This window comes from Lissotriton helveticus, chromosome 2_1 (assembly GCF_964261635.1).
Source record: "Lissotriton helveticus chromosome 2_1, aLisHel1.1, whole genome shotgun sequence".
In the NCBI taxonomy this organism is placed as follows: domain Eukaryota; kingdom Metazoa; phylum Chordata; class Amphibia; order Caudata; family Salamandridae; genus Lissotriton; species Lissotriton helveticus.
In genome coordinates, this window is record NC_136059.1 from 697,443,622 (window position 1) to 697,515,710 (window position 72,089).

At 47.6% G+C, this 72,089-nt stretch overlaps 1 protein-coding gene across 2 annotated transcripts; it reads right to left on the reverse strand.

The window, feature by feature from the left end:
* Nucleotides 1-24,897: 24,897 nt before the first annotated feature.
* Nucleotides 24,898-47,731, reverse strand: LOC144819473 (myosin light polypeptide 6-like). Of its 2 annotated transcripts, none has more exons than XR_013607389.1 (3): nucleotides 42,944-43,096; nucleotides 31,491-31,664; nucleotides 24,898-26,716 (listed from the first exon to the last, which is right to left on the reverse strand). XR_013607389.1 is itself a non-coding variant. In XM_078677345.1 (3 exons), exons 1-3 carry the CDS (start codon nucleotides 47,695-47,697, stop codon nucleotides 26,712-26,714), a joined length of 297 nt encoding a protein of 98 aa, XP_078533471.1. In that variant the 5' UTR covers nucleotides 47,698-47,731; the 3' UTR covers nucleotides 26,135-26,711. The 2 variants fall into 2 exon arrangements, 1 of the variants encoding a protein (XP_078533471.1); XM_078677345.1 differs by lacking the exon at nucleotides 42,944-43,096 and adding an exon at nucleotides 47,580-47,731 and having other exon boundaries at nucleotides 26,135-26,716.
* Nucleotides 47,732-72,089: the final 24,358 nt, after the last annotated feature.

Genomic DNA, 72,089 nt, shown 5'->3' on the forward strand with positions numbered 1-72,089 from the left:
AACTTTAATAAAAAAATTTGTAGCTTCGCAGTTGTCAATATCAGGAAGGACTTTTGTAACTACAGCAATTATATATCATGACGGCCCTTCAATATCATCAGGACATTACACAGCTTATTTAAAGTCTAGAAATGGCTGGTCATTCTGCAATGATTCTGTTTTAATTTTCAAAAAAAAAATTGCCGTATGACCTTAAAAACTCTTACCTGGTGTTTTTAAAACCAAAATTTTAGGGAAATAATCTCGGGATGTGCTCTGTGGAATTTCAAGAAGTTCTAATGGCTCCTACACAATTTGGCCTTGAGGATAAGTGTAGTTCAGAGACATAACTTCTAATCATAGGACTGGACATCATGGAGATATATGTGCACTTTGAATGAGTTCAGAAAAACTGTTTCTTTTTATAAGCTAATTGAAGCAGCCAATCAAAACATGGAGTAGAGGGAATGTAAGTCTGCAATGCTGTCTACTGTTTTACATTGCTTTGTGATTAAAAGTGATGTAGAGAATTAAATAATTGTTGTAGTCATAGAGGTAGTGTAAGTCTGCTTCATATTAAGCAGTATCAGTGTCATAGGAAATGTAGAACATGACTGAGCAAGAAGGGGAAGATATTACTATTCCAGGATTGTGAAAATGATCTTCAACATTTTAATTCTGAAAGTTGCGGAAATGCCAAATGATGGGATTGGCTAACAAGAAATCCAAGAGTTATACATGGCTCTGACAAGATTTGGCCTTGTGGAATCTTGTGGTAGAGAGCAAGAAGTCATTTATTGTATGTAACATGTTTTTAAAAACGATGGAGATTTTCTTTCAGAAAGTGGCGGGCTGAAAGTAATAACAGCACAAAAGAGTGTAAGCTATTCATAGGACATCCTTGGACGTCATGGAAAGTAAGTTAACTTTAAGGAGTTCTGATTTTTGATTTCTGATGTTGTATGGGTTTTTTAAACACAATCATTTTGATTGTGTTTTTTTTTCCCCGCTGTTACATGATGAATACCTTCAAGTCACTGTTTTTAGTGAATTTTGATACATTCTGAGAACAGCAAAAATAAACCATTTAACATGTATAATTAATTCTGTACTGTTTGCATTTATGATGTATATGTAGAACTGTGTAGGAGGCATGGAGAAGGTGAGGCTTCTGTAAGTGTCAAAGTTGTTGCATGCAGTGCTGCACTTCTGCGTATTCTTTCATATGCTAGACTACATCTGCACAATGAGATACCTAAGCAAAGGAAACACAAGTGATGTGATTGTGAAATGAGCAAAATAAATTGCATGTATTTCAATTACATCACCTGTGTTTCCTATCATTACGAATCACATTGTGCAGATCAAGTTTAGGTCTGTCCAGGGAAACATAGGAGGTTTGGACTTTGTTGAAGATTGCAGTGGACATGACTCACTTCATTGGTAGACCTTCACATGTATTATGTCCTCTATTCTCTTCAACAACTCGAAATTTCATCTGCAACCCTGAGTAGGCCTCACCTGAAACAAAACTCTGGATAGTAGACATCTTATTGGCATCCTGAAGCAATTATTTTAAATTTTAGTGTCTTGCGACACTTTTCTGAGACAACAGCAATGCAAAAGATGCACCATGTTTTAAGATAGGCCTCACTTCATCTGCATCAAGATAGTGTTAGTTTAAAATGTATATCTTTAGGACTGTGTAGCTTCTGTAAGTGTCAAAGTTATTGAAAAACTGTTTGTCCTTCAATCTTTGCCCTTGTCTTTTGTAATTTTTTAATACATGTTTTTATATTTTTCAAATGTTTGTTCTCTCTTTCACAGATTGAAAGTATAAAAATAAAAAATGAGTAATTTAACGACAATTATAAGGTAAATATTTTGTACTCTTTTCGTTACATTTCTATCACATTGAACTACTATTAGTTCCACTGCTTCATTTCTTTAATCCTCAGTTTCCTGCCTTTGCTACTTCCCTCATTCCTTTCTCTATTACCTACTTACTCAACTCCTTCCACTCTTTTTCTCAGTCCCTTTCTTCTCATAGTTCCTCACTCTTGTTCACTCACTCCGTCTCTATTACTCTTAGTGTCTTTGACTGATCACTGTATCACTATTTGTTCATAATGCTTTCTCTGTGTAGTTGAAGCACACTAAGGGGCATATTATGAATGCAGCCAATAAAATTATTGCTCTTTTTATTGGCAGAAAACTGGTGCAAAAGCGGCTTTAGCGGCAGTTTTCTGCCGCAAAAGCAGCTTTAGCGACACATTTCTGCCGATAAAAGCTGCAAAACTTTTATTGCCTATGTTGATAATATGCCCCTATGTTATTTACATTAGGGCTATATTGTCCAGTATAACAATCAAAATTGCTCTCCAAAGACACCAGGCAAAGCAGACGCTCCCTCAAACAGATCACCAAGCGCAATTTACCCTACTTACAGCCTAGCCTGTTCTCTGTCGAGACTTTAGCAATCTTTAGAGCACAAGATAAGATCTTTTCACATGGAAGAGCCAGACGTATTGCAATTCTACTTAAGAAACAAGCATTGGCATAGACAATAGGTCTCGCCTTTGGGACCTTATACGTGTTTAGCCATGCAACAGTTGATGTTGCTGCACCAAGGATATTATGCTGCATAACTAAATACTTAGAAGGTCCCAAAGTCGATACCTATTGGCTATGCCAATGCTTGTTTTTCTTTCACTTCGTTATCTATTTTGTTTTTCACAATTATACCCTCTTCTGTCTGTTCTTTGGTAAATAGATCTATTAAACAGTATCTCTTCTTTACTCCCTATAGCTGTCTTTCTTGAAACATCACTCTCTGTTTACTTTCCTTATACTTACACTTTTTAAAAAAAAAAAATTTTTTTTTGGTTAGCTCCCGGTTCGCGTACCGGGAAGCTAACCCGGGAGCGAACCAAAAGAAATAGAGATTGCCAGAGTGCTAAACATTGTAGCAATTTTTTGGGAAAGGGAAGGTAGTTCTGAAAATAACTTTTTTTTAAATATTTTTGTTGTTTTATATTTTTTTTTATTTTTTGAACATTTTTTGTTTTTTTGTATTTTTTGAACGATTTTATAATTTTTTTGGTTTTTTTTGTGGGGGGGGAAACAACAAAAAACAGGCGTTGAAAAGGGCTCAACAGGAGCAAAAAAAAATTACTGGGGGCGGTTAGGGCAATCATGGTGTTCATACGCCAGGTTCAGTGCATTGATGCTCATGTTGCCACAAGCTATTAATGCACGACAGTGCATACATAAGTGAATCATGTGCCCAAAATTTGGTTGGATATTTGGCACAGTTTCCCGTGCCTCCTCTGGTGATAAAGAAACCGATGTTGTTGGTCTCGCCACAGGAGTTGGTCGAGGATTGTCCATCATATCCCTTAATTCCGCCCGGCTGTAATTTAGGGGATGTTTCCTCGTCATGTGCCTATGCATGGTATGATTACCATAGCTGTATTTTTTGTCCGTCCCTCTGGACAATTGTTCCTTGCATATGAGGCATGTTGCGTACCTGGCATTGACCTTTTTTTGGCCACGAGGGATGGAAAAAAACTGCCAGATGAAACTGGGTTTCTTTCTTGAAACCCGGGGCAACTCTTCCAGGAATTGTGGTTGTTCTCCCTCCTCATCCATCTCTTCATCTTCCTCCTCAGTGTTGGTAACCACCTGGGGAGGTGGTCCTCTCTTCCCATGAGGAGGTGGAGGTGGTGGTGGGGGTGCACCAGCTGAAGCAATCAGTGAAGCCATTTTCATACAATCAAAATAGGTCTTCCAAGAAGCAAAATAGGTCTTCCTCTCACAATAATGAAAGTCAGAGTGAGGAAAGAAGGAGTGGTTTTCATCATTTGGAAAAAACAATACTTCTCAACCAATGAAAAGTGTTATTTTTAGGTCACATGACCTAGCCTTCCATAATTATGAAACTAAAAGTGAAATGAACCAATGAAAAGTTTTATTAACAAGTCACATGACCTCTCACGCTCATGTTACGCGCTGCGGAACGCTCCCCGGTTAGCTTCCGGGTCGCTCCCCTTCGCGCCGCGGTCCGCGCCCCGGGACACTTCCGGGTGCGCTAACGCGATACGTCACAAGACGCATTTCGCGGCAACGCGATACGTCGCGCTTTCGCGCCGGGGATCGCTTCCGGGGAGTTGCGTTTCGCGCCTCGGTCCGCGCCCCGGGGCACTTCCGGGTGCGCTAACGCAGTACGTCATAAGACGCATTACGCGGCAACGCGATACCGTCACTATGTTGATTTGTTACCGGTTCGCGGACCGGATCGCGGAATCGAATTGAGCTAACGGGAAGCTTCCCGGTTAGCAGACCGGGAGCGAAACAAAAGAAATATTTAAAAAAATTTATTAATAAACATATAAAATATATTTTTTGATTTAAAGAAGAATACATTTTACAGCTGTAGATATTAGCTTTTAAAAAACCAATGAAATTCACTGAAAAAACCATAGGTTATAGACCATATATAGTTAGGAATTAGCATTTACAAAACCTTGAAAATTCACTGAAAAAACCATAGGTTATAGACCATATATAGTTAGGAATTAGCATTTAAAAAACCTTATTTTACTCACACAAAACCATTGAAATTCCATATATAGTTAGTTGTACTAACTATATATCGCGCACCCGCAATCCACTGCTGATCATGTCACATATTACATCATTCATGACATGGTTAGTGACATCACTGATGACATCACTGATGACATCTCAAATGACATCACTGATGACATCACTGATGACATCTCAAATGACATCACTGATGACATCACTGATGACATCTCATTTGACATTACTGATGACATCACTGATGACATCATTCATGTGATAATACGATGAAGCTCTTCAGACTCTAATATAACCTTAGATACAGTAAGTGTAAACAGACACTCACAGACTGTCACTCATCCATAGAGTTACACACACACCTAGTCAGTCATGCAAAGAATCAATCACACATCCATTTTCTCAACTATACAGTTATACACACCTTACTTATTCAAACATATACTAACACATATTTACTCTCTTATACAATCCCTGATACAAGTTCACAATGATCCATACAGCCACTCACACATTCACTGGCTCTTATGCACAGTTATTTATATATGTCAACTCTCACATGTACTGTGTTTTACATATGTACTTACTTTTACATGTAGCACTGAGATATCCATTCACTCAGCAATACACTCATGCACACAGTCAACCGCCCATACAGCTGTTTCCACATGCACTTTTGAACCCATACATCTAGTGAATCAACTGCTCACACATCTATGCACAGAGTCATACACCTCCCAGCCACCCATACACACTCTCAGTCTCCCATACAAATACGTAGGCAACCAATCAATAACGCATATAGTTAATCATATAGCTAATGATCAACACATGCAGCAGTTTATAGAACAACAGACATATTGATGCACAAATTGAGACAGTTTAGTCACTAACCCATGCACTCAGTGAGACACATTTAACCACTCACTCATACAGTCAGTCATGCACCTACTAAATCCTTCATCCAGACATTTATACATCCACTCATTCTTAAATATGTAAGACATATTTTAACTTTACAGAATTATACAGTCACTGGATGACGTCATCAGTGATGTCATCAGTGATGTCATTTGAGATGTCATCAGTGATGTCATCAGTGATGTCATTTGAGATGTCATCAGTGATGTCATCAGTGATGTCACTGACCATGTCATGAATGATGTAATATGTGACATGATCAGCAGTGGATTGCGGGTGCGCGATATATAGTTAGTACAACTAACTATATATGGAATTTCAATGGTTTTGTGTGAGTAAAATAAGGTTTTTTAAATGCTAATTCCTAACTATATATGGTCTATAACCTATGGTTTTTTCAGTGAATTTTCAAGGTTTTGTAAATGCTAATTCCTAACTATATATGGTCTATAACCTATGGTTTTTTCAGTGAATATATATATATATGTATTATTTTTGGTGATATAATTTTTTAATTTATATTAATTATTTATTAATATTACATTTATTTCATAATTATTTCTAAGTTTATATTAAATATATTTATATATATTATTTTTAACTTAATTTTAAGACATTTAAAAAAATCGATATTTTGACAGTCTATATTTTTGTAAGTCGATATTTTGGAGTCGATATTTTAGTACTTACCTGTTTGAAGATAGGCAGTCGATATTTTGTCCCTCGATATTTTATCCTCGATATTTTGGTATCTCGATATTTTTGACATCGATATTATGTCAGTGATCCACCTATCACAGGTGCTACACGGTCAGAGCTCATCTTGTCCCCAAGACTGTGTGAACAAAAAAGTCTTTAATTTTTTCCTGAATGGAAGGATAGTGACTTCCCTGCGCAAACTCTCCAGCAACTTATTCCACAGATGGCGAATCAGAACTGAGAAATCTCGTCCACCCATGGTGACTTTGTCAAACCGTGGACAGAACAGTAGGCTTGCCTCCGACGAGCGGAGGTAAAAGGAATAGTCACTCAGTTTTAGAAGGTAGTCAGATTTCCATTGGTTAGTAATCTAAATGGGGTAATCAATGTTTGTCGAAGAAGTAAGGACAAAAATAACTAGCAAGGTATAAATCCAGTTTCTTAAACACAACTGCTTTTATCTCGCCGATGTAGATTGCGAGTGAGGGAATATGATAATAATATACTGTGAAAAGGAGAATCACGTATTGAGCGTAAGAAAAAAGCAGAGACACTTACAGAACCTGTACGACAGAAAGGAAGGTAAAGATTGTGGTTAATTACCACTTTTCTTTCTAACTGTAATAATATTCATAAGACTTTGAATATACACTGGCATCTATTGAGTGTGGCACCAGCATTAGAGGATATGTTGTCCGATAAGCCAAACATTACATACATACATACGGACAGCAAGAGTCGTGGGGGTGCATTGGTGGTGGTCTTCCGACTCCTCTATTACGACCTTGAATCACCGCAACCGCCAGGGATCAGAGACCACCACAACTTCCAGGTATCAGAGATCCCTGCAGCGGCCCTGCCAAGCATATTATTACTTTCCTCACTGCCACACGTTTAATGGCGGTGCGACCACAATGAAAAGAATGGCGGTGAAGAAACAAATGGGTTCTTACAGGGCCTCCTAGTGCCTCATGTCATGTGGATGCACACAGTGAGGCACACCATGTGCCCCCCTGTATTAATTTACATCAGTCCCTGCACAGCATGGACTGCAGCAGTCTGTGTCATACAGGTACTGCTTTTGACGTTCCCATTGTGGAGCCTATTTGATAGGCACCACCCCGGGAACGCCGAAACCCACCCCCCAGACAGGAGAAAACGTCTGATCTGGCGGGGTTGCTACATGGGCTTGGTGGTGCCAAAGCAGGGTGGTCCCGCTTCCGCATGCCAAACTTTTAATAAGGCCGTTAGTATGTGACCACTGGCATGGCATGGGAATAAACTAATTTTTCTGCCAGCCCTGGTTGCCAGGATTAATAAGAGTTCAGGAGTAGAATGGGAATTGTATTGAATACGGTGCAGAATTAAGTTGTATTAAGAAATAGAATGTGGTACGGTAATTTTTATGATATACATCGTGCATTTCAAGGTGTGGCCATTTTTGTAGATCTATAATGTGACTAAATTACGTGTGGTTGGACAACCTCACGTTTTAATAGGACTGAAGATGGAATGGTATTTTGTACATTTGACAAATCCTTTAGCTACTCTCTGATTTAATTCTATTTGTTCAATTGATATATGGGCTTCTCAAAATCCTAGGGTTTACTTTTTGGGGAGCATCATGAACTGATTCTATGCATGAAACATGACAGGATTACTCATGTTCACCCGTAATTAATTGGTAACCTGTTCAGGTACAAGACTGTTTAGATATGGGGAATACCTGTATTTCAGTTGTTATCCTAAACCTATGGTATGGTTTACATGCCATTCTAGGGTACCAATGAAGTATGTGATCATATATAAAATTGAGTAAGTAACTAATATGGAAAATACTTGTATATACATGTACGTCTACTTTAGAAGATTAAACCTGAGATGCCAATGACGGGTTGTAAGCCTAATCAGCAATGTGTACAATAGAACATTTTATGGTAAACTTGATGAAATGATGCAAGTAAACACAATGTTGTTATTTTTGTAATCGTAATAAATGGATTTTCTGATCATAGCACTTTCATGTCAGTTAGAGTTTTTCCTTTTAATGATATGGATATGTACTTATGATGTATCTACTATTTTTACAGAATTTTTGATCTTTAAAATATTGATGACCTGCCCTTTGATAAGCATTTTGGCCCTTTGTTTATGAATGTTGCTACGTGTATGCTCATTATATTTAACATATTGTTCTGGATTGAGTGTGGGATGTATAATGCTTTTTTTTTTATATGCCTGCTTTTATGATTTTAAAGTTTAAAACCGAATAAAGCTCGTTTTGATTGATTGATTTATTGAGTGTGGGATGTATAACACGTACAGGAATGTACTGTTACTGATGTAGATCGTACAATATGACCTTAGTACATTTGAGAATTCAGCAAATATGTATTGATATGTGTATATTTGCACAAAATGAGATTGGACGTAATTATTGACTACTTTTTCATTGTGATTAGGTATGTACTTCATGGGAGAGGTGATTGAACAAAATGGAATTTGGGTCTTCTAGATTCTAAAGGTCATAAGTATTGGATTCTTTTGGGGAGAACTACAAAAAAGTCACGCAGCGCTGTCCCCCGTGAGGCTGTGCTGTGTTGCGCAACAGGGATGGAGCAAAAGAGTGTAAAATCTTCAGAGATACGGCTCTCTCCTCCCCTTTCCCTTGCACCAGCACTGATTCCAGCAGCTGTGCACACACGTTAGCGCCATAGCCCTAGGGTGTGTGCATGAGTCTAGCATAGCTTTTGTACAGGAAGAGTGCACTTCTTCTACAAAATACTATGCCTAGACATGATGGAAAGCTTTTTTGACTTTGTATGAGTGTTGCACAGTGCAGCACGAATTTAAAGTCGGAAAAGCACGGAGAAATGAAATAATTTCTCCTGTTAGCACCTCCTTTGAAGGTGTGTTAACTTCTGGCGCAAAACCATGTCTACAAATCTTTGTAAATATAGTTTTGTGTCGAAAGGCATGGGTGGTTGAATGGTAACACCCATATTCCACCCATGAAATGCCCCCTCGGCGCTACTTTGAGGGTGCTTTCCAGCGCAAAACAACTTTTACGCTGGAAAGTAAATAGCAAAAAAAACATTTTGCGCTGGTTAGCAACACTTTTGTGTTGCTAACCCAGAGCAAAATGTTTGTAAATCTCCCTCCAAATTTTTTATCATTGTCTAATTGTGCTGTATGCAAGTATCTTCCACAGTCCTGATGAAGTTCCTGTAATGAATGAAAGGCATTGGCTGGGCTGCTTCCTGTTTATTAACATTTTGACTTCCTCACATAAAGCATTCGACTGTTGGTTGGAGATTGGTGTCAGTGTAATTGGTGAACCCAAGAAGAATGGATTGTTTATGTATTCTCTCCTGAGAGTTAACTGAATTTGGAAGACTTATCTTAAATGTTGAAGTTTTGATTACTTTGCCCTACTAAAATATTCTGAACACCGAATGTATCAAATTGCACACCCTCGAAATAAAGAAGAGAGTTCTTGACAAAATCCAACTGCCTCTACCTAAAAGTATAAAACAAGTAACCCTGTCAAGGAAATACAAAAAACGTACACTTTAAATTAAGGATAAAGGGAGCCATCCATGCTTAGATTACCACATTGAGTTGTGTCTGACATGAATTACAGGTGGCTTGTTGGACTTGGCCCTCTCTGCAGAGTCACCCCCAAACATTTTGCTTTTATTCCTCCTATTTTCAGAATTACATTTTTTGGGGCATTCGCACTCTGTGCACTTCACTACTGCTAACCAATGCTATCAATCAATAAATCAATCAATCAATCAATCAATCAATCAATCAATCAGAGTACTTGTAAAGTGTGCTACTTATCCTTGAGGGTCCCAAGGCGCTGAGGGGAGGGGGGTGCTGCTACTGCTCGAAGAGCCAGGTCTTGATGAGTCTTCTGAAGGCGAGTAGGTCTTGGGTCTGCCGTATGTGGGTGGGGAGGGTGTTCCAGGTCTTGGCGGCGGGGTAGGAGAAGGATCTACCACCGGAGGTCGTTCATTCGATGCGGGGGACAGCGGCGAGGGCGAGGCTGGCAAAGCGGAGCTGGCGTGTGGGGGTGTGGAAGCTGACTCTGCTGTTCAGGTAGGCTGGTCCGGCGTTGTGGAGTGCTTTGTACGTGGGTGAGGAGCTTGAAGGTGATCCTCTTGTCGACGGGGAGCCAGTGTAGGGGTCTCAGGTGGGGGGTGATGTGGCTGCGGCGGGGGACGTTAACGATGAGTCGGGCAGAGGCGTTTTGGATGCGTTGTAGTCGTCGTAGGTGTTTGGCTCTGATTCCTGCGTAGAGTGTCCCGTTCTTCTTCCTTCAGTCGGCATCCACTTGTAGATCCTGCGGAGCATGCGGAGGATGTTGTAGCAGGAGGAGGAGACGGTGTTGACCTGCTTATACATGGAGAGGGAGGAGTCAATGATGAATCCTAGATTGCGTGCATGGTCGGTGGGTGTTGGTGCTGTTCCCAGTGTGGTCGGCCACCAGGAGTCATCTCAGGCTGAGGGGGTGGGTCCGAGGATCAGGACCTCCATCTTGTCTGAGTTCAGCTTCAGATGGCTGTTCCTCATCCAGTCAGTAATGGCCTTCATTCCCTCGTGGAGGTTGGTTTTGGCAATGTGTGGGTCCTTGGTGAGGGAGAGGATGAGCTGTTTGTCGTCGGTGTAGGAGATGATGTTGAGGTCGTGATGGCGGGCCACTTGTGCGAGGGGAGCCATGTAGACGTTGAACAGTGTCGAGCTGAGGGATGAGCCCTGGGGGACGCCGCAGATGATCTCGGTGGCTTAGGATTGGAAGGGTGGGAGGCGGACGCTCTGAGTTCTGCCGGAGAGGAAGGACGTGGTCCAGTCAAGATCCTTCTCTTGGATTCCGGCTTCTAGGAGGCGTGTCTTTAGAGTGCGATGGCAGACCGTGTCGAAGGCAGCTGACAGGTCCAGGAGGATGAGGGCTGATGTTTCGCCATTGTCTAGTTGGCGCCTGATGTCGTCTGTGGCAGCGATGAGGGCTGTCTCGGTGCTGTGGTTTTATCAGAATCTGGACTGGGACGGGTCCAAGATGTTGTTGTCTTCCAGGTGGTGGGCCACTTGCATGTTGACGAATGTGTTTGTGTTCTCTTCTTAAAACATGGTACAACTGGCATACACCTGATTTGCATATTTAATTTTCTTATCACTCCCAAGTATATGGTACTACATTTAGCCAGGACCTGTAAATTAAATGCTATCAGTGGAACTGTAGCACTCATTGTGCCACCCAATTAAGTAGCACTTTAAAACATGTCTCTAGCCTGCCATTACACCTTGTAGTGCAGTTTTAAAAATGCCAATTTGTCCTGGCAAAATAAACCTTTTGCAAGTCGTAAACCTTCTATTTTAATACATATAAATCACCACTATGGTAAGCCCTAAACAGTCAATAGGGTAGGGTGCATTGTTTTTAAGAAGTACAACTTGTTTTTAAGTTTTAAATATCCTCAAAGTGAAAAACTCCTCAATTTGTTTTTCACTACTGTAACACCTATCTCTTCCATTGGATTGCCTTATTACATTTGATGAGTGCTAGCCTTTCATTGGAACTAGATAGGAATGTCAAGTTTGGACTCAAATGAATTGTAATTTAAAATTCTTTTTAATGGTAAAGTCAGATTGTAAGTCTCAATTCAGATAATGCTACTTTCAGAAAGTTACAGAAGAAGAAAACCTGGCTATCGATTTATCATGCTGCTATTTTTTGGAGCAGACAAGAGCTCAGACCAATAGGTTCTTAAGCCAATTGTGTCTTATTCACAATACTTCATCATGTTTGACATTTTCATAGAACATTTACCTCATGTCAGAGTCAAATACACATCTTCTATTACACAACAACTGTAATACTTAAAGTGTGCCTATATGAAACAATGAGCAGAAAAACATGTGTGATCATATATCATATATAAATTAGTTAACAAAATACAAAAGTACACCAGCAGATAGTTAATACAAATGATATAAAGCAGTTCCATAGGGCCCGATATATTGGCAGGATTTAGGAGTCTGCTGCTACAAGGGATACATGCTGCTCTGTGGCGTACATATTGAGTTTGAACCCCCTATAGAGGTTAAAAGCATCTCTTGATGCCCTTTGAAACCAAATAAAAAAGGAAATCCTGACGAATTTTCAATCCCGCGTAGAAGTCACAGGATTTTCATCAGGGCAGAAGCACGGTGTAACCTACAAATTGAAATTAATAAAATGTTTTACCTATGACGATAAAAACCCTTTCTCGTGTGGGTGTTTGTTTACCATATTTACATTATTCAATAAAGTACCTGAGGCTGTAGTCCTGAGCGTTTTATACTTCTTAATTAACGTGGACACTTTCAAGTACCTAGAAGAACCAGGGCATTGGATGTCTGAACACACTTATGAAACATTCTCTCAGAAGTGTATCAGGATTTTGTGGCATTTTTACTTACAATTGTTTTGTCGAAAGGACACTGGAATTTTGAGCATCCAGGTTGGAAGGCAATGAATTCACATACAATTCCATTATTTGGGTACACAAAGAATTTACCAATTGTAAAACTAAGAACATCGTCTATGCCATCACGTGCCCCTGCCCAAAACTGTACATTGGCAAAACTACCCAGCAGATTAACCAGAGGATTGTCCAACACCGCTCTAGGATCAAGCAAAAAGTTTTAACAGCCCCAATGGTATCGCATTTTATTGAGAAAGATCACTCGGAAAAAACTTTCTTTGGACTTTACTGTCAGGTATTTAACCTTCACCCAGAAGTGGAAGTATTGAAACATTACTACAAAAGAGAGAAGCTTACTTAATCTTGAAATACAATTACGTCACAGATGGCCTAAATGAAATGTCTGAATTACATGAAGTCTTCTGTAAATTATCGCCCAGCAAAGGTTGTTTAAAAAAAAACAACACAAAAACGATTATATAAATATGCCCATTGCTGCCATAATATGTCCCCATTAACCCGTTGCGTGCTGCCGTCGGCTGTTGGACGTCGTGAGCGCTACCTCCCTGATGCTGCGCACGTCCAACGGCCAACGCAGCCCAGCCTACCATTTAGAATGCCCGCACCGCTGCGGAAAAACTGCCGCGCTTAAGGCGTTAAAAGAAATGTTATGTCAACATGATGTTTCCGTTTAATTTAGAGACTGTATCCTTTTAACTGACATCCACTAAAAAAGCGAGTCCCTCATCAAATTTAGTCTCCATGCAGTTAGAAAGGATTACCAAATACTGACTATTGCCTTGCTTAAGTTGATTAGAAGTATTACTAAACACACTTCCGTCTTCATTTAAAAATAACTAGTTTACTTAGTGATTCAAACTGAAGATTAATGGGAACTACACATCCCACAATTCACTAAAATAGATGTCACTCGCACTTCCTGTCAAACAGGATATGGGTAAACCTAACACTTCCGAGTGAGTTTAAAATCTGGAGGACTATCGCTTGGGCACCATGTAAAGGCTAAAGAACGTGGCGCTTCTGCAATATTTGAGTTATAAATCATAACCTGTCCTTCACAAAACAATAGATACAAAACGACTATCTTACGTTTTCAGAAAAACGGCTTTATTGTATTGAAAGACACGACAGCAGAACAAAGGCTGCCGCTCACATACGTGTCTTACAGTCCTGCCAAGCGTCACGCAACAGGTGTGACGCTCACGCATTTCAGTGCGGTGATCCGCATCACCGCACTGAAATGCATTGTCACGCATTTTGACACCTGCCAGGTGTACCACCAGTGGCATCTGTGCCCGAGCTTTCTGCTGCTCCCGAGACCGTGCTTCTGGCTGAGCCGAGTTCCTAAATAGTTAACCCGCGACGGCTCTCAGCTCTGTAGGGGCTGAGAGCGCTACAATGTATCTCTGCAGGCGACTCTGCCCAGGCAGCTACCTGCTGTGCATGTTGCCTGGAAACAATGAATGCGCAAGCTGCGGCGCCGGTGTTCTGAGAACCATTGTACCCCCATGTGGCTCTGTACCCCCTACGTCACGGGGGTGCAGCGATTCTCAGAACCAAGCTATTCGTCGTCGCTCCCCCATGGCGCTTTGTACCCCCCTACGTAACGTCACGGGGGAGGAGTTGTTCAGGTGCTTTAGTGTACTAGAAGAATTGCCGTCATTTCTTGAGACAGCGCTCGCGGGCGCTATTGGTTTTTATGGTTATTTAGGGCGGAGCGGCCCCCGCGCGGTGTACTCCGCAGAGCTTTGCCTACATTGACAGTGCGGCCCCTTCGACCAGGTTTAACTCCCCCGATGGCTGCGGGCATGGTAGTTTTTCCCGGTTATTTGAAGCTTCAATTAATTATCAGTGCGGCCCCTCCGGCCAGGTTTGCCTTCCCCCGATGGCCTGCTTGCATGGTGGAGTGCTCCGGGGAAATAAATAAAAATAATAAAATAAAAAGAAGCGGCGTACTGGTGGTGTTGCGCCTTCTCCCGCTGCAGTCTGTGGATGGCTCGGTGCACGAGGCTTCATGGCGCAGTCAGACAAAAGGGCAGGCGCGCGTCACCTTGATTCAAGCAAGCTTCAATAGCTTAGTTGGGAGAGCGTTCGACTGCAGAGCTAGAGGACCCTGGTTCAATCCCAGGTTTCGGCATAGTTGCAACTTGTGCTTTTATTTTTATTTTATTTATGTATTTATTTATTTATGCGATTTTATATAGCGCGGACTTTACCCGAAGGTGTCAGAGCGCTTCACAAGAGGACCAGTAATGATACAAGAGGAAACAATTGCAAATGAACAAATTATAAAAGCAAACGTTAAGTTACATGATCAAAAGTGACAATAGTGAGCAACCAAAATACATGAGGTAGCAATCGGTACATTACAGGAGAAAAAAGTGATATGTGTGCAGGTTACAAAAGCATACAAAGTACAAGTAGAGGTATAATACTGCAATAAATGGCAGACACTCCAGCACAACAACAAACGTTACGTAGGCAATGGTGGCACTTGTGCAAGTATCTAAAGCAAACAAAATGTGAGAGGTAGCAAACAGTGTGTTACAAGAGAAAAGTGACATGTGCAAGTTACAAAAGGGTACCATAACAGGTACAAGGATAATACTGGAAAAAATGGTAAACATTCGAACTTCCATAGTCCTGGACAATAGACTTTTCAATAATGGGAGGTCTTCCTTCAGATGATAGCGAGGGTGTGAATTAGATTTGGAGGTGTCTTTGGAGGAGGAGTCAGTCTTAAGTCAAAATCAAAATCAAATTAAGATCAAAATACGGCGGTCTATCCGCAACGCGGGTGGCCTTATTAGACTTAGTTTTTATACCCGTTTTACACCCCTTTTACAATAAAGGCCTGACGGATCTCTGTTATATGTGTTCATATGTATTTCCACCTGTTATAGAAGGGACCTTGCAGCTTTTCTGTGTTATTTACTGTCCCTTGGTTTCTCACGCTTACTAAGTGTTCCCCCCAGGAATTGTTTTCGCCCACGGGCGGGATACTTGAAATGTTCCTTGACCGGTGGGGTTTTACCAATGTGCGCTTCTAGTTGCAATGCCTGTGCAATTTGCATTATAAGCTTCATGCCTCAACTGCCTATACGATGTCTTTGTGTCATAACACGAAATGGTTAACACTTCCGGTCACGCAGCCTTAAGACGCTCACGTTGGTGTGGAGATGGCGTGCTCTCATTTTATAGATTGACTCTACATACGTTGGCCCAACTGGACGCTAGATCCAGACGGGGCTGGGAGAGCTTGGCCCCGCTCTGGGGTTCCAGCGTTACTACTACGCCACTGTCGGGTGGTGGTAAGGTATCTTACTAATGCCAAGGGTTCCGTATTCAGTGCAGGTAGGTACTATATATTGTCCCAAACTAGTACCTTCACAATGTACTTCCATGGGTACGTCGGGGACTACTTCCTATCATGGCGCAGTTTCGCGCTTATCCGCTACAGGCCTTCCCAAGTGGCTGAGTGCGGATTAGAGCCGATTACGAGCCGGGGGCGTAACCGAATCAGGTTCCATTTATACCAGTTTGGATTACGCCCTTCGCTCGTGTTCCCAAATTGCTCCTAGGCTCCTAATGCCTCAAGTTCAGACTGAGCAATTTTTTTACTTACGCCTTACCGGCTGTAACAACAGGAGGGCCCTCGGAGTGCGCACATGCTCCTTATAACTAGACATGGCTCTTACGCCCTTGTGGGCTGCAATGATTTGGACTACAGCTCTGCTGAGGAGCCGGTTATATTATTAATTTCACTTCTGGTGTGCAAAGGGTTGGCTCCCCCTCTTACTCCTCCGTGATTGGTGCCTTGCACTACAATAGTACATTCTGACACCCTTACACGGGCGTGATTGGTGCTTGGCACTACAATATTACATTCGGACACCCTTACAAGGCTGGGTGAGTTACAAGGAGGATGAAACGTACATTAAAGGAGCATTCGCCCCAGAATGCACTCGGTGCCAATTGGGATTTTTCCGTCCCAGTGTCGGTCACCAGGGCCCCAGGTATACAGTCCTCAACATGGTGTGGTAAGCCCTATGACCGACCATCATTATTATTTACGCATATCCTTTGGGCGTTGTTGTTTTGTCTTGTTTCTTATCCATTTTCTTTTTTCCTATTTCATTTCTCCTACCGCCAAGGTCGGTCTTCTTCCTACCATTGACATCCACTCCCACCTGATTCTAGATCTTAAATACGATGGATTTATCCAGCACTGTCGTACTAGATAGTTCAGTCTCTCTGGGGACTCCGCGGGTTGCAGGGTCCACAATACGGTTTTGGGTACGTCTTTCACCCCTTCTCCTCCAAGAGATGTAAATCCCTTTTCTGGGAAATGGATGATTTATCCATGCCACATGGGGGGTCGTTCACCATTAACTTTGTGGCAAGGTATCTGGAGTTTTTGGGGTAAGTTTAGCCTTCCCCTAGACCCCCGGGGATACGTCATAATAACGGTCCTTTACGTTTGCACCTTCTTATCGCCATTTTCACCTATAACCCCTTATGCTTCAGGGTTTCTGCTTCCGGTCCCTTTTCGGGAATACACAATATCAGGGCCAGTTCCAGCTGCACTTCCGTTCCCCTATGCCTCAGGGGGTTCATCCAGTATCTCGTTCTCTGGCATTGTCTGAGGGTGCAATCCTTCACATACTTCCCCTTGAAGCTCACTCTGGAGCTCTCCGTGCAAGGGTTCCTTCGGGTGCTTTGGTGTGCTGGTATTATTACCTTCGTTCCCATTAGCCTCTTTTGCTCTTTCCAATATATTGTAAACGGAGCTACCACCAACTTAGGAGGTTCCTGGTTCTCCTACTAAAGGAGGGGTTGACTCCTTTTCCCTTAGACACCCTTCTAAGGCCTTATATTGGCAAGGGGTGTGGCGTTAAGGCGACTGACGCTGGATTCTGGGGATCATGGTTCGATCCTTGGCGCCAGATTAGCCTGGCACCATGTGACTCTGGCAATAGCTTGCTTAATCTTCCTGACGACCCCTACAGCTCGAGACCCTTACGGGGGATCGTTTGCGCTTTGCCAATGTGAATTATTAATACACCTTCACTGTCAGCAAAAACAGATCCTAGCATTTCTGATGTATGAAGACCTCCATGCCGACTTCAACACCCATGGCCAAGGGTTGTGTCCTGATTACCAAGGTTTCTGGCATGTCCGCCGTCAAGTAAGCAATCACCTTTTTTGGGTTCAGAGTTTCCGATAACAACGGAAAATTGTCAGGCGCTTAACTGCGTTGCTGGCGCTCCCCTATAACTCCAGGTTCTTCAGTCCCTTGCGATTCATTCAACGTGGGAGGGCCAGGTTAGCTGGTGGATATATGACACGGGACTCTGCTGTGGGGTTAATTTTCCCCACATGGCGGGCGCTCTTATACCAAATGTGTGCATATTGATTTTTCGCTCGTTTTTTCCAATGGACCGGGTTTTAGACTATTATTTTCCAACAGAGGGTGAATGGATAGGCTTGAGCCAATATTTCTCGTTAGGTATTCCGTTCACTCCCTCCCAAATCAGAATATTCCTCAGGGGAAGGGTTTTTCTCTACTTTCCCTTATTGATAATGGCCTATTCATACATACTATCCGGTGATGATAGGCCTAATCTACTTTGCCAGTGTGCGTTGTGTACGGTTTGGCTGGCGTGGATGGGAGCAGGTAGTATTTATGCTCCCCGTGGTTTTCTGTACCCCCTAAGTCAAAAGGGAGTTTATACATGCCTGTTCAAGTTGTTTGTTGTGCGTTGGCTAGGGCTCAGCTGGCGTTGTTGGGGAGCAGGTAGTATTTCTGCTCCCCGTGGTTTTATGTACCCCCTAACTCAAAAGGGAGCTTATACAGGCGTAATCTACTTTGCCAGTGTGTGTTGTCTAGGGTTTGGCTGGCGTAGTGTTTCTGCTCACTGTTGTTTCCTGTACCCCCTAACTCAAAAGGGAGCTTATACAGGCCTGTTCTAGTTTGCCAGTGTGCGTTGACTAGGGTTTTGCTGGCGTTGATGGGTAGCAGGTAGTATTTCTGCTCTCCATTGTTTTGTGTACTCCCTAAGTCAAAAGGGAACTAATACAGGCCTGTTCTAGTTTGCCAGTGTGCGTTGACTAGGGTTTTGCTGGCGTTGATGGGTAGCAGGTAGTATTTCTGCTCCCCGTTGTTTTGTGTACTCCCTAAGTCAAAAGGGAACTTATACAGGCCTAATCTTGGTTGACAGTGTGTGTTGACTAGGGTGATGGTGTTTGTATACCCCCTTTGCAGCTCCTTAATCATTCTAACATGTAATTTCTGCACTATCTTTCCAGTTTTGGACAAAAGAGTGTTACCCCAGTGTCTTGTCATCAGGTACGATATCTTTTTCACCTTTTTAGGGCATGCAAGCGAAGCGAGCGAAAAGCACTTTTACTAGGGTTTCAAAAATGGACCTTGAAATTCCACATAGCTCGTGCATGTGCATTTCAAGGTCCATTTTGATTGGGCTTTGCATGCGTGCTGTTTTATAACAAAACACGCAATAGGCCATAGGCGGTCGCTTAACTCCGCCTATGGCCTATTGGTGTTTGTTATGCGCACCAAAGCCCATGTGTCTTCCATTATGGTAGCCAGACACGGCCTCCCTAATTGAAGACATATGCTCGCAGTGGCGCGCGCGGCGCCACTCAGGAGCATCTTTTTTTTGTTTGGGATCCATTTCACTGTCGAAGCAACTAAACGCTGAATGGTGCCTGGTTGCCCAGGGTGGTCACTCCTTGGCCACAAGGGAGATTCTTCAGTCTTCAGCTCAGGTGAATGTCGAAGGGTCCAGAGTTTCGTCTCGAGTCGATTCCAGGATTAATCTAAAGTCTCCTGGGTCAGCTCCTACCTCTATACAACTGAAAGGGGCTGGTTCGCTAACTAGGTCCCTCCTATGGGTGGGACCAGGAAGGGCGGTGGTTACACCCCCTTTCCTTTGTCCAGTTTGGCGCCAGAGCTGGGGCTATGCATGGAGTACCTAGTGTGCTCCAGGCAGTGTCTGTTTCTTGTCAACCCTCCCTGTCCCAATACAGAAAGTCCTGTCTGGGGTGGTGCTCCCACCTCTCCAGGCAGGAAACCTATTGTCCAGGCCTCCCTTGCTGGAAGGACTCCCAGCAGCAGGAGGCCAGACTTGTGTCTGTGGCAGCAGCATCCATTTTGTGATGCTGGGGCTCTGGTTAACTTTAACCGGGTAAGTACGTTCAACATGTCTTCTCCCTCTAGAGGGGTGGAATGCTACCCCCGTCGCCAGAAATTGGCGAGGGGGTAGTATTCCAAAGTGTATGACACCTTACACGACATGTTTCGATAAAGCCAAACCAAAGATAGCATTAACCGCGAGGATAATAATGCACTTAAGAGTATATGGTAAGGCGATATCATAGAACAGCTTTAAGGACATGGTTCCGAAAGCTGCAGACAGGCTCAGCTCATGCTAGAGCACCATCTCACATATAACCAAGCACTCTGCCTCCAGGATTGTTGAGGCCTGCCATAGGAGTGACTTATACGTTACTATGAGTCTATATATAAGTAGGTATAGGGATACTACACCTAAGCAAGGGGTGATTACACGACCTTGCCCCAGCGGAGTGATCAGCCAGTTGTGTCTATTTGAGTGACCAGCCAGGGGTGGCATAATACATGCTGCAGCCCCTGGTAGGCCTTAGTTACACCTATGCCCTGAGTACCTAGGGTACACATATTACAGGGGCTGACAAGGTGAACCAATTCCCAATTGTGGTTGTACCTAGGGTACATGTTGAATTTAGAGAGAGTACATCTGTGCTGGGGGTCTGATTAGCAGGCCCACAGCCATATCTAAGTCGAAAACCAGTAAAGCAAAAGCAAAAAGGGGGTGACCATAGGAAGCAGACCCTACTCTCCTACAGTGCATAATTAATATAGCACTGTATACCCCTGGCGGGGATGTAAGGCACTATCTTCCTCGCTCACTCTTTTTCTACCCATCGTTTCCTCTTTCTCTCTTTCTGCCGCTATCTCTTTATTCCCTCACTCTTCTTCTTTCTCTCACTGCTTCGCACTCACCCCCTCACTTTGTTTCTCTCTGCCTCTCCCTATCGCTTATCTCTCTTGCTCTACTCCACTTTTCAGTTTCTCTGTCTTTGCTTTTCTGGCTGTCTCTCTGCCTTCTCTCGTGTTCTTGTTCTTTCTCTGCCCCTATCCCTCTACCTCGGACAGTTATTGGTCACTTGACTTGATTTGTTCTGTATTGCAGAATTAATGTAGCACTTTATACCACTAGCGATGATGTAAGGTGCCCTCTGATTGCCAACACGGTCTAGGGAGGCTCTTTCGGTGTGCATGGCTGAAAGAATGTGGGATGTAATCTGGCTTTTATGGGAAGTACTGAGCGTGATTTGTGTGAGAATCAGAGACATTGTAAAATCATTGTGCGGCAAATATGTACCTGCCCTTAAATCTGAAATTCTGGAGAAAGATGTGAGTACAGATAGGGTCGTGCATGCAACTGCACAGGGACGTACCTTTGGGAGGCGGGGTGTTTGTGGTGCTACAGCCCCCTAATAAATGCATTTTCTGGTAAATAGTTGTGTACAGATGCTTTAAGTCGGGTATGGTGAGGTGTCGGTCGGATTTCACCAGGAATGTTTGCATACATGCAGACAAAAAATACACTGTCTCCCCCTCTGTTTTAAAAGTCTTCATAAATGTTGGTTATTTTACAAAATATTGTGTTTTCTCTCACTTAGTACCGCTACCCATCCTCATTTGTCTCCCTTTCCACTGCCACTTTAGCCCCTCTCATGCACCCTGCTTGTTGTATAATGTATTATAACATTAAATGCCAGCGCAATTGTTGGGAAATCTGACGCTCACATCCCTAATCTTACTGACCAAACTACACCTCTGTGACTGCAAACCCGTGCCCCCCTGTGCTTTAGCAGCATGCTGTCTCACAGCTTAAAGGAACTATAAACAGCCAGGTTTGAAGGCTTTCAAAATTTGAGGTGGTTGCCAATTCTTCTTGCAAGAATTGAGTTTCAGAGGTGCCGCCCTGGACTGAGGAGCTTGCAGCAGTGCAGGAATTCCTGAAGGAAGTCATCCTGTGTGAACTTTATACATTTGTTGGGGGGGGGGGCGCGAACTAGACCTGAAGGCATCAGAGCGCTTTACATGAGCACCAGTTGTGTTACAGACGGACACATTAATTGTTAGGTCTCGCTAAACCAATGCGTAAGCATTTTTCGGCGAGATTATAGTAAGGCTTCCGAAAAGTCTCTTCATAACAACAAAGGTACCAGAGGGTCAAATAGTGGCAAGTGTACTCGGACTGGGACTAGATACTGATACCAGCAGCTACACCCTGACTCTTATAAAACTAGTAAGATAAGCCACACCTGTGGATGGTCTTGAACACCCATCAGTCACCACTCGGAACCGCCCTTCATCATTTGGGATTCCGTGAGAGACCCACACACCAAGATGTCTTATCACTGTTGGACCCGGCCTCATGGCGTGGTCCTACCCCTCCAGCATGGCAGGCCCAGGACGACATCAGCCCTCCACCAGGCCTCGGGCGGCCCCTTCGGCCCGACCCTGCACGCCCCAACACCACAGGTCCGGCTACCATCCCGGATCCCCACCACCGGCCTGACCCCAGCATAGGCCCATCACGACCTAAGCACGAGGCCGTGCCCGACTCCATCTTGGGCCCACCACGTCACAACCACGTGGCCTCGGCCCCGGCCCAGGCCCCAGCGAACCACCGACATCGAGGCACCAAGATCCACCCAGGTGGTCGAGTGGCCACTCGACAGATCCCGGAGGAAGAGGAGTTTCGATGGGCCTCCAGCCGTCCCCGGACGTCTGGTATCGATCGCCCTCCAGCCTCCCTGGGCGCTGGCTCCACCCTCCTGCTGGGTGAATGGACACCATCATCCCGGCCCCTCTGGCCCCCAGACGCGAGGGTCCGGACATCAAAGGACCTCCGTCCTATATCTGGGCCAGCCCCGGAGTAGGACGCCAGTTGTATCCTGGACTGGAAGCCCTGCTGACGCTGTCACGGCCGACACCAGACGAACTCATTGCCTGTAACCTGAAGATACCCTGAGAGCCTGCTGGCGCTGCCGCGGCCCACCTTTGCGGTACTATCTTACGAGCCTGCTGGCGCTGCCGCGGCTGAACCATCTTGAGAGCCTGCTGGTGCTGCCGCGGCTGAACCATCTTGAGAGCCTGCTGGCGCTGCCGCGGCTGAACCATCTCGAGAGCCTGCTGGTGCTGCCGCGGCTGAATCATCTTGAGAGCCTGCTGGCGCTGCCGCGGCTGAGCCATCTTGAGAGCCTGCTGGCGCTGCCGCGGCTGAACCATCTTGAGAGCCTGCTGGCGCTGCCGCGGGTGAACCATCTCTAGAGCCTGCTGGCGCTGCCGCGGCTGAACCATCTTGAGAGCCTGCTGGCGCTGCCGCGGCTGAGCCATCTTGAGAGCCTGCTGGCGCTGCCGCGGCCTCCTCTCCGTTAAGACCACCTGTCGAGTCCTGCTGGCGCTGCCGCGGCTCGACCTCTCGGAACCCCCGGCTCGAGGATTGAGAGCTGTGCGCAGGGTATCCCTTCCTGTATCCATACCGAGACTGTCCCGCTACCCTGTCCCATTTACGAGACTCTACAGATCCCCCGATCTGCCTGTATATACCGCTGAGACCCAGCAACCTTTATTCTTGATAAAGCCTAAGTACTTAACCTCTTGTGTGGTGTCCGTTTGTAGTGTTGTGGTTACCCTGCTGTACGATCCTAGGAGAGGACCATCACCCAGGAGGCCTCTCGATAACGCTCGGCTACTTCTCGACGGAGGGGTGGACCTAGGGGTGGTCAGTCAGACATCTTCTGCCTCCCCCGGGATCGCCTTTCTAACAATCACCAACAGGAATGGGCCGAGCAGATGACCATTGGTCCCTCCTGTTGGGAGCGTGGGGTGGCCTCTCTACACTATGAGTAGCTGTAGGGTGTGACTGATGAGATAAAGAAGACTGTGCAGTGCAAAAATTGAATGCAACTAAAATAAAAATGTGTGTTAAAATTGGATTGGGAAGTGAAGAACAAATTTATTCGGATAATGCTTCCTCTTCCAACATTAAAAATAGTCAAGACAGGTAAAGATATACACTGTCTAATGGTGGAACGTGGTCAACATGTTTCAGCAATTCACTGCCATTATGCCTTGCTTTCTTCAGGACCTATTTGACGACTATGGCTACTGCAGCAAATGAATACCAAAACGTGTAATCAAATTGTGAAATAAATAAACAAATAGTGAATCAATAGACAGACTGGCACAAATATCACCTGGAACTCCTAGGTGCAATGTCCCGTCTCCTCTTACAATTTCAGTTATTCACCGAATTGTAAGGTGTGAAGACCTCACTCACCCCACCTGGCAGCGGCTCAGGGCAAAAGTGAAGCACCGCTCTTTCCATCGGTACTTCAAACCGGCATCTGTGCCGGCTGGGGAGGGACCAATGGTCATCTGCTCGGCCCATTCCTGTTTGTGATAAGACATCTTGGTGTGTGGGTCTCTCACGGAACCCCAAATGATGAAGGGCGGTTCCGAGTGGTGACTGATGGGTGTTCAAGACCATCCACAGGTTTGGCTTATCTTACTAGTTTTATAAGAGTCAGGGTGTAGCTGCTGCTATCAGTATCTAGTCCCAGTCCGAGTACACTTGCCACTATTTGACCCTCTGGTACCTTTGTTGTTATGAGTATACTGTAGGGAATGTATCCAGAGCTTGGTCGTTAAACTTTCCCTTGGGTCCCCTCCTAATTGTTTGTGTAGTTGTTCCGAAAAGTCTCCCCAAACTGCGGATTCAATTCAGTTCATGTGAGCCAGGCGCGTGCACATCGCCAGCCACATCCCACACCATGCCTCGGCATCAGACTTGAAAGGAAGCCGCTCCCCCGCCCCACTCCGCGCAATGCCAGAGCTAGTTTTTCTCACTTTTTATTTGGTGTTCTTTGCGGCCCATGCTTCATTCCACCTACCACTTTACACTGACTTGTTCACTTTCCTCCCATTTCTATCACCTTCCCTCAGTCTCCTCCTTCATGTATTCCTCTTTGTCAATCTCCCTGTCTCCCATTCTTCATCTTCGATGCATCTTTTATTTTCTTACATGCTTTGGTGTACTTTCTCCTTTCTTCCCCTTCCTCCATATTTTCTACAACTTCATCACCTGTATTCTCATATCTTCTTTATTACTGCCTTCCTTATTTGATTTCCTCTTCTTCATTCCACCTTCCTTGTTCTCGCTCCGGTTTTCTCTTTCTTACCTCATTCCTCGTTCTTTCCAACATTGCCCCATCCTCTTCAGTCTCTTTCTCTGTGCTTCTGCTTTTCTCCATCTCTACTTCTGCTCATTATTTCTTGTGTCCCCAATGTGCAGCTTCCCGGCTTTATTCCTTCCATTCTCTTCTTTCTATCCTGTTGATCTTTCCCCTCTACTCCTTCCACCCTGCATGCCCGCCTCGACTGCTTCCTTCGTTTTCGCGCTTCATTTCCGTAGTCTGTATTCTGTCAATCCACTTCTGTTCTCCTCCCTCATAACCCCCTCCTCCGTTTATCCCTCTCTTCGCCCCTCCTCCTTCCTTATCATATTATTTTCTTCCTCCTCTCCTTTCCTCCCTCGTCTTTCCCGCTCTTTCTTGCTTCCTTGGTTCCTCCGTCCCTGTCTGTGTCCATCCCCCTCTCCCTGGTACCTCAGACCTTTCCAGCTGCCTCCCGACCACCCTGACAGTCGGGAGCTGGTGCATGTGGGTACAGAGTCTGGCTTGGCGTGATTTATGCCATTGGTATAACAGCAGACACACTGCAGTCCATCACTGCAGTGCCCCCCTGATTAAAATTCAGCTCCGGCCCCGACTGCAGCACTCCACAAATGGAATATTCTACATAATTTCCGAAAATGCTTGTTTTTCTGGTTTAAATAGTGACCTTGTGTGATGTAACTAGTGTTCATTTAAAGCGCTGCAATACCTTCCGATAGGGTTCGCGCTAAATAAAAGTGCAGAAAAAACACAAGACAAATCCAACGCTTTAAAGCAAGAAAGGAACACCTCGGTGGGTGAATCACCCAGCTGGTGTCACAAGGCCCCCATAGGCAGAGCGGATGTTTCTTGCCATCCCCACCTCTGCTGATTATCCAGAGGCTACCAGGCCTTACAGTAACACCTCGTCACCTAGAATACCCTCGGCCCCCTCTCCAATCTCACACCTCAGCAAAGAGCCTTTTATCAGCATTAAACAGGCGAGTGCTCCCCCCTGGGGCACTACCTCCGGGCATAAAACACATTATACACCACCTTGAGTGTACCCGTTCTTTGAGGTAGACAGTACCATATAGGAGAGGTGCAAAATAAGTGTATAATCTTGTTGTAAGCCTTTATTACTGCAGGACATAATCAGGGTTTCTTTGCTACAACAGCTTGAATTATATACAACACTACATTGGGCGCTAAAAACTGGAAAAAAATCACATTGGAATATTTAGAACCCAAACTGCTCAAAATTACTCAAAACGTAACCATGAACAAATCAATTTACACTGGAAGAATACTGACGCATTTGCTGTGCTTAATACAAGCTTTAGTTTACTAAAAAAACAAAACTTAAAACCGGTTTGCCCATAGGCAATTAAAACAGAAGTGGAATGCATGCAGGGTGAACGAACTGCTCAACTTTGCGGAAAATTGTTCTTTAAGTCCACCAATGCAGTGTGCTAAAGTGTTTGGTCTTTCAGGGCAGTTTCTCAACTAGTTTTCATCAGTGGTTGTTAAGTCCCCAGACAAATCATTTGGGTCAGCAGCATCATCCGCATCTGCACTTTCTGCCTCCACATTATCTGCTCCTCATTTTCATCGTTTTCACCATCAATGTCCTCCTTTTCGTTTTGCTCATTGTCTTCATCATTCACATCAGTTGTTTCCTCAACTACCGATTCTCCCGTTTGTTCAACGATTTCAAAGGGATTCTCACCCTAAAAGTAAACACAAGTTTTAAACCATCTTTAGCAAAATTCTCCAGAACAAATGCACACTAACTATTACAAAAGTAACAGCAAAAGTCTTGTGTACAGTGCAAGTAAAGAACTCAGATTTCAGATCACAAAAAAGCAGAAAGAATATATTATTAGAAAAGGCATCTTACAACGGGGAGAAGATATGCAGGACTTCTAAATTTTAGAGTATGTCCAGACAGACCATAGGATGGAAAAATCCATGCCAGGTCTATGAACGCCCATGAGCTCCGAGGAGTCCTTGTACAGAGGGGGCGATGACTGGAATATTGAGGGTGGGCATCACATTTCCAAGAAATTCATTTCCTGCGAAACTACAATTTTTTGGGTGAAACTCAGTACAGAAGAAGTGTTATTTGCAAAGCTGAGGAAGGAGTAAACAGATCTGAACATTCAATATGCAGTGTGAGCCCTGGTGGCAGGAAGGGTGCAAGTGCATCCACAGCATTACAGGCTGCAAGCTAATTGTTGATGGTAATTAACTTATCCGTTTGCAGCATGTGTACCTGTTTGATTTAATTAATGATTTTATTTAATGTGTATAGCGCTTGAATCACCCCCAGGGGGGTATCTCAGCGCTTGGAAGCACAGCATAGGTCATGGGTACTCACAAACGTTCTCTCAGGGGCCAAATTTACACTGTGGTTTGTGTCTGAGGGCCGCACCAGTGGGGGCGGGGTCAGTGGGGTGTAGTGTAGTTCCTATATTCCCAATAGGCTCTGCGCATTGGAATAATATCTTCAATAGTATAGACGTAGGACAGAGGTTAACTAGGTCTTCTACTGACTATATTAGACTTAAGTTTTGTGTGCCAGCTAGCTCAGAGTTCACTAGAAACTTTCTCGAATAGGCGAGGAGGATTTTAACCTCCCTGGATAGACAAGAAGGGATTTAGTTTCTGACAACCATAGAACATGACAACTTTGCTCTCCCTGATCAAGTGTACATCTCTAGAGTCGTGTGAAAACAAAAGACAGCTATTTTACTCAGTCAATACGTGCATACTTAGTTTCACCAGATTGTAGAGAAAAGAAGAGACGGGCGTTTTCAATAAAAGGTGTTATTTATTGATCAGTCTCTTTTCTCATACAAGAGAAATGAATCGCTACAATTGCAATACTTAGGGTTAAGTAGAATGCATATAGTAAAAGCAGGATTATAAAATAATACTGTAAAAGCATTGATATGGTTTCTTAGCCATATGATACTTTAAAATGGATAAAAGATATACATACATATATACATTGACTAATCGTCAAGGGTGCTTTTAACTACCCCTACCCCGGTGTACCTGACCTAAGCCTAATACGTGGGAGGGAGTAAGTAAGTAGCAGTTTAAGTTAAGTTTGTTTTGCCAAGAATCTGACTCAAGAATTCTCTGTAAGGTTTTAGTCAGTTCAGTACCTGGGATTTAGAAGGCTAGAGGGCTGGTATCTCTTTCTCAGGACTCGGTATCCCAGTCACCCGCGAAGGTGGGCTGGAAACGCTGGAGGCTGGATTTCTCGGCAAGAGAAAAGCTTTTGACAGCGTCTTCCTCAGCGCGTCAAAAGGGGAGGGGCAGCGTCCGTGGGCTCTCGCATCAGCTGGGCTCTCCGGCAAGTAGTCGCTGCTCCAGGTTCATCACCACCGTGTGTTTGCTTAGGGCAACGTTGGTATATTTATACCTGAGAGGTGCTGGGTTTGACGTAAGGATGGACATAAGACGTCAATAAAGATGTCACTAAGAACTGGTCGTTCTTACAGTGCTTCGCAGGAGTTCTCGGACGAAATCAAAACATAGCGGGCGGTGATTTCCCAGGTCGCGGAGGCTAGGATTTGTTTAAGAACTCTGTGTGCTTTCTAGGGGGCTGGAGGAATAGTGCTTGCTTAATGTGACAGCATGCGCTATGACTAATTTATGAAACTGGTTTCTGTGCCGTTGTAGGGATATTAGTGATTTATAACCAGACAAGGGTCAGGAATAGGAGTATCGATACAGGTCCCTAGATAAACATACTACAGGGGGAGGTGGCAGGGCTAGAGCAACAAAAAAAAACAACTGACCATAAGGTTGATCACTGGTCCCTGCAGCGGACACCTTCGTCCACTGAGCCACCAGACCCGGGATACACACATCTCTTGCTGTCTCTTTGTCTCCCTCCCTCACTCTCCCTCCCTCTTCCATACTCTGTTTCCCTCCCCCTGTCTCCCTTTCCCTCTCTCACTCACTCCCTTCCTTTCCCTCTCACTCCCTCACTCTGTCTCCCTTTCCCTCTCTCACTCCCTCTGTCTCCCTTTCCCTCTCTCACTCCCTCACTCACTCCCACTCACTCCATTTCCCTCCCTTCCTTTCCCTCCCTCCCCCTCTCACTGTCTTCCTTTCCCCCTGTCACTCCCTCACTCTGTCACTCCTTTTCCCTCCCTCCCTTTCCCTCTCACTCCCTCACGGTCTCCCTTTCCCACTCTCACTAGCTCACTCTGTCAAGGCAGTTTTCAGGAGTCTTCTGATCAAAGTCTCTCAAATGCGAGACCTTTGACGCACTCGTGTTTTAGCTGTAAACATCGTAAGATAAAGACGAGGAGGTGCAATTGCTTCAAAAGCAAAGATATAGAAAACAAGCATTTGCAATGGAATAGGTCTCGCAGCATTTAAGTTTGAGTTACTGGCATTGTAAATGACAATGCTTTGCATTATTTTTTTTTGGTGTCCGTGTGTGCATGGCAGTGGTGGTGTGTGTGTGCATGGCAGTGGTGGTGCAGAGATGCAAATCAAAGTATCATGAAACAGCAGCCTCTGAATTTAATGGAATGTCGGCAGATAACAGAACCTAGCCAGAGATCAACTGCCAGCAGTGTTTGGTCCACCAGCCATGTTTAGAGGCAATGTATTCAGGTTTACTCAAGAGAAGTGCCTTGTAGCTCACACAACACACTTCGAGGTTGATTATGAAATGGAGAGGGAACTCATGTACTTATTTCAAAGAAGGGCAAACAAGCTCACATTGTCTGTTGTTGGCGATTAGAAAAGCGACCGCGTAAGAGAAACTTTGACAGGTGTTAATGAGAACTGTGGGAGAGTAGTGTGGGGCCTCATTGGGCAAATGATAAGACAATTACCTGGAACGTGAACCACAAATGTTTAAGATGAAGGGCAAGCTTGATAATGTGCTTTAATATAAGCTGGGACTCCGATGTCTGTGCTCTTTTCTGGACATGCCCTTTGAAGGACACAGATTGGTCAATGAGAGAGCCGAAGGATTTGGAAATAAATGAAATAGGGAGAAGAGGCCATCCAATTTCAAAGACATGCCCTTCACATTGACAAAGCCTTTATTTTGAGATACCCATAATTAATATTATAACCACCACACTGCCCAATTATTTCAACTATCAAACCAATGCCAAGGTGTTGGCGATGTGAAGGTCTGTAATTGTTAATGACGTGATGGATTGCACTGACATTCATATAGAGCCACTCTCACGCAGACAGAGCGCCCCACACACACTCACACACACACAGAGCGCCCCACACACACACACACAGCCAGACAGAGCGCCCCACACACACACACACACACACAGACAGAGCGCCCCACACACACACACACACACACAGACAGGACGCCCCACACACACACACACACAGACAGAGCGCCCCACACACACACACACACAGACAGAGCGCCCCACACACACACACACAGACAGAGCGCCACACACAGACAGAGCGCCACACACAGACAGAGCGCCACACACAGACAGAGCGCCACACAGACAGAGCCACACACAGACAGAGCCACACACAGACAGAGCCACACACAGACAGAGCCACACACAGACAGAGCCACACACAGACACAGCCACACACACAGACACAGCCACACACACAGACACAGCCACACGCACAGACACAGCCACACACACAGACACAGCCACACACACAGACACAGCCACACACACAGCCACACACACAGACACAGCCACACACAGACACAGCCACACACACAGCCACAGCCACACACACACAGACACAGCCACACACACACAGACACACACAGACACAGCCACACACACAGACACACACACAGACACAGCCACACACACAGACACAGCCACACACACAGACACAGCCACACACACAGACACAGCCACACACACAGACACAGCCACACAGACACAGACACAGCCACACACACAGACACATCTTCTCACCTGCACAAAGGAAAGGACAAAAATGCACACAGGCTTCGATCAAACACCTTCCAGATTAACTGCCCAGAATGCAGCAGCACGCACAGCTTCAGACCCAGCACTTACCCACCAAATACACTTCCGCCACAGAAGCAGCACTGGCAGCTGACTAGCCAGCCACAAGGGTAAAACCAGACAGAGCAGATGTTCTGAAGTGGCCGCTACCCACAAGACAAGGAGGCCACCAATTTCCAGGACATGGCTCACCAACACTAACTATTAGTCAGTCAAAGCTCTAGCCTGTAGAAGGGGCAATCCAAAAACCACTTGTAACCCAACCGTGTCCCCGTCCTCCCTCGCCCCAAAAGAATGTACAGTTAAATGAGATTGATAGGACACTTTGTTAGGCTGAAACAGGGCACATTAACTGTAATATCCAGACGCGGGTAGAAATCTAAGCTCGGAATCAGAAAGGGGGGCCCTGAACACTGCTGGGGGGCTGTGGAGTTCAGCAGTCAATTATACTCTGCCTTGAAAATAGTACTGTGCTAAAATGGCCTCTTACCCAGAGTGACTAGTACATGTCGCAGCTCAGCGCCCATCACAGAGCCATTGGCTTCTTTGTCGAAGACCCTCAGCCCCTCCACAAAGTCATCGTAGGTACCCTGGTCCTTGTTCTTCGCAATTGTCTGCAGCATGGGCAAGAACTCGTCAAAGCCAATCATCTTGGTGTTAAGCTCTGGGAAGAAGAGAAGAGTTCAGAGGAGCAGTCACCGGCTGCAGCAGCGTTCCAGGCTGGCGAGTACACATTAACAGTGACAAACTTTAAACAATGTGATCGTCCAAGTTCCCCAAAACCCCCCTACCACCTCCAGTCAGGCTTTTGTCCCATCCCAGACTGCCAATGAATATTACTGATATGGTCCATCTATCAACTGTGAACGAGGCAGAGATCTCCAATTCAATGTGTGGCACAGGGTAAGAGCTGAGGGCAGAGGGGTAAGAGCTGAGGGCACAGCTGTAAGAGCTGAGGGCACAGGGGTAAGACCTGAGGGCACAGGGGTAAGAGCTGAGGGCACATGGGTAAGAGCTGAGGGCACAGGGGTAAGAGCTGAGGGCACAGGGGTAAGAGCTGAGGGCACAGGTAAGAGCTGAGGGTGTGGAATTTTAGTTCGTGTACTGAACATCATCTACGCCATCTTGCAGACTCACGTATGAACACACACGACAGCCATTTTAGGTACCATGGTCTCCCTGTTCACGATCAGCCGTCAGCGCACTTCCCTGAACCTTGCGTGCCTCCCCCACGCACCCTGACTGTCCCCGCTCTCACATGCACAAGGCATAAGCTCTCCCCTCCCGCATGACTCTGTCTCTGAGAATCACACCCCGCGCCTGACCAACACCTTCTTTCCGTCCATGAATACCTCTCCTTTGATGACCCCTTCCTCTGAGCCCGATTGCCTGCACGAATCGCTGGTCATCCCTTAGCCTGAGGATACAGTTTATTGCCCACTACTGTATGCACCCGCTTCTCTTGAAAGGAGCCACTATTGATCATGACCTCCCCACCCTCTGAGATTCGATCAGGCGCACACATTCCGAAGGAATCGGCAGAACACTCAGCTGCGTGATAGCCCCCTCCCATTGTATGAGGGGTAAGGGCCTCTACTGTTGTCATGTGTTGGAGGGGGCCGGAACTGGGGGGGTGCCGGGGATGTCATCCTCATACTTCACAATGTCTTTGTTGTAATAAAGAGCGTTCACATGTCTTGAACCAGTGTATAAAAGACCAGGTCTCAGAGAGGTTGATAGAGCACCTCGAGACGATACCTTGTTGTCCGATCTGACGTGTTCTGATCCGTCGGAATAAAACTTGTTTCCTGTCTTCCTGTCTCCAGCGCCTGCCTCTTTATTGAGTAACTTCGTATGGTATTAGAGGCGTTTACCGCCGGGCAAATTTAACTTAGGAAACATCAACTAAATCGCCTGACCAGTTTGAATTGATCTTTATCAATTGGCGTCCCAAACGCGGGGCCCATCAGCGACACGTGGATCCAGTGGGAGAGGTCCCGACGACAGAGTGAACGACTGCAACGATCGGGAGAGCTCCTGTCCGATAGACCCTCGTCTGACAGCCGATCATCTGAACTTCACTGATTCCGAGCAGACCTCTCCCGAGTGATCTACGGTCCTGACTGGGAACCACCAGGAGTGCCGCGATAGCAACAGAGAGTAGAGGACGATCGGGCGCTGGAAGCGGAAGACGAGAAACTGTCCATGCGGTCCGGGTAAGGTCGTGACACACGACAAATTGCGAAATTGATTGTTTTGATTGTTTGAAAATACTAGTATTACTCATTTTTATTGTCTCTGAGAGATTCTCTATTTGCAAACAAGCACAGAGTCGCCATACTCTGTTTAGTCTTTGCAGATATTGAAGGGTAGGTAACGCGGACTTTTGTCCCCCATTGTAATCTGCCGTGCCTACTTTTCTCCCCATTGATTGATTGTTTGATCGAGCATTGAATTGTTCGAAGTTGGTTCTCTTAAGGATCTTCTCTGCCTGCAAACGGGGAAGAATAGGAATATTCTCTCTCCCTTTGCCGATAGTGAAGGGTAGGTAACGCAAGCTTTTAACCCGTCGTGCCTATTTCATTCTTCATTGATTGATTGTTTATCCAAACATTGACTGTTTGGAATTGGTTCCTTCTGGAGGTATTCTCTGTTTGCAAACAGCGTAGAATAGAATATTCTGTCCAGTCTTTTGCAAGTAGTGAAAAGATAGGTAGTGCAGGCTTTTGCCCCCCATTGTAATCCGTCATGCCTATATTCTCCCCAACGGTTAGTAGTTGGGTCAACCCGGACCGCTTATTAGAGATTAACCATCCAGCTCCATTGGAAGGTACCCCTAATAAGGACATGTTTACTAAGCAAGGACTAGTCGCTATAGCTTATAGTAAGTTATGGCATAAATATACAAAAAAGAATCCCGAAAGTCAGTGGCCACTGATAGGTTCTTTTGATGAAAATAAAATAAAAACGTTAGAAGCAGCTGTGAAAATAAATAAGGCAACGCCCACTATGCTCGATAGTATTGGCATGTGGCGCAAAGAAGCAGAACAGCGAAGGAAAAGAGAAGAAGCAAAAATAGTGAAAGAGTTACGAAAAGCAGCCCATCTGGCCGCAAAAGAACTAGATGAAGAAATAATAAGAAGAGAGGAAGTTAAACAAACACAAGAATCAGGACTGGCAGGTCAATGCCCTGTCAGGACCCCCCCTACGCTCTACCCGGAGATGCCCTCCAAACAGCGGGCAAATGACGAGTTACTGCTCGGTCCTCCAATTATCTACATGCCCCCTCCTTATGCTCCCGGCCAGCCTCTAGCACAACACTCACCAGTTCAGAGTGCGGTCGAGGGTAACCCTAGCGCTAGTGCCCCGACTCTTAAAGCCTTCGCACCGGCCGCATTGGTAACAACACCAGATGAACTCGAGACTGACAAACAGCTAACAGCCAGACTAAATAGGTTGAGCAAAGATGAGCGGGATGGAATCGACAAGATAGCAAAAACACTGGTAGAACGGAAGGAGAGCGAAGAATATACGATGAATATGCACAACTCACATGCCGGTAGTCATAGACGGCATTTCATTCTGCGGTTCAGCTACCACACCCTGAACGCATATGAGGATAGGTACCAGAATAAGGGTCCTACAAAACTGACGACTCTATATAGAAGGGTCGATGTTGGGGATGGAACTGAGGGCGATGTGACGGACCTCTTCATGCAAACGCTTGAGGTCTTCCGCCACCTCGCGGAACAGAAACCAGAGGTCAAGATCACAGTCCCTGAGACGATCGAGCCCTCATTAGAAGCAGCCAACACTATGATGCCTATCAGAGAAGCCGCCCCCTACTGGGTTCCCCCAAGAGGTCAGGGAACAAACGATGATATCAACCACGCAGATGCAAAGGGGAGGGTTGTGTATAATTGGGTTTACCAACCATGGGATCGGCAAGATATTTTAACTTTTAGGCAAACCCTGCCCGATTTAAGAAAGAACCCTACAGCATTTTATACCGAACTAGGCACAGCCTTGGGCTCAACTATAATGACTCTATCGGACATTGATTTGTTTTTCGGGTTGTGTCTGCCGGCCGATGTGTGGAAGCAAATCCGGAAAGCCGACCACACGGATCTGTTCGGGCACACCTGGAAACAACTCAATGAACTAGATGGGCAGCGAGAACCCGGAAGGAAACCTGTAAAAGACATACTGGAACTCCCAGACAAAATAGTGCAGAAACTAAAGACATTAATCCCAGAGAAGAAGGTAGACTGGTCGGTAGTCACGGCTTGCCGTCAGAAACCCCAGGAAGACGTATCAGAATATTTCTCCCGATTTGAAACAGTGTTCTCCGACTACAGTGGCCAAGACATGACCACCGCAACCGGACAACACCTCTTCGTGCAAAACTACGTAAAGGGGGCTATCGCAAGAGGTCTCCCAAAAGTTACAGACGAGCGAGAGTAGTTGGGGAGCCTCCAAACCTGCAGCTATCCTTCAGATGGCTCAGTATTACGAACACCAAAAGAACGAGAACGAGAGGGCGAATGAGAAAAAGAAAAAGGACTTTAAGGAACGAGTGATGATTGCTCAATTACAGGGAGTGACTACAGGAAGGGAACGGTATAGGGGGAACTACCAGTCGAATGCCCCTAGGAATCCACCCACTAGAGACCGCAACCCCACACCCGGTGCTCCACGAACTGACCTCGATGAGAACCAGTGTGCATTCTGTAAAGAATTTGGACATTGGAAGTCTCAATGCCTGGCCCTTCGGGAAATGATTAAAAATAAAGAGACAAGGGACATGACAAATGGCCCCAAAACTGGAGGGCAGGGGCGAGGGCAGACCCACGACACCACCAATGACCGACCTAGCAGACCAAATACATTTGACCGCCCCCGACAGAATCAGTGCCAACAGTCCGACGGCAACAATACTGAAACATTTGCATAGGACGGCCAGGGGCAAGGGAGGGATCCAGTCGAGCTCTGTGTTGACCAGCAAGGTCCTTACGTCACTGCTAAGGTCCTGGGTACAAAGTCTCCATTTTTGGTAGACACTGGAGCGACACGTAGTGTATTATCAAAGCGACTGATTCCAAGGGCACCCTTGTCTGGCTCACACATTACATCGATAGGTTTCGATGGAACACCCTCCACCAACCCCCTGTCTGAACCTATCTCCTTTGACCTAGGAAACAATCCCACTGACACAACATTTCTGCTCTCCTCCAACTCCCCTGACGCCATTATGGGTATTGATTTACTGAAACATTTCCGAGCCACTATTAGGTGTTCCCCGGATGGAGTCCGAGTCATCCTGTACGACAATCCAAGCATGTCCAGACCCTACCCCACACGACATATGTACGCCATAACAGATGCTGACCTATCCTCGCTCGATACCCTACCCCTGTACCTATGGGCCAGAAACGACTCGGATGTAGGATGAATGATGATCGATCCCGTACACATAACTGTTCGACCAGATGCAATACTCCCGAAGCTCCCACAGTACCGGATATCACCCGAAGGTGAGAAGGCATTGGTAGCGATTATTCAGTCCTTGGTAGATGCAGGAGTGGTAGAGGAAGTGGTTAGTAATGTCTGCAATAGCCCTATCCTGCCCATTGTTAAAAAGCAAGGTGAGGGAGATGAGAAAGCATACCGCTTCATCATCGACCTGCGAGAAGTCAACAACGTGGTGGTACCACAGTACCCCGTAGTCTCAGACATCGCCACCATTCTGACTCTCATCCCGTCCACCGCCACCACCTTCACCGTTATTGATCTTAAAAATGCATTTTTCTCTATCCCCATCCATCCAGACAGCCGCTATCTCTTCGGCTTCACTTTAAAAAACCGTTCATACCGATTTTGTAGAGCTCCCCAGGGCTACACTGAAAGTCCCAGCATTTACAGCCAGGCCCTCAAAAGACAGCTGGACGCCGTCCAGCTACCAGATGGAGTGGTGTTGATCCAATATGTCGATGATATCCTTTTGGCGGCCGACACCACTCCGCTTGCAATCACAGCCACTTTCCAACTCTTGCACTTTCTTGCGGAGAATGGCCACAAAGTCTCCAAAAAGAAACTGCAGTTCTGCCAGCCCCAAGTAACATACCTAGGCCATCTCCTGTCCAAAGAAGGGAGGAAACTTACGCCCGACCGAATCCAAACCATCCTAGACACCCCCATTCCCAAAACACAGAAACAAGTCCGTTCATTAGTGGGCCTTACCTCTTTCTGCCGACAATGGTTACCGAATTTCAGTCTCATCATAAAACCCCTACTTTCCCTGTTGGCCAAAGATGTCCCTTTCCCACTCCCTTGGACCCCCGAATGCCAAGCGTCCTTTAAGGAGCTGCGGGATGCCCTTTGCTCGGCACCCGTTCTAGGAACACCAGATTACTCCAAGCCCTTCTCCCTCTTCACTCACGAAAGGGAGGGATGTGCATTGTCTGTGCTAACTCAGCCCATCGGCGCCAAACAACGCCCTTGTGCCTATTTTTCTGCCACTCTTGATCCAGTCGCCAGAGCTCTACCTGCCTGCCTTCGAGCAGTAGCCGCTGCTGCTGTCTCTATCCGCCAGAGTGAGGGAATTGTACTTTCGAACTCTCTCACGGTATTAGTACCCCATGCAGTTGACACCCTTTTGAACCAGACCAAGACTCAACACCTGACTAGTGCACGGCTGACAGGGTACGAATTGACTCTACTTGCACCCCACATCACCCTGAAGAGATGCACGACATTGAATCCTGCTACACTGTTGCCCTTGCCTGAAAATGACCCCGATGTGCCCCTATACATGACTGTGTGACCCTCACGGACGAACAGACCAGGAGTAGAATTGACCTCCGAGACGTTGCTTTTACAGACCCTGATGGAGAACTATGGGTAGATGGCTCTTGTATCAAACTCCCAGACGGCACCACTTCTGCTGCCTATGCGGTGACGACAGCTCGAACAGTAGTTGAGACAGCTCGCATCACACAACGATCCGCACAGGCAGCAGAGCTAATTGCCCTCACACGAGCGTGTATCATAGCAGCAGGAACCACGGCGAACATTTACACAGACAGCCAGTATGCCTTCGGGGTGGTTCATCATTTTGGGCTCTTGTGGAGGGAAAGGGGATTCCTGACGTCCCACGGCACGCCCATCCTTCATGGAGATCTAGTCTCCGCCCTAATTGAAGCAGTTCTTCTCCCCAAACGATTAGCAGTAATCAAATGCCAGGCACACAAGAAGGTGACGGACTTAGTTGGACAGGGAAACGCACTGGCCGACATCACTGCCCGAACCACAGCTGAGAATAGGGCAATGACGCGCATGTATGTGACTAGGTCACAAGCAGAAAAATGGACTGACGCTAGGGAAACGATTAAGGACATCCAGTCGGCCAGCACACCTCACGAACTGACTGAGTGGGCACGGGTGGGTCTAAGGGACGATGAAGGCTGCTGGCGGACAAAAGACACGAACAAGTGGTTGCTGCCCGATGCATACTTGATTCCCATACTGACAATGGCACACTCCCCTGCACACATAGGTTCTGCCCCTATGATTGAACTCATTTCCAAAGTCTGGCACAACAACAAGATCCCCGACTCAGCCAAACGCCTGGTCCAGCAGTGCCCTATTTGCCTACAACACAACCCCGGGAAAGGAACTGTAGTACCCCGGGGAGGGTTTGGGATCCCCGACCACCCCTTTGAGGTCCTCCAGATGGATTACATCCAGCTAAAAAGGTGCCAAGGCTTGAAGTACGTATTAGTCATTGTATGTGCCTTCAGCAAATGGGTGGAGGCCTATCCGACCCGAGATAACACTGCCATGACTACTGCCAAAGCACTACTGAAAGAGTTTTTCCCTCGCTACGGCCTTTGTCGAATTTTATGGAGCGAAAATGGCCCCCACTTCATAGCTGAAGTTATCCAACTAATCCTGAAGGGGTTGGGGGTAAATCAGAGGTTCCATGCGGTCTTCCACCCCCAATCCGCTGGCCTGGTTGAGCGACACAACGCTACACTGAAACTGAAACTGTCAAAGATAGTGGCCACCACAGGACTTAAGTGGCCAGATGCCCTCCCACTGGCATTACTATCGATGTGCTCCACTCCCACTAAGCACTACTTGACCCCCTACGAGGTTGTGTTTGGGCGACCGATGAACCTCTGGACTGCCCCCAAGCCGACTTCCATTCACGACGTCCCCGATGTCCTGCTGTCAGATTATTTATACAAGTTAACTAAAACGTTGTCTGTCATTCATCAACAGGTGCAGCAGGCCATCCCCGATGCTTCCAGGGGTCCCGGTCACGATATCCAACCAGGAGAATATGTCCTAGTCCGGAATTTTCAACGGGCAAAGAGTCTGGAACCCCGGTGGACGGGCCCCTGGCAAGTCCTGATCACCACTCGGACGGCTCTTTGAGTGGAGGGGAAAAAGCACTGGCTGCATGCACACCACTGCAAGAAGGTTTCCTCGACCCTGGCCACGACAGACAACGTCAGCACCCAGGAAGATCTCCTGAACAAAGACCGACCATCACTGAACTGTTATCCTGATACCGAGGCACTTGAACTTGCAAAACACTCTGATCCCACTGTGCCATCTCGAGAAGGGTATTTCCTGCGTCGAAAGGAGGGAGCTTCGGCTAAGTAGGCCACTGACTAAGTTAAAAATCTCAGAACGGTGACCCAAAGCAACCAAGGGTTACCCGGAGAGAAGCTAAACAAAGTCTGTGGTTCTGCCCACTACCGAGCACCTTGAAGATGAAGATGATGGAAGCGCCAGATAAGAAGATGATGGAAGCGCCAGATAAGAAGACGTCGGAAGCAACAGGAAATACCCACTACAGGAACCCAAAGACTGACAATTTGCACCAATCAAAGACAATCGCTTACTTCATCCTTTTCCTCTTTTGCCTCCTCCTCATTACCTCCTTCTGGATCTTGGAGGACAGCACACCCGCTCACCAGACATTGCTGGCCATTGTACAGCCAATCACCGTGAAAGAGCATCATTTGATCTCCCTTTCGCCTCAGCTCCGAGAGAGGCGCAGGGAGTTCTGGAACAATTCCTTCGTGCAACTGCTGCACCAGCACAACCTTGCTACAAATGCCACGAACTGCTGGATCTGCGGGTTGCTCCCGCATGCCACTGAACACTCCATACCTTTCATCCCTTCTCCTTTCTCAGTTCACGGCTCCTGCCTCGCCTGGCTGATCCTCTTGCAGGAGAGCAACAAGGACAACGCCGCTTCTGGTCAGACAGTGTCACACTTCTACTATGGGTTCTGGCTGAACAAAGCAGGACGTCTGCCCCCATTTGCCCTGCGGTCTCAGGTTCCGCCTTCCTTATGAACATCCCTGCCAAAGAAAGAGTCGAAATGCAAGTACTCCACAATCCAGCCAGACCCACCTTCTCCCACCTACGGAAGCAAACAGCTGCCACCCTGACCGTGGCTCTGTCTGTCATCAATGTCACAGGACTCGTGTGTCTTGAAGGCCAGGGAACACAGCTGGTGGGTCACAGTTCCTGCCGCACCACCAGAACACTGGTCTCAGTTGATCCTCCTTCCTTTGTTGCTTCCCCGAATATGTACTTTGTGGCACCAAAGCTTACACTTGGCTCCCAAAAGGCTGGAGGGGTACGTGCTACATCGCCTTCATTCTTCCTCCCACATACGTGGCCCCAGCCTACCATCACCGGCAAAAGCGCGCCGGAGACATTGGACAAGCCGACTCCACCGGAGCACAGTTCCTGGATGCGGCAAAGGGACTTGTTCCTCTGTGGGGCCCAATGGCCAATAGCCGCGCTATCCGACACCTGACACAGGCAGTAGAAACAACCATTAACATCACCGCTGGCATCCTTGCTAACAACACGGCTGAGCTTCAGGCAGTCCGCCTGGTGGCCCTTCAAAATCGCCTTGTTCTAGATGTGGTTCTGGCCGACCGTGGAGGTGCATGCCGCATCATCGGCTCCAGCTGTTACACCTACGTGCCAGATAACTCGCCTTCAGTCTACAAGGCAATCGAACACCTTCACAGACTGTCCTCAGAGGTTCACCAGGAGCAAGAAGGATGGTCGCTTGGAGGCTGGTTCTGGGACACTTTGAAGGACTGGGGATGGAGATTGTTCACGTTTATATTGATACCAATCATGATACTGTGTGGATGTTGCTTAGGTATTCAATGTTTACCATCTTTGTGTGCACTCATTTCCAACTGTATGTGCCCTAAGACTTTGGATTTTAAAACTGAGCACATGAGTCCCCTATACGAGATAGAGGTACGGGGTCTCATGGGGATCGATCCAAACTGACAAGCTGGCGAGACATGTTAAAAGGGAGGACTGTGGAATTTTAGTTCGTGAACTGAACATCATCTACGCCATCTTGCAGACTCAGGTATGAACACACACGACAGCCATTTTAGGTACCATGGTCTCCCTGTTCACGATCACCCGTCAGCGCACTTCCCTGAACCTTGCGAGCCTCCCCCACGCACCCTGACTGTCCCCGCTCTCACATGCACAAGGCATAAGCTCTCCCCTCCCGCATGACTCTGTCTCTGAGAATCACACCCCGCGCCTGACCAACACCTTCTTTCCGTCCATGAATACCTCTCCTTTGATGACCCCTTCCTCTGAGCCCGATTGCCTGCACGAACCGCTGGTCATCCCTTAGCCTGAGGATACAGTTTATTGCCCACTACTGTATGCACCCGCTTCTCTTGAAAGGAGCCACTATTGATCATGACCTCCCCACCCTCTGAGATTCGATCAGGCGCACAAATTCCGAAGGAATCGGCAGAACACTCAGCTGCGTGATAGCCCCCTCCCATTGTATGAGGGGTAAGGGCCTCTACTGTTGTCATGTGTTGGAGGGGGCCGGAACTGGGGGGGTGCCGGGGATGTCATCCTCATACTTCACAATGTCTTTGTTGTAATAAAGAGCGTTCACATGTCTTGAACCAGTGTATAAAAGACCAGGTCTCAGAGAGGTTGATAGAGCACCTCGAGACGATACCTTGTTGTCCGATCTGACGTGTTCTGATCCGTCGGAATAAAACTTGTTTCCTGTCTTCCTGTCTCCAGAGCCTGCCTCTTTATTGAGTAACTTCGTATGGTATTAGAGGCGTTTACCGCCGGGCAAATTTAACTTAGGAAACATCAACTAAATCGCCTGACCAGTTTGAATTGATCTTTATCAAGGGCACAGGTAAGAGCTGAGGGCACAGGTAAGAGCTGAGGGCACAGGTAAGAGCTGATCTGCCACGATTGTCACATTTTATGTAATATCCTAAATCAGATACAAGCAACACGTTGCGTCCAAGTGAAAGGGGCCCATTAGACTCTAATGCAAGCCTAAGGTTTAGTAATAATAGCCAACTAGGATATAGTGAGCACTTCTGGCTTGCCCCCTAGGTTCAATGCACCACAGACATAATAAGCCCCTGGGTCTCATCGTAACAGACTTTGCACTCTGAAATACACCTTAAAATGTAGCTCCTTCAGATTCACCCAAGTTAATTTTCAACTGGGGGGGGCTCTAGTCCACGGATGAGTGGCGTGTGCTCAGATCCAGGGGTGAGTGGCGGGTGCTATGGCCAGGGGTGCGTGGCGGGTGCTCTGGTTCAGGGATGCGTGGCGGGTGCTCAGATCTAGGGGTGAGTGGGGGTACTCTGGTCCAGGGGTGAGAGGCGGGTGCTCTGGTCCAGGGCTGAGTGGCGGGTGCTCAGGTCCAGGGCTGAGTGGCGGGTGCTCTGGTCCAGGGGTGAGTGGAGGGTGCTCAGGTCCAGGGCTGAGTGGCGGGTGCTCAGGTCCAGGGGTGAGTAGCGGGTGCTCAGATCTAGGGGTGAGTAGGGGTACTCTGGTCCAGGGGTGAGAGGCGAAACCTAAAAAACAGAAGCTGTCTATCTAGAAACATACCTTTTTAGACCGCATTGCCATTTGATCCAGGTTTTCTCAATTTAGGTTTTTTGTCGACAAACGCCCCTCCAATGGGTTTATTAAGCGATTGCGTCATCTTTCTTTTCATCCACCTTCCAGCAGGCCCACCAAATACCAGATTTGTCTGGTAGTCGACAACAATTCTAGGTCTCTGCATACCGCCATAATCCTGCAAATTGATAACATAAAATTAGCAGAGAGTATGCAGATAAGGCAAGTTACATGGTGTGCAAAAATGTGTTAACAGTTTTATAATAATGGCAGGCATAATCCAAGAACCAATGTTGGGTGGTCAAGGAATTTGTCGGCTAAGCAGCAGTTGTTGCCATTCTGGTAGGTGTAGATACTTCTTGGCTACAATTCTGAAAACTGCAGTAAGGACACTGCTGTACAGGTTTTCATTTGCATTAGTGAGCTTGAGAAATAAAGAAGATAAAATGCTTATAAACATGTGTGTGGTTGGGTCTGGTTGCGCGTGTGGTTTGGTTGTGTGTGGTGTGGTTGTGTCTGAGAGAACAGGGAGTTAGAGAAGGAGGCAGGGTGAAAGACAACAGCAGATAAGCACAGTAAAAGAGAACAGGGAGTTAAAGAAGGAGGTGGGGTGGAAGAGAGCAGCAGATCAGCACGTGAGAAGAGAAGAGAACAGGGAGTTAGAGAAGGAGGCAGGGTGAAAGAGAACAACAGATCAGCACAGTAAAAGAGAACAGGGAGTTAAAGAAGGAGGCGGGGTGGAAGAGAGCAGCAGTTCAGCACGTGAGAAGACAAGAGAACAGGGAGTTAGAGAAGGAGGCAGGGTGGAAGAGAGCAGCAGATCAGCACGTGAGAAGAGAAGAGAACAGGGCGATAGAGGGAGGGCGATAGAGAGAGGGAGGGAAGGCGATAGAGGGAGGGCGATAGATAAGAAAGAGAAGGAGGGCTTTAGAGGAAGGGAGGGCGATAGAGAGGAAGGGAGGGCGATAGAGAGGAAGGGAGGGCGATAGAGAGGAAAGGAGGGCGATAGAGAGGAAGGGAGGGCGATAGAGAGGAAGGGAGGGTGATAGAGAGTAAGGGAGGGCGATAGAGTAAGGGAGGGCGATAGAGTAAGGGAGGGTGATAGAGTAAGGGAGGGCGATAGAGTAAGGGAGGGCGATAGAGTAAGGGAGGGCGATAGAGTAAGGGAGGGCGATAGAGTAAGGGAGGGCGGGCGATAGAGTAAGGGAGGGCGATAGAGTAAGGGAGGTAAGGGAGGGCGATAGAGTAAGGGAGGGCGATAGAGTAAGGGAGGGCGATAGAGTAAGGGAGGGCGATAGAGTAAGGGAGGGTGATAGAGTAAGGGAGGGCGATAGAGTAAGGGAGGGCAATAGAGTAAGGGAGGGCGATAGAACAAGGGAGGGCGATAGAGTAAGGGAGGGCGATAGAGTAAGGGAGGGCGATAGAGTAAGGGAGGGCTATAGAGAAAGGGAGGGTGATAGATAGATAGAGAGGGAGGGCTATAGATAGAGAGGGAGGGCGGTAGAGTGAGGACGGTAGTGTGGGTGGGAGCTGCAGGACACCCCAGACCTGGGGGTCCTGCAGAGACAGGGACTGTTGCAGGACACGGGTGGGAGCTGCAGGACTCTCCAGCCATGGGGGCCCTGCAGAGATAAGGACTGTACCAGGGCCATTGTGGGAGCTGCAGGACTCTCCAGACCTTGGGGCCCTGCAGAGGAAGGGACTGTACCATGGCCATGGTGGGAGCTGCAGGACTCTCCATCCATGGGGGGCCTGCAGAGGCAGGGACTGTACCAGGGCCACGATGGGAGCTTCAGGGCTCCAGACCTGGGAGCCCTGCAGAGTAAGGGACTGTACCAGGGCCTTGGTGGGAGCTGCAGGACTTACCAGACCTTGGGGCCCTGCAGAGGAAGGGACTGTACCAGGGCCACGATGGGGGCCACAGGACTCTCCAGCCATGGGCCCTGAAGAGGAAGGGACTGTACCAGGGCCACGATGGGATCTGCAGACCTGGGGCCCTGCAGAGGAAGGGACTGTACCATGGCCATGGTGGGAGCTGCAGGACTCTCCATCCATGGGGGGCCTGCAGAGGCAGGGACTGTACCAGGGCCACGATGGGAGCTTCAGGGCTCCAGACCTGGGGGCCCTGCAGAGTAAGGGACTGTACCAGGGCCACGATGGGAGCCATAGGACTCTCCAGCCCTGGGCCCTGAAGAGGAAGGAACTGTACCAGGGCCACGATGGGATCTGCAGACCTGGGGCCCTGCAGAGACAGGGACTGTTGCAGGACACGGGTGGGAGCTGCAGGACTCTCCATCCATGGGGGGCCTGCAGAGGCAGGGACTGTACCAGGGCCGGACTGTACCAAGGCTTTAGGGAAGGATCTGGAGTGTGAAATATTACCGAAAGTAATCGAGTGTATAGCCAGAAAGCACCATAGCTTAGCATTACGGCATACCGCAGAACGCCGTTGAATACTTTAAATGTATGAGAAAACAAAATAGGTTTCATTAAGTTAAAACCTTCATATCAACCATACACCTGTCCGTGCAGGTCACCGGCTACCGCTTGGTAGTAACGTGGAGTTCACTGAATTCAGTATTTTTAAAGATGATATTTAAAATGAATGTCTGGATCGGCAAAGGGAAGCTGCAATAGTACAGTTTGCACAGTAATGGAATCAAAGTGTGTGTGGCTGTGTAGGGTAGTGCAACAAAAGGGGATTTTGTTTGTGGGATCAGCCCTTTAGATGTAGAACAGGTGATAAGGCTTTCCTTCATAATAAACCTCTGACTTCTTTTTCCAGTGTAATGGTCACACTGACGTCTTCTGCACGGGTTCGTGCATTACCAAACAAACTTTTAATAATAAGTATACATGACGCACACTTTATACAATTTTTCACGTCTGTATGTGGGAAAATATTTGCTAACCATAGCACCAACTGACTGATATGACCTCGGAAGGATCGAGCCTGTGACCTACACATGTCCACAATGAACGTTTTGGTATAAGAATGACGTTGTTTAGTTGTAAAGATGCTCTGGGCTTAAGCATCAGTTAAAGTATAAGGGGTCTAGCGGACAAATTTATATTTCCAATAGTGGGACATGCAGGGTTAGTCTATTAATGTGGTAAAACACGACACCGGTAACGTTGTGTGCTAAGTTTGTAAAACAATAGAAAACGTGTCTATTTAAATTCATCTTGACAACTTGATACTTCCGATTGCGGGCCTCATCTTTACAGGAGGGTGCACGGTAGCGCCTCCCACCCCACCCTTAAATCGCCCTCCAGAGCAGCCACCACTGCTCCGCCCGCCCCGCACCTCGAGCCAGGCATGCTCCGGGTCGGACAGCAGGTCCCCCGCCCCAGGCGCAGTCCGCAGATTGAACGACGGCGGCATCCCCCGAGTAGGAGACACAGGTCGGGGGATGCATTGCCATGCTATACCTTGGCACTTAATGGAACTACTTTGTGTGTGGATGTGCGGTTTATTAAAGGGCAGAATGCTGTTACTCATAGTCACCTTAGCCAATAGGTGAAATGGGCTAACACATTGCCTCATGCTGTAGTGGCGTTCAAAAAATGTGAATGACACAATAACAGAACGACTGAGGAAGAGGGCTGGATGAAAGAAGACCCTATAAATACAAAAATATGTTATACTTATAAAAAAAATATATCAGGTCTTTTGCTAGCGTCAGCCCTAAAGATTCGTTTAACTGGAAAAAAGTATCACCCTGGAGTATTCTATTTACTCACGAAAACACAGTAGTTTATTAATTTGAATGCGGATGTGCTCTACTTTGTAAGCCCGAGACGTGATTCTGTATGTTTTCTGTATTAATGCCTTTGTGTAATTGACATACAAAATAGACAAACAAAGCGGTATAACACATGAATATTCAAGAACCCCAATTCTACTCCTCTCTTGTAGCCCAACAAACAAATCATCAGAAAATGAAGCAGAGTTGGGAGGCATGCCAGGTAGAGATCCATGCCACACAAGCGTCCGGTGGGGATGTATGGCATAATTACAGCACCAGGACTCCTCAGCGACCCATCATATTCAGAACACTGGTACTCACAACAGCAAGGAGGTAGGGAGAACGGTGGGACGGTAACTACTTCACACAAGTCTGTTTTCGTTTTGAACAAGAGATCGGCTTCTTTTTAGACAAGCAACCATCCTCAACTTGTCCCAAGTACAATATCACTCCTAATTGGAGTCCAAGGAGAAATAAAGTTGGTCGTGTCTCGGTTGCAAATTCGCAACCTTGACCGCCCCCCAAACTTGGGGGCTTATTTACAAGCCCCTTGCGCCACTTTTGCGTCATTTTTAACATAGGAAAAGTGACGCAAAAGTGGCGCAAGGGGCTTTTAAATCTGCCCCTTGGTATTTAAGTCACCTGCACTTCTGTTGAACGTTGTAATACCTAAGAAAGGAATTCTACTCTAATATGAATTAAAATCTCCCGAGCTGATGCCGCAGCCATTCCTTTGAAGGGGAGGCTGAGGTCAGTCAGGAGAGCTGCTGGTTGCGCCCGGTGCCGCCTGCACAGCCAGTGACCGTAGCCGGTGCGTCGGACCCTGGCTCCCCGCTCCCCATAGGCCCCTCCCGGCGCGGCGCCGCTGCACTCACCGGTGTCCAGACGCACCACCTGGGGCAGCCGGTAGGAGCTGATGAGCTGGTCCAGGGGCAGCGAGGCCGAACTCCAGCGCACCTCCTTGAGCGGGGGCACGGTGGCGGCGGGCTCCATGCTCCCGGGCGGGGGTCGGCGGAGAGGTGGCGGAAGCCCCGGGCTCCCCCTTCTGCCGCAGCGGGTCATGCTGCTGCTGCCTCTGGTCAAAGCCGGGTCGCCTCAGCCCACAGCGCTGCCCCTCTGCCGCCGAGGCTGCCTCTGGTAGGAAGCGCCATCGCAGCGCCCGCCAGAGCTGACTAATCACAGCGGCGGAGGAGCTCGTGCGCGCGGCGCCTCACTCACAGCTCCAACCCTCACAAGTTCGGCTGTCGTCTAAAGAGAGCGCGCTGACTAGCAGTTGATGAGCCAATGAATGAAGTGTTTACACATGGCAACGTAGAACTGGCCCCACCCACACTTACGTAAATGTGTGCACAAACAGGGGATACAGTCCCTGATGGGCGGGTTAGTGAGACGTCATGAAAATTAAAATGCGCATGCGCACCATTAGTGCGCATGTGCACAACGATGAGGGTACACTGCCACATGGGGGACAGTGGATTATTCCATTCCAAAAATCTTTATTTCGATCACAGATCATAAAAGATACATAACATTTATACACAATTAAAAACGAATTAAACACAGTGTGATCCAGTATAAAACATTTTAAAACAAGGGGGTACTGTGAAAACAGTATATAACTTTCAAGGAGTCTTTTTATACAAGTCTTTTGACCAATCGGCTTCGCGTGAACCACATAGAGGTTAAAAATTTCAAGAGGGCAAAGACTACAGTGGGGGAGAGGTCTGTCTTTAAAACTCTGTAAGCAGGTTGAAAAGTTCTAAAACCCAGGTCCCTGAGTAGTGGGACTAACCAGTATTTCCTGCTCCTCTCATAGCCCTTGCAGAAGAAGACAACGTGAACGTCATCCTCCTTCGGATGAGCACACACTGGGCAAGTTTCTGTGGTGGAGCGGCATGACCAGGACGCTGTAAATGAAGCTAAAGGGAGGCTTCCGTATCTCCATTGTAAGAATAATTTCCTCGTTAATACAGGAGACATAGCGTCTAGAGTACTTTCGAGACAATAGGAGTCTTTCACTTTTAGGAACAAATGTGTCAAGGATCCCTCACGAGTGGCGTCAATAGCTTTTGTGAGCATCAGTTCTTGGTATGCTCTCACAAGTGCCTTTTTTGGAATCTTTAGGCAGGTGTTTGAAGGATCCGTCCAGAGTTCCGGGAAGCCCATCTCCTCTAGCATTCCCTTCACATAAGTCAACCACGGGATCCTCTTGGCATTCAGTAGCTCCAGGAATTCCTGCAGCTCCTCTCTATAGTTTATAAGATCTGGGCTACACCACAGACGCCTCCAAAATGTTAGGGGTTTAAGTCCCAGCTCCTCCGTTATTGGTCGAATTCCCAAGTCTAATCTAAGGGGAAGCAATGGAGTACTCTGAGGGAGGGCAACGACCTGTCTCAGGAATTTATTTTCAGTTGACTGTAATTTAGGGAGTTGAGAGTGTCCCCACAGCTCACCCCCATATGTAACACCTGCACGGGCTTGAATTTTATAAATATGAATGATTGGGGTTAGTGGGCGATAGGAGGATTTATTCGCCAGACGCATAGTGCCACCCGCCAACTGAGCCAGTTTGATGTTCGCTTTAGTCTGGTGAGTCGTCCACGTTAAATGTTCATTTAAAGTAATCCCCAAGTATTCAATATTGTGCACACGTTCTAGTTGGACTGTGCCTAGCCTAGGTGGGGCTCGATTATGGGGGTTAGGATTCAAAATCATAAATTTAGTTTTCTGTTGGTTGATTTCCAATCCTCGTTCAGAGCAGAACTCTAAAAAACCGTCCAAGATGCGTTGAATCCCCATAGGGGATTTAGACAGCAGCAGGGTGTCATCTGCAAACATAATTGCTGGCACCCTGCTGCCTGTCAACTTTGGGGCATCAGTATTGGCAATCCTGTTTAGGTGGGCAACAACCCCGTTCACAAAGAGGCAAAACAGGGTCGGTGCAAGCACACAACCCTGTCCAACCCCTCTGCGAACAGGGAACCTTTCGGTTAACTTGCCACGTTTGCCACACCTTACGCGAGCGTAGTTGTTATAGTGTAGTCTCATCAGAATTGCCAGAATATCACCAGGGACGTTCAGCTCTTCCATAACTCTCCACAGTCTCGCTCTGGGTACCAAATCGAAGGCGGCACGTAGGTCTACGAAAATAGTATACAGAGTGCCGCCCTCGATTACCGCTGTTCTCCAGTAAAGGAGATTCAGCCTGAAAATTTGGTCTATGGTCGATACACCCTGCCTAAATCCTGCCTGATAGGGGGATAGGATGTCCATCTCTTCAATCCAGGCCTGGAGCCGATTCAGGATCAGTCTTCCGAAACGTTTTTGGGATATATCGATAAGACTGATGGGACGATAGTTGGCAGGAAGCAGAGGGGATCCCTTTTTGTAGATTGGGACCACCTCTGCTCCCAACCAAGTATCGGGCACCTCCATTCCCCCCAGAATAGCATTGAATATCAATGTAAAATAAGGTGCCCATATCCCTGGTTCTTGCTTGAAGAAGTCCCCGGGCACCCCATCAAGTCCCGGGGCTTTTCCAGCAGCTAGGCCTTTAATGGCCACCCTCACCTCTTTTTCAGTAAAAGGTACCCCAGTGGGGCTAGATGTCTTTGTAATACCAGCTCTATTTTGGTCCCCCCCTCCCTCCGCATACAACGCCTCGAAGTGGCTTTGCCATACCGTAGGGGCTATGTTAGGCTCTATTGCGGAGGCTACGTCCTCCGTGCCATTAGCCACTACGCGCCAAAATTTGCGGGCATCTCTGTTTGTTAGTGCTCCAACGAGATTTTCCCAGTAATCGTGGTCCCATTCCGCCCGCACATTCTCCAGGAGGTTTTTGTACAATCTTCTCCTGGCACGGATTTCTTCCTTGCTAAGACGTCCCTTTATAGCAAGTAACAAATGGGCCTTGGCTTCCCTACAAGCGGCGTTATACCAAGACGTCTTGGACGGGGGGCCTTTCCTTTTCCCTGAGGATGTGAACAGATCCTGCTCTAAGGTTTTGATGATGTCTGCATGTATTTGTGCAAGCATTCCTCTGCTGGCATCATCTTGCACCTCATTTCCTAACTGAAAGGCGCTCTCCAGAAATGGGATGATCCTTTCATATAACTGCGGTATTCTATCTAGACTATTGGCCAGTTTCTCCCACTTGACTTTCCTCCGATTATTTTCAAGTAGGAGCCCGCCTTATCTTTGTCCGTTCCGTGAGATGTAACCTCACCCCCAGGCGGGGAATAAGTCAATTCTAAGGCGTTATGGTCACTGTCCATTCTTTCGGTTACTTTAAAATCGACTATTGATGGCCACATGAACAGTTTAACCATGATGTAATCCAGTCTAGATTCGCTGCCTGTTTTGTTATAAGTGTGGATACTGGGTATGTCTGAATTGCAGCGGCCATTGCATGCCCTTAGACCTTGATTGAGAGTGAGGGCAGTTATCTGCAAGGCCATGGGAGTCCAGGCCCTTGGAGGTGGTGCCACCGTCTCAGGGACGAACCAACATGAATCTTCCTCATAGGAAGGCCCGTCACGTAGCCCAGGCAGTGGTTCGTAATGAGAGTTAAAATCACCTCCCACCAGGCAGGCGAGTTCACATGGAATGCCATCTAGAAGCCGCGCTAATTCATCTATGGTACCAGATTCTTTGTGCATTGGTACCGGCCTTGAATAAATGTTAATGACTAACAACTTCATGGAGTCTGGCCACTCAAGTAAAACAGCCAATATGTCATCTGAGGCGGTCTCTATACAGGTAGCTTGACAGCCTAGGTCCGTTGCTACCCAGGTCGTGAGTCCCCCTGACGGCCTGCCCCTTTCCCCCCATTTAGCGGCTTTGGAAAAAGAGGTGAAGCCCGGAAATAATATTTCCTCGCGCGCCCAAGTCTCTTGGAAAAGGAGTATATTTTTGGAGCTGATGTAGGAACCCCACTCTATACAGTCTATTTTATTGGCTAGGCCTGCCACATTCCAAGAGATCACTGTTATATGTGACCGTTGGGTAGTGGCTGGGCCTTTAAAAACAGGATTGTTGGGGATGAGCTCTAGGGGCGCCGATTGGCTTGCGGGCGAGTAATTCATATCCGAAGGCATATTAGTAGGGGATAAAGTAGGGTCCATCATACTTGGATCCTGACTAGATTCAACTATATTAGATGCCTTAGTATATGTATCTGGCGCTGGGTGTGTGTTAATCTCAATCGTGGGAAATGCTTGTAGAACACTCCCCACTTCAGCCGCCGGTCAGTCCACCATTTCTAAGCTACTGTATCTATTGTGGGTAGACAGATAGGCTGGGTAGTGTGTTCTGTGTGGCCCAGGAATTCCTCTCCTGTAACCCCCCCCTCCTCCCTGTAACTATTTCCCAGCCAGCCTCATCCCCATACGAAGGGAACTGCTCTGTTAGTCTTCCCCTGTGTTGTGGATGGACATTATTCTCCCTAGTGCAATTTTCCCAACCGTCCAGTAGCTCTTGGTGGTGCCCCCATCTCTGGTCCTCTAAGTTATAAAGGCTTGAGGGGTAAAAAATGAAAGAGGAAGTGGTTGAATGTTACTGCCAAAATCCTCATCGGAAGCCCAGGTGCAGATATATGCGGCTGTATTCGGGTCTGTAAAGGTGACCAGGATACAGTCTCCCCTAATGGATTTCCTAGTATGACCCACCCACATTGCCCTCCTAGCCATGGAAATATCACTGGTTGTTCCTCTCGGGAGTGGTCTATTTACAGAGAGCCAGTTAATAACTTTATTCTTAAGTGAGGTAGTAGATACAAATATAGGAGATTTTAATTCCGGGACCCCCGCCAGAACTAAGGTGTAAGGTGCTGCTTCTGGGGGGGAGGTTTATAGGCTTATATCTGCGGTTAGTGTTTGTTTTCTCTCCAGAAAATGGTGGGTCACCCTTGGCACTAGTCGAGGGCAGAGCATTGTCTTTCGGTGGGGGGATTATTTTAGGGGTGGCAGTTGCTGTTTGCTGTGTTGGAATAGGGGCCTTGTTGACATTTGAAGATTGCGTAGTATTGTTTGGTATGGATTGTAAGGGTTTGGGGTTTATAGGTAGAAGCTTATTATTTGTGGCTGTAGATGGTCCATTACCCTTAGCGGACTTGGGTCCTAGTCCCTCCCTTACTATTTTAGATCCACTATTATCGAGTTTCCTTGAATCAGCAAGTTGCACAGTTGCTTTTTCGATGATAACTAATCTGGCTTCGATCTTAATCAATCTAGCCTCCAGGGGACTCAATAGGGATTTAAGAAGTGTGCCTATGTCCTCCAGTGTGATGTCATCGGAAGTGATGTCTACTGGCGCGGTGTTAGTAGGCTGTAGTAGTGAGGTTGTGTTAATAGTTCTAGGGGGAGTTGACATTCCCGACTTCTCTGGCACGGTAACAGAGGTGGCTCCTTTCCCCCCTTTACTTCTAGATGGTTTGGGTTTGGGAGATTTGATCCTGTTATCTTCTTTGTTTTGGGGCCCCCACTTCTTTTTTTGTATAGCCCCTTCTCTAGGCCCCCTATTACTATCTATGTTGGGTTCTATAACTTTGGCTGCCTCAGTATTCTCGGGTGATGTTGATGTTGCTTGGGGAATTTGAGTATTGGGTAGGGCCATAAGGCTCATGTCCTCAAAGTCACTCGGTACCTCAATGGTGAACTCTGGGTTTGTAATTGAAATGCCTGGAAATGGACATGTGACCTGATCAGTGCTACCGCTAGTTGCCAAACCGGATCTAACTTCTGGGGTTCTAGCTTGGGCGATTGGGCCCATTGAAGATCTCCTTACCCAGTCTATTTCTTGGGAGATTCTTCGCTCCAGGACCTCGATTTCCTCAATCAGGAGAGAACCAGCTTTGGCAAAGTAGGTGTCAATGGGGCCTTTGACAGCTCCGGCCGCGGCTAGAGAGGATGTTTTACTTCTGGTTTCCCTGGTACTCATTTCACAGGTGTTTAAACGTCCTTGATATGGCAGAAAAGAGACAGGGCCCGGACCGGACTCTCACGTACTCGAACGGCCTCAAACGGCCCGCTCTTTGCCCGGTCTTAGCCCCGGCCTTGGTCCCGCGCGCATCCCGCGTGCGCGTAGTATAGCGTGTTTAAGTAAGTAAGTATATGAGTGGGCGGGAAGAGACACCAGGTGCGCTGGGTTGTTGAAGCGCGTTGCTTCCTGTCCTGGGTCTCACAGTCCCGTCCCCTGCCGGTGTGCTGGTTAAGGTCCCGGTGTAATGATCCGGTGAGGGCTTCGGCGTGTGGCAGACTTTGCAGCAAGTAGGGAAAGTGATAGAAACAGCAAACGGCTGCGAGCGGCTCCCGCGGAGCGGGGGCTGCGAGCCGTAAATAGCCTGGCGCTGGGGGGCGGGAAGGGACACCAGGTGCGCTGGGTTGTTGAAGCGCGTTGCCTCCTGGGTCTCGCAGTCCCGTCCCCTGCCGGCGTGCTGGTTAAGGTCCCGGTGTAATGGTCCGGTGAGGGCTTCGGCGTGTGGCAGACTTTGCAGCAAGTAGGGAAAGTGATAGAAACAGCAAACGGCTGCGAGCGGCCCCCGCGGAGCGGGGGCCGCGAGCCGTAAATAGCCTGGCGCTGGGGGGCGGGAAGAGACACCAGGTGCGCTGGGTTGTTGAAGCGCGTTGCCTCCTGGGTCTCGCAGTCCCGTCCCCTGCCGGCGTGCTGGTTAAGGTCCCGGTGTAATGATCCGGTGATGGCTTCGGCGTGTGGCAGACTTTGCAGCAAGTAGGAAAAGTGATAGAAACAGCAAACGGCTGCGAGCGGCTCCCACGGAGCGGGGGCCGCGAGCCGTAAATAGCCTGGCGCTGGGGGGCGGGAAGAGACACCAGGTGCGCTGGGTTGTTGACGCGCGTTGCCTCCTGGGTCTCGCAGTCCAGTCCCCTGCCGGCGTGCTGGTTAAGGTCCCGGTGTAATGGTCCGGTGAGGGCTTCGGCGTGTGGCAGACTTTGCAGCAAGTAGGGAAAGTGATAGAAACAGCAAACGGCTGCGAGCGGATTATGGAACACCGGCGCGGTGCCTGGCTTCAGTCAGACTCATCACACTAATAAGGTGGGGGCTGTAGCGCTGTGGGGGGAGGCCTAACACGTGGTAAGTGACCACATAAATAATGACGCAGATACTGTATGGTGGTTAGCTGGAAAGACCCCGAGCGGTCTTCCGCTTCTTTATTTATACCCCCGGCGCGAGCCCGCTCCGGGGTGTGCGTGCGTGCGTGGAGGTAAAATATACAAAGTATGGGAGAGCCCGAGTGGCTCTCTACATCCCTCCTTTAATTTAGTTCTGATCACGCAGCAGATGCCGGACCACTGTTCATGGCGATGTCCACACAAAGTCTCTCATACGCAGGTTGGGTCTAGGATTGGGCCTTAGACTGTATCTTGGGTTTTTTGGCACCAGTTGGCTCGGCAACCCCAGCCGGGCCTGCCTCGGTACCTTCTTCTGCGCCCGTTGCTATAGGTCGGCCCTGACCTGCGACAAGATTCTGTGATGTCGGCCTAGGTGGACTTGCCCCATGTTGCTGGACTGCTGTTGACCTGGTCGGGCTCCTGCCGAGGTCCAGGTCTTCATATTCTCCTTCTTCTATTCCTTCTTCAGGTCGTGACCTTCCTGTCATCCCAGTGACTTTCTTGAAGCATGACACATTTCTCGTCACCGTGTGTCCATTTCGTTCCACTGTTACCATTGTCCCCTGGACCTTGTCCACACTCCACACTTCTGACTCGTAGGGTGTGCGGAACTTCCAGCCCGGATGGCGGTCTTTGACGACTACCAGGTCTCCTTCTCTCAGGCCGGGTTCCTTGGCATGACGATGTTCACTCGCCTTCGCGTTGGTGTTCTGCCTTCTTGCTTGAATGGTTTTGGCATCTCTCTCTGCTGGCACCCACGTGCTGTCGGTCGGGATGCTGTCTCGAGGTGCCCGCTTGAAGAGCACATGTGCCGGAGCACATTTTGTCGTGGAGTGAGGCGTTTGTCTGTAGGCTCCCAGGAATTGGTCGAGGGCTATTTCCGGGTCATCCCCATTGTCCGACGCAATTCGAAGCGCTCTGTTCAGTGTTCGCATTAGGCGTTCGACTTCCTCATTGGCCTGTGGCCACAAAGGGGTGATTTTCCTGTGCTTGATTCGCAGGCTCTCCAGGTATAGCTGAAACTCTCTCCCTTGAAAAGGGGGTCCGTTGTCCGACTTGATTTCCTCCGGCAGCCCCATTGTTGCGAAGACGCGGCTCAATACTTTTCTGACTTGCGGGAATGCAGTGGAGGATATGACTTCAACTACTGGAAACTTTGAAAAGGAGTCGACCAGGACAAGCATATGTCTCCCGTCTGGAAAACTGCCAAAATCTATGCTGAGGTGTGTCCAGGGTGTCTGAGGTGCCTCCTCTGTGATCACCGGTGCTGGGGCCGGATCGCCGCCAGTGATGGTGCAGGCATGGCAGGCCCGTATCATGGCGTCTACTTGGCTGTCCATGGCAGGAAACCACACTTTGCTCCTGAGACGTGCTTTCGTCTTGGCCATGCCTTGATGTCCTATATGCGCCAGACTTAAAGCTCTTTTTGGAGACCTTCCGGTACGACGATGAGGTGTCCTCTTAGGATGATTCCTTCATCCCCCATGCTCAGTTCATTGCGTATTTGCCACAGTTGCTGTCGTGCATGGCTCACCTCCGGCCGGAGGTTCGAGGCACCATCAAGGAAGTGGGCCCACCGATTTCCTTCCAGAGCCTGGCGAACTCTCACCAGTGTTTCGTCCGTGGCGGTAGCTTCGCCAATCTCTTTGAGTGACATGTTCTCCGGACAGGCCGCCTGTGAGATCATGTGGACAAACTCCTCAGCTTCTGTACCTTCGTCTTTGGGCGGATACTGGTTGACGACATCCGAGTGCCGGGATAGATAGTCAGCTGGGTTGTGGGCGCCTGGACGGAATACGATCTTGAAATGGTACCCTTGTAGTTGAACCGCCCAGCGTTCGATGCGCGGGGGCGCCAACCGGGATGATCCTGCAAAGAGGGGCAGCAGCGGCTTGTGATCAGTTACCACCGTGAACTCTTGTCCGCAAAGGTATAGGTGGAAGTGTTGACACGCCCACTTGATGGCCAGGGCCACTCTTTCGATTTGGGCATACCTAGTCTCGGTGTCCTGTGGAAAAGTAAATTTTGCCATGTTCTGTGTCCCTACGTGTTCCCCATCTTATGTTATGTGTGCATGATTAATATGCATATGTATTCCCTTATGATCGATTAAAGACGCAATTCTAGTTGTGTCCATCTCTAGTATGCCAGTTTCCAGTTCTCGTGAAAGCTACGAGTATTAAGCCTATGTAAAGTTATGTGGCCATGTTTCACAGTGTGCACGTTAATTCAGTAAAAGTCCCCGTTTCTAGGCCTCAAAAGGGCCCGGACTCAGATTCAGCTCCTGTCTCCCGAACCCTCTCCGAGGAGCGATACAGCCCCCACCTGTATCCCTGACCCTTCACTTACTTCCTGCCTCACAGTGCCCGGCTCGGCCTGGCTCTGCCTCTCTGTCTGCCAAGAGTATGTTATGATTCTAGTTATCAGTCCAGCTCTCCTTCTCTGCATTCCTAAGCTACTGAATCGCATCAATAGTTTCCGTCATGGTCTAGCCTTTACGTCTCCATGTAAGAGAAATACTGTATTAATGGTCATTTAATATTCCTCAACACGCACTACATGTAGAATAATGCATGCACCAGTCTTAGAGTCTGTTAGCCTTTACCCTGATAGCTTTTGGATTCTATCAACATGTTCTCTAAACATCAGATACTAGATAGTGTTTAGGTACATGTCGCTCTGACTCTCCAGACTATAGTCTCTTCTTCTAGCGCAGAAGTCATAGCCCCCAGCTCCTCCTAGTAACACGTCATTGCCAGCTTGCGCGCACCACTAGGTTAGAGGTCCCGGCTCCTTAGGTAGCCCCCTCCATGTTTCCGCCCCTTTTATGACATATTCTGTTACGTTTACATCACATGTCTATGTATACGCCCTGTATACGCCTCTTGTTACACCCACTTCAGCCTTATCTTTCGCGACTGTTACTAACTCCGCCCACTGCTACGCCTACTGTATTAACTCTAATGCAATTGTTTTAGTATATATATGTTATGTACTGTTATTAAAGTTAGCGCGCTCATCCCAGATCCTGCCCCGGCAGCTGCCGGGCCCTGCCATCCTATTCCCGTGCAGGTTGTCCTGTTGCTGTCCTTTATGCTGAATTAAAACCTGCAAACTCAAGATACCTCGAATCCTGACTCTTATTTATTGAGCTATCTGTTGATTAATTATTCCGAAAAATAGAACAGGTATTTAATTATTTATTTACCACATAATGGCGCCCGAATAGGGACTTGCCCTTTCCCCACGCGCCGGAGAAGCCACGCAGGCCCCCTGATCCTCTGCAGCCGTGACGGAACCATACCGTGCACGTGCAGATATTTCTGCTTCAAGTATCCCTCAGGCCCACGGAGGAGACGGAGGTTGCGGTCCAGCATCCAGACGAGGCGGTGGAGGAACGCGGCGAGTCCCGACCAGAGCCCAAGCCGAGAGTCCAAGGTCCGAGGTATCCGGAGGCCCACCCGTAACTGAAGTCCGAAGTTCGTCCGTCCGTCGTCGTAGCAGTCCAGTCCAGTCCGAGGCCTTCCGTTCTTGCTGCCCGGTGAGTACCGTTGCTGGGGTAGTATCTAGACAGGGTCAATTAATTTGTCTCTGGTCCATGGGTTTGGGTACGCAGATCCAACACGAAGTGTTCACCTAGGTGGACGCGGGTCCTGACGTGTCTCTTTATGGGACCGGTAAGTTTCGTGCTGTTTTAGCAGTGCATCTAGTTATTCTAGTTTCTGTTCTAGTCAGTTCTGTTCTCGAGAAATTCATGTATTCTGTTTTCAGTATTCCAGGTAGTATTTTGTCCGAACTGTTATTTTAAATGTTCTTCAATGTGTTTTCAATGTCGTGGTATGAATGTGGTGTTTTTCAGTAATCATCGTGTTCATTGTGTATTGTATTGTGTCTAGACTCCAGTTCAGTCATGCCTCTGTTCTCCAAGTTACGTCAGTTAAGAACTAGAAAAGGTCTGCTCGAGGAAGCAGTTCCAGTCCCGCCTAGGGACAGTCCAGGTCATTTTATGTATCATAAGCATGGCATAAGTGCCATATTATATCTAGACTTATGGGTCGAGTATACTAAAAATCTGGAAGAGAAATATAGATGGCCTGTATCAGGCACATGGGATGCCGAGTGCATCATGCGAGTAGAGGAAGCATTATGGAAAAAGAAAGCCAGACAGTCACAGAAAGATGCCATCGAGTTATGGCGCAAAGAATCTCATAAAAGAACCGAAAAAGAAATCAGGAAGTCAGAATTAAGTAGAGAATCCGCAGAAAGAGCCCAAGAAAGGGAATTAATTGAAATAGGTGAACGAGTTAAAACCGAACAGTCAGACAGACAGAGGAATGCCCTTATTAAGGGTATGTACCCTCTTCTTGCCGAGGGCTTGCCAAAAGCAACCCCGGAGGCATCCAGTAATTTCCCGCCACCCTTAGTTCCGACCAAGCTACGTCACAAACCGACCGCAGCCGATATTTTTCTCTCGTCCTATTTGGACGACACAGTCCCAGAATATGCAAACCCTGTTCCGCCAGCTCCTGTAAATAATGTAAATCCTGCTCCTCCATTCACCGGGGCACCTGTTACAGCACCTGTTACGGTAACCCCGGTCCAGCCTACATTACAAGTACCCGCTACATTGATCACTCTGCCAGCACAAAGAGTATCAGTCGACGATTCCAGTTTAGGGGCCGCAGGAGGAGGTCCTCCTGGTACCCCGCCGCCAAATAAACGTTTAGCGTTAGTCGAGTTACATGAACGTGCGTTACAGCGTACGCCCAAATATCAGTCCGTCGCAGAAATCAGGCAAGCTCTTACTGAATGCTGTTATGATCCAGTCCCAGGCGAGAATAATATGGTTATATATTCCTTGCGTGTAAAACGGGTGACCGAGTATTTGGACACCCTACCGAATATGAAAGAAGATCTAGACAGAATGTATCGTTTCATCCGTACAGGAGAAGATCCAGAAAGTATCGGTGAAGTCATGTCTCTCAGGAAATCCGAAACCCAGCTTATGTTATTAAAGTTTCTGATCAATTGTTTAATAAGGGAACAAGATTCCCCGACTAAAGATCCGAATGAAATGAAAATTCTGACAAGGTGGAGTGATAATATAGCCGAGGGTAAACACAGGACAATCAGTAGTATAGAGAGTATGTACAAGAAAATTCGTAAAGAAATAATTAAGTTACACGAACAACGCAAAACAGCACAAGTAAGCGAGAAAGAAGACGACTCTCCTACCGAAGAGGTAGACGACGAGAATCCTTCCAGAATAGCGTATGTAGGTAGAACTAGACTTTCCGACCGACATTCACGTCTAGACTACAAGAAAACTGTTCCTCCTCCAGCACCAGAACAAGGTTCTCTAGAGCAAGTATTTCAAGCTACCGATCACATTCTGAAATTACGAATCGGTTATAGTGAACTTAGTACCATGCATGAACAAGAACTAGCCCGATCAGCAGTCCGATGGATTACTGATTCTACCACTTTTCCAGACGAAATAGTGGCACAAATGTTTCTGAAACTGCCCCCAGCCGAGCAGCGACTGGTGGGTATGTATATGATTCAACACCTCATTACACTGTATGAGGGTCAACATTCTGATCCAGGCCCATTACATGATATTCTGAACGAGTTACTCCAGTATAAAAGGAAAGGTTTAGGTACCGATTTAATTAGTGTCATTCTAGAACAGCGCCACAAATATAGAACGTTTCTGAACCCGCATTTTGTTCACGTCTCACCTCCAGAAAGTAAACCGTTTTACATAGACAGACAGCATCCGTTACGAGAAGTACACCCAGTTAGGACACCAGATGGTGAAATGCAACGAGTATTTGTTTATACCCCTATCACAAAGATGGAACTCTTAGAGGTGAAAAAGTTAATTCCCTGTCACGACAAAGATCCAGCAGGGTTCCACCGTGAATTAAAGGACATGCTCCGTATGGGAGAATACACGTACCCAGATATAATTAAAATGTTAAAAGTCCTGTTGCCCGCAGGGGTATATGAAAAATTCAAAGAAAAAGAATGGGAGGTGGGAGAGAAAAAGATAGATTGGGCAGCTCTAGAAGCTGAAGAAAATACACGTGTACCAGGTACCGGTCTAGGAGAGAAATGTAAAGAATTGCCCGAACTGTTAATACAAGTTTTGCCTAGGTTATTAGCCACGAAAAAGGAGGACTGGGATGCAATCTCAGCCTGTAAACAGAAGCAAGACGAAGATACTAGTGATTTTTATTCTAGATTCGAGAAATGTTTTAGTATTAACAGTGGTTTGAAGACGAGTAGTGAGTCATACCCTCATCTTTTTGTTACTAAACTAGTCGAGAATTCAAGTCCACAGGTTAAAAATCGAGTTTTGAAAGTCGAAAGTACCTGGCAAGCTAATACTCCGTCACAAATGCTTCAGATGCTCCAGTATCACCAGAATAGAATCAGAGAAGAGCAAGAACACGAAAGAAAACGTATGAAAGACACGAAAATGAAAGTACTAGTTGCACAATCTGTTCCTCAAGACAGTCAGAAGAGGGGTCCGAATCAAGCCAGTCATCCTGCAGCTCCCGTTAAAGGGACATGCAATTATTGTAAACAGCCAGGTCATTTTATAAACGAGTGTGCAGTTCTGAAACACAATATAGCCACTGGTAAGACTAAAGAAAGACCACGTCCGCCTAGACAAGAACAGGTTTCACAGACTTCTCAGCCACCACAGAATGCACAACAGACAGTTCCAGCACTGCAGCCTATCGCTGCAACACAGCATGTTACACAGCAGATGTACCAGTATGCCCAGACAGAGTATCCAGAGTATCAACAGTACTCATGAAACAGCCTAGAGAGGGAGGTAGGCTTGCCTCTCATCGAGATACCTGTAGATCAAGAGGGTCCTTATGTACATAGTCAAGTATTAGGGAAAGACAGAAAGTTTCTGATTGATACAGGGGCAAGTAGGACTACTATCAGTCATGACGAGGTTCCAGGGGCTCCGCTCTCAGGCTCTAGAAATGTTTCCCTTGGATTTTCAGGAAAGCCAATAGTAAACGAGATATCCAAGCCAGTTACTCTAGAAGTTGGTCCATTGTCCCGAACTACTGATTTATTGCTTACGAAGTCATGTCCAGAAAATTTGTTAGGCATTAAAACATTGAAAGAATTAGGTGCAGTTATTTGCTGCTCCCCAGAAGGAATACGTTTGTTTTTACGTGACTTTAAGGGTCACTATGTGTTACGTGATTTTGATTCAAGATTACTGAATGTCCCGCAGCATCTATGGGCGCAAGGTCCAACTGATGTTGGTTTTATGCAAATCACACCCCACCGTGTGACTCTCAAACCAGGTGTAGTGTTACCACGAATCAGACAGTACAGATTGCCACCTGAGGCTGTAGCAGCCTTATCCAAAATTATTGACGAGCTTGTGGCTCAAGGAGTGGTTGTAGAAACTGACTCCAATGTATGTAATTCTCCTATTATTCCAGTCATGAAACGTACTGATCCAAATGCACCTCCAGTATATCGATTAGTGATTGACCTTCGAGAACTTAATAAATGTATCATTCCCCAGTACCCAGTTGTTCCAGATATTTCTTCCCTATTGACAGCCATTGATTCTGAAGCCACATTTTTCACTGTCATAGACCTCAAAAATGCATTTTTCAGTGTCCCCATTCATCCAGACAGCCAGTTCCTTTTCGGATTCTGTTTAAATGGAAGGAGCTATAAATTCACACGAGCTCCTCAAGGTTTCACAGAAAGTCCTAGTATTTACAGTCAAGCACTTAAAAGACAACTAGACAATATTCACATGCCAACTGACACTGCCCTGCTCCAGTATGTCGATGATCTACTGATCACAGCCCGTTCTGAACGTGACTGCGAGCGTGCGTCACTTACAGTTCTGTATTTCCTAGCCGAGATGGGGCACAAGGTGTCCCCTTCGAAGCTTCAATTCTGTGTCCAGCAAGTGATCTATTTAGGCCACTTACTGTCCAAGAGAGGTAGGCAGTTGACACCTGACCGTATCCAGTTAATAGCGAGTCTTCCTCAGCCCAAGACCCAGAAGGAGGTACGAGCTTTTATCGGCCTCACTTCTTATTGCAGACAATGGATTCCTCAGTATGCATTCCTAGCCAAGCCACTGATACAGTTAACGACACAGGAGGCAGCCGTATCGACTGTCCTCCCTTGGACATCTGAACATACACTTGCGTTTAATGAATTAAAGAAAGCCTTATGCCAAGCTCCTGTTCTAGCAACACCGAACTACAGTAAGCCTTTTACACTTTTTGTCACAGAACGTGAAGGTACAGCATTATCTGTTCTCACACAAGATCAAGCAGGACAATACAAGCCCTGTGCTTATTTTTCGAGCACACTAGATCCAGTAGCCCAGGCTCTGCCTGCGTGCCTCAAGTCAGTTGCAGCCACAGCACTAGCTATCAGACAAAGTGATTCCATAGTGTTAGGACATTCCCTGACAATACAAGTTCCACACTCCGTGGAAGTTCTTTTAAACCGAACACAGACTCAGCACTTGACAATTGCACGTTTAACAGGTTATGAATTGACACTGTTCCAGCCACACATAGAAATCAGACGCTGCAACGTTCTAAATCCAGCTACACTGTTACCGTCAGTTACTTCAAATTCTGCCACACATGACTGTGTGGAAGTAGTTAACACCATGACAAAGCCAAGACAAGACCTGACAGATATTCCATTACCAGATCCCGACCTGACACTTTATGTGGATGGTTCATGTATGAGAACAAGTACAGGAGAACTAGTAGCCGCGTATGCAGTGACTACTGACACTGAAGTTATAAAGACACACCGTATTGACACTCTGTCCGCTCAAGCAGCAGAGCTAGTCGCTCTGACCCAAGCCTGCATACGTGCCAAGAACCTGAAAGTTAATATTTACACAGATTCACGTTATGCATTCGGAGTCGTACATGACTTTGGAGTGCTCTGGCAAGAAAGAGGTTTTATGACTTCTCATGGAACCAAGATTCAGCATGGTCTCCTCATTCAAGCTCTGTTAGATGCAATACATTTACCGACAGCTATCGCTATCATGAAGTGCAAAGCACATACGAAAGTCACTGACATTATTTCCCAAGGTAATGATCTAGCAGATCGAACAGCCAAGCTCACAGCTCAGACTCCAGACATTCCAGTTAACATGACACTGACACACACTCCAGATCCGACTACATGTATGACAGTTAAGGACCCCACTCAAGATATCATAGACATACAGTTACATGCTACTCCTGAAGAAATCAAGAAATGGTCCGAACAAGGAGGGGTCCAGACAGATCAGGGATGGTTGACAAAGGGAAAAGCCACATGGTTTCTCCCCGACTCAATGGTTCAAGTCATTATTAATACCGCACATAGTCCTGCACATTTAGGAGAAAAAGCTATGTTAGACAGTATCCAGAACCTTTGGTCCAACAAGCATTTACGAGCTGCAGCCAAGCAGAAAGTCCGTACCTGTATGATATGTTGCCAGTTCAATCCAGGTAAAAGTGTCCCGGTGGAACAAGGTGGATTCCAACCCCCTGACCACCCTTTTGAAGTCCTCCAGATGGATTATATTCAGATGGAGCGATGTCGAGGTTTCAAGTATGTCCTTGTAGTTGTATGCGCCTTGTCCAGGTGGACAGAGGCATATCCAGTTCCAGATTACACAGCAGCGACCACTGCCAAGCAGCTGGTTCGTGAATTTTTCCCTCGTTATGGACTCCCTAGGGTCGTGTATTCAGACAACGGCCAGCCATTCTCATCTGAACTCATGAAGCATGTTTCCCTTCTGTTAGGGTACCAGTGGAAGTTTCATTGTGTACGCCATCCTGAAGCAGCCGGTCTCGTAGAGAGACATAATCAAACCTTGAAAATCCGTATTGCCAAGATCTGTCAAGAAAAAGGTGTAGACTGGCTAGTAGCCCTGCCAGTCGCCCTATTTTATATGCGCATGGTCGCACATTCCAGATCAGGTCTGTCCCCTTATGAGGTCGTATTCGGCCGCCCCCCGAACATGTGGGGTACACCTAGACCCCGCAGTATTACAGATGTTTCCAGTAATATGTTGACAGATTACCTAGCTTCCTTGATGTCTGCCCTACACTCTTGTCGTTCACAGGTTGCCGCTGCATTTCCAGACAATACTGAAGTCAAACCGCACGAGGTCCTTCCCGGAGACCTGGTCTTAATCAGGAATTTCGATCGTTCAAGTCCGCTGGAGCCTCGCTGGAAGGAGCCGAAGTTAGTCCTTCTGACCACCCGTACGGCCGTGAAGTTGGAAGGCCGCAAAGGCTGGGTGCACCTGTCCCACGTCAAGAAATTTCATGGACTTCGTGAAAAAGAGTTTGCCGAGAACATTTTCAAGGACTGCCAGAATTCTAAAAACTGCCCTATTCTCAAGGACTGTCCCGCTACAAACTTTGATTCCAAGCCTCCCCTGTTAGAGGAAACTCCGCAGCAGGAGTATAAAAAGAAACTCCGGTCTAGTAAAATAAGTCAGCCAGTTTAATTGTCTAAGTCCCCCTCGGGTGAAACGGTTAGACAGGTTTCTGACATGTATGAGATAGACCCCCATAGTGAGAGAGTTAGTCAAAACTCTATCAGATGTATCGTTATTTTATGTTTTCTTTTATTTTTGAGTTTGATGGTTACCTGCACAAGTTATGCATTGCATTTATGTTTTCCAATTTCTCATGTAAATAAGTTTTCTAATGCTACAGTAGAGCACACATTCAGTGATCTGCCTCCTCACGAGCTATCCTATCGTCTTGCTATGAGAAATAATACATTTATAAGAATGTTACACTATTCTCACCAGACCAGCAATGCCACTAATTGTTGGGTGTGTGGTCGACTCCCCCCTTTCCAGACACCGAAGGGAGTTCTGCCACTGTTTCCTTATCCGTTTTCACATAATGGTTCGTGTGGAGCATGGTTCACGTTAACGTCATCTTCAAATGATGTGTCCCTTCTGAACAGTACATGTTTTCCAGACAAGCAAGGTCTCGCCCATAGAACAGGGTTAGATCTAGAAAATGAAGTTTATAATTTGGGTAATTATTCTTCGAATTTCATGGTCCTGAATGTTCAGTCTGATCCTACTCCAGACTTACCTGCTATTTCAGTACTACCAGTCAAAGGCGAATTATGTGTCCGAAAGAATGGTTCCACACACGTAGGACATAGTGATTGTACTACTATTGTCGAGTATAGTGACAGTGGGAAATCTATTTTCAAAGCCTCACGTCATTCTTATTTTGTTTGTGGTCAGACCGCATATGTTCGTCTGCCCCTCGATTGGGAGGGAACATGTTACATTGCTTTCCTACTGCCACCAGTTTTCCTAGCCCCATCTGATTATCATAGAAACACACATCTAGTACACATTAGACATAGAAGGGAGATCGAGTCCCCAATTGTCGATCAAACTGAAACTGCTCTAGAACAATATACAGATTTCAATAGAGGTTTCTTTTTCTTTATAGGACCTATCCAGAATAGTAAGCTAATACGTAGATTAACCAGAACCCTTGAAGCAGTAGTGAATGAGACTACTTCTGCTCTAGGTAACTTAACCGAAGAGCAATCTGCTATGAGATTTGTCGTGCTCCAAAATCGTCTCGTTCTTGACGTCATACTGGCCGATAGAGGAGGAGCATGTAGAGTCATCGGATCTAGTTGCTGCATTTTCATTCCTAATAACGCGCCGTCTGTTTATTCAGCTATAACCAGACTTCATAAAATTGCCCATCAGTTACACCAGAATCCAGGCACCTGGACATGGTCCGGTTGGTTCTGGAGTATCCTATCTGCCTGGGGATGGAAAGTATTGTCATTTCTAGGTATTGCAGTAATGATCATATTGAGTTGCTGCCTCTGTATACAATGTGGCCCTGCGATTTGCGGCATTTGTGCTACATCCTGTATTCCAAGTCCTAGTCCTAAGTCCCGTTCCAAGACAATTCGAGACGAGCAAATGATACTGTATGAAATGATAGATGGTATCATGAATATTGATGTTTCCTGATGGAAACGTAGTGACAAGGAGGGCATGTGGAAAAGTAAATTTTGCCATGTTCTGTGTCCCTACGTGTTCCCCATCTTATGTTATGTGTGCATGATTAATATGCATATGTATTCCCTTATGATCGATTAAAGACGCAATTCTAGTTGTGTCCATCTCTAGTATGCCAGTTTCCAGTTCTCGTGAAAGCTACGAGTATTAAGCCTATGTAAAGTTATGTGGCCATGTTTCACAGTGTGCACGTTAATTCAGTAAAAGTCCCCGTTTCTAGGCCTCAAAAGGGCCCGGACTCAGATTCAGCTCCTGTCTCCTGAACCCTCTCCGAGGAGCGATACAGCCCCCACCTGTATCCCTGACCCTTCACTTACTTCCTGCCTCACAGTGCCCGGCTCGGCCTGGCTCTGCCTCTCTGTCTGCCAAGAGTATGTTATGATTCTAGTTATCAGTCCAGCTCTCCTTCTCTGCATTCCTAAGCTACTGAATCGCATCAATAGTTTCCGTCATGGTCTAGCCTTTACGTCTCCATGTAAGAGAAATACTGTATTAATGGTCATTTAATATTCCTCAACACGCACTACATGTAGAATAATGCATGCACCAGTCTTAGAGTCTGTTAGCCTTTACCCTGATAGCTTTTGGATTCTATCAACATGTTCTCTAAACATCAGATACTAGATAGTGTTTAGGTACATGTCGCTCTGACTCTCCAGACTATAGTCTCTTCTTCTAGCGCAGAAGTCATAGCCCCCAGCTCCTCCTAGTAACACGTCATTGCCAGCTTGCGCGCACCACTAGGTTAGAGGTCCCGGCTCCTTAGGTAGCCCCCTCCATGTTTCCGCCCCTTTTATGACATATTCTGTTACGTTTACATCACATGTCTATGTATACGCCCTGTATACGCCTCTTGTTACACCCACTTCAGCCTTATCTTTCGCGACTGTTACTAACTCCGCCCACTGCTACGCCTACTGTATTAACTCTAATGCAATTGTTTTAGTATATATATGTTATGTACTGTTATTAAAGTTAGCGCGCTCATCCCAGATCCTGCCCCGGCAGCTGCCGGGCCCTGCCATCCTATTCCCGTGCAGGTTGTCCTGTTGCTGTCCTTTATGCTGAATTAAAACCTGCAAACTCAAGATACCTCGAATCCTGACTCTTATTTATTGAGCTATCTGTTGATTAATTATTCCGAAAAATAGAACAGGTATTTAATTATTTATTTACCACAGTCCGACAGTGCTTTGCTAGCGTATGCAACTGGTTTCCACTCTTCAGGTCCATACTCTTGCAGAAGGACTGCTCCTAGCCCCACGGGACTGGCGTCAACAATTAGCTCAGTCTTGCGTCGTGGTTGGAAATAGGCCATGGTGGTGTCCTCGAGAAGGCTGGCCTTGACTGCTTGGAAGGCTTTGTTTGCTGATCCTGTCCAGTCCCACTTCTGATCAGCTCTGGTGAGGGCTCTGAGGGGCTCTGCGATCGCGGCCAAGTTGGGTATGAACCGACCACAGTAAGTGGCCATGCCTAGGAAACTGCGCACTTCTGTGGGGTTCCTTGGAGTGCTGGCCGCCTTGATTGCCTCCGCTTTCTTGGGGTCTACCTTCAGACCTTCCCGCGTGAAAACATACCCAAAAAAGTCAATGGACTCCTGGTAGAAGGAGCACTTGGCCCGATGCAGAGTTAACCCACTGTCTGCGAGTCTTTGGAGAGTTGCTCTCAGGTTGGTGTGATGTTCCTCCAGGGTCGCCGAGTACACCAAGATATCATCGCTAAGGTTGATCACCCCCTTCAGTCCTGATAATACCTCACGAATGGCATTTTGGAAGACCTCTGCCGCGGAGGATACGCCGAAGCTGAGTCGGGTGTAGCGTCTCAACCCCACGTGGGTCGAGAAAGTGGTGATGTATCTGCTGGTTGGCTCCAATTCCAGCTGGTGGTAGCCCGAGTTGAGGTCCAATTTTGAAAACCACTTTGCTCCGTTGAGGTCCGCGACAATATCATCCATGGTGGGGGTGATGTGCCGTTCTCGTTTGACTGCGGTGTTAGGCAGCCTCATGTCCACACACAGTCGGATCGCCCCTGGCTGTTTCGGCTTTGGTGCGACTACCAATGGGGAGACCCAGGGTGTCGGGCCCGACACCTTCTCCATTACTCCCAGATCTTCAAGCTTCCGGAGCTCCTCCTCGACTTGTGGCCTTAGGTTGAAAGGCACCCTCCGGTGGCGGAGCGCCATGGGTTTGACTGACGTGTCTATATGCAATTTAAACTTCCGCCCTTTAAGTTTCCCTAGGCCCTTGAACAGCTCTGGGAAGTCCTTTAGCATAAAGTCTGCGTGCGCCTGATGCACTTGATTGGCGAAGAACACCAGGCCAAGGTCCTCTGCTGTGTGACAGCTTAGAAGCGTACCTTTCTTTCCTTCAGTGATGTGGAACTTGGTTTCAGTGGAGTACTCGCCGTTAACTACCGTTGCTTGAATCATCCCTCTTAGCGGGAGTGGCTCAGTGCCCCCGTACGTGTAGATCCTTGCTGCGGAGGGCGTCAAGATGGGTTTCGGAGAAATCATCTCGTATTGGTCTGAATCCATGACGTTCACGGATGCCCCCGTGTCGATCAGGGCTTTGACTTCGGTGCCGTCTACTGCAATAGAACACATGGGCGGCGGCCTTCTTCTTGTGGACGCTCTGCTCACGTAAGAGATGACATACACCTCGTCATCTTCGTCATCCTCATACCTCGGCCGTCTTTCCTGGGCCTGGTGGTCTGGAGGGGGCGGTTCTTGGTCGAGGGACAGCCGTCGGATGTGCTACGTCACTGCTCTGGCACGCGGTCCCGCTGACCGGAATTTTCCTCCTCGACAGACAGCGGCAAAGTGGTTCATGCGCCCGCATTTGAGGCACGTATTTCCTTTCACGCCACAGGTGGCAGTGGCTGGGTGATCCGCTCTGCAATATCCGCACTGGCTTCCTCTCGGCGGGGCATTCCGTTGTCGCGTTGGCGGGAATCTTCCCTGTATGGCATCAATTCTTTCTTCCTTGATCGGCGTCATCTTCACCGCAGGTGGGGCAATCACTGGCGTGCGTAACGCGGCCTCCATCTCTTCCGCCCTGGCATCAGACAGCTCGTGCGACCTGGCTAGGATTAGTATCTCGTCAAGCGATATGCCCGGTTGTCTGAGGATCAGCTTTCTGAGCAGTTTTGACCTGCACCCCACGATGATCTGGTCTCTTATTTCTTCCCGGGGGTTGGTGAACGGGCACGTGCTCGCAAGCCGGCGAAGCCGGGCATAGTACATGTCAACCGACTCCGAGTCGGTCTGCCAGGCTCGTTTGAATTTAAACTTCTCAAAATCGTTATTGATCTGAGGGTCAAAATGCGCGTTTAGGGCTGCGACCGCAGCGTCGTAGTCGTGATCAGGTCCGGTGTTGGGGAGTGACTCAAAGAGTTCGTAAATTTCGGGCCCCCCGTACAGTATGAGGAGTGATCTTTTCACAGTTCCGTCCGTTTCTCTTGTGCCTCTGAAATAGAGGTTGAGCCTCCCAACCCACGCTTTCCATCTCTGCGCCGCCGTAGCCGGGTCCGCCGTCTCGCTGAAGTGGGGGATGGGCGCTGCGCCAGAGTGAAGGTGGGCGGGTGCCGCCTGCTGGGGGGCTCCTGCCTGAGCCTGGGCCTGTTGCTGGGGTATAGGCATCACTGGTGGTGGCTGGACGGGCGGTGGCTGGACAGGCGGTGGCTGGACAGCTGGAGGTGCGTTTTGACCTGCCCCGTCCTGGGCCGCCCCCGTCACTATGACCAACATCGTGTGGCGTACTGTGTCTTGTTCTGGACCCTCCCTGTCTTGAGCCGCTGTGTGGTGGCACTAGTTGGTAGGCGCTGTCTTCCACCCTTGTGTAGCGAGGAGTCCCTTGGCTTTACCAGTGCTTATTGGTGGCACAGGCAACTGGGCAGGGTGAGATGTGCGTTGTCCACCCCCCCCCGATCAGGTCTGCCAATGTCTCTTACGTATTGTGTTTCAATGCAGGCCAGTAATTTAGGGCATCTGGGAGGCCAGTTGCAGCAGCCAATGCTTGATTACTGTGTTCTTGTCAATGTTTTTTTTTTTTTTTTTATTTCAAACTCGATGACCATACGCCATGGTATGGGTGTGGGGCCGCCGTCGGCGCGCCGAGCGCGCGCTCGCCTCGGAAGAGGCTGGGGGGCCGAGGAAGGCCTCGCCGGGCCACGTGGTGCGGCCGCGTAAGGAGCTCCTGCCCCGCTGCGGTAGGAGGGCTCCTCCCAGGGCGCACGCTTCCGCTCCTGCAGGGAGGAGGGACCTGCCGAGGGATCGCACAGGCGGGGCAGACAAAGACACTCACCCGCCGGATCCTCTACCTGCTCGCCGACTCCCCGCGAGCCCCGCTGGCTGAAGGCGCTCCCTCGCGGAAGACGGGTGGGCGGGCCTCGGGAGTCGGGATGCCACAGCAATGCGGGTGGGCACCGCAGCTGGATGCAGGCGACGCGGTGCCACCGGCTGCTATGGGGCACGCGTGGCAATGAGCCGGCCTCGTCGCCAATGTAGCGCTGTGGGGGGAGGCCTAACACGTGGTAAGTGACCACATAAATAATGACGCAGATACTGTATGGTGGTTAGCTGGAAAGACCCCGAGCGGTCTTCCGCTTCTTTATTTATACCCCCGGCGCGAGCCCGCCCCGGGGAGTGCGTGCGTGCGTGGAGGTAAAAGATACAAAGTATGGGAGAGCCCGAGTGGCTCTCTACAGGGGCTGCCCTCTCAGCAGTCGATCCTGCTGTCGATCACAGCGGCACCATGGAGGCCGGGATTTCAATCCGGATGTGCCGGCAGTAGAGTGCCGTCACGTCCGGAGGAGGAAGAGGCAGAAGCGGCGGGAAATTCAAGTGAGCAGCATGCAGCACGAGACAGACTCCAGTCTCATGGCCGCCCCCCTCCACGTAGAAGCGCCCAGTAACACAGAGGTGAGTCACCGACTCGGCCATGGGCAGTGGCAGTCGTCTACTGGCAGTGCACGCAGGAGACGCCAATATCTCGTCCCTGTGAATTAGAGGGCCCCAGCGGGCATGGCCTCATAGAAGCCCACGCAGAAGGCTTCTTACACCGCGATGTTGAGCTGCACTATGAGGCCCCATTTGTTATGTTTTTTAAAGTGTGTTTTTTAGAACAAGTCACAAGCTACTAAACTTCTCCAAATAA

What these genes read in the sequence shown, in the direction of transcription:
- LOC144819473 (XM_078677345.1), bottom strand. Translation starts at nt 47,697, where the DNA reads ATGGAGCCCGCCGCCACCGTGCCCCCGCTCAAGGAGGTGCGCTGGAGT. An exon ending in GGTGGTGCGTCTGGACACCG is followed by an intron (nt 31,665 to 47,579) that starts GTGAGTGCAGCG and finishes TCTTCTTCCCAG; the next exon opens with AGCTTAACACCAAGATGATT.